General features: G+C 39.4%; 4 protein-coding genes and 1 long non-coding RNA gene across 5 annotated transcripts in view; 1 reads left to right on the top strand and 4 right to left on the bottom strand.

Annotated features, from left to right (window-relative positions):
- Positions 1-2701, bottom strand: part of tmem150b (transmembrane protein 150B) — a 3269-nt gene extending 568 nt beyond the window's left edge. The window contains exons 1-5 of the mRNA XM_066643094.1: positions 2615-2701; positions 2459-2518; positions 2011-2078; positions 833-960; positions 246-423 (exon numbers count right to left, since the gene is read on the bottom strand). Of these exons, the coding sequence (XP_066499191.1) occupies positions 246-423; positions 833-960; positions 2011-2078; positions 2459-2518; positions 2615-2679 (499 nt within the window). The 5' untranslated portion in view covers positions 2680-2701. The remainder of the gene's footprint in view (positions 1-245; positions 424-832; positions 961-2010; positions 2079-2458; positions 2519-2614) is intronic.
- A 3923-nt stretch (positions 2702-6624) lies between these two features.
- Positions 6625-12854, bottom strand: adsl (adenylosuccinate lyase). Its single transcript, XM_066642184.1, has 13 exons — positions 12574-12854; positions 10898-11101; positions 10727-10771; positions 10505-10584; positions 10228-10399; positions 10102-10148; positions 9897-9987; positions 9244-9313; positions 8991-9138; positions 8550-8640; positions 8263-8352; positions 6994-7170; positions 6625-6850 (listed from the first exon to the last, which is right to left on the bottom strand). Exons 1-13 carry the CDS (start codon positions 12718-12720, stop codon positions 6764-6766), a joined length of 1449 nt encoding a protein of 482 aa, XP_066498281.1. The 5' UTR covers positions 12721-12854; the 3' UTR covers positions 6625-6763.
- A 4455-nt stretch (positions 12855-17309) lies between these two features.
- On the top strand, positions 17310-27297 carry si:dkey-110g7.8 (GTPase IMAP family member 8). Its single transcript, XM_066642907.1, has 5 exons — positions 17310-17441; positions 18739-19262; positions 23251-23428; positions 24237-24818; positions 26318-27297. Exons 1-5 carry the CDS (start codon positions 17411-17413, stop codon positions 26368-26370), a joined length of 1368 nt encoding a protein of 455 aa, XP_066499004.1. The 5' UTR covers positions 17310-17410; the 3' UTR covers positions 26371-27297.
- A 2654-nt stretch (positions 27298-29951) lies between these two features.
- Positions 29952-34243, bottom strand: LOC136665031 (uncharacterized). Its single transcript, XR_010795197.1, has 3 exons — positions 34035-34243; positions 30689-32246; positions 29952-30524 (listed from the first exon to the last, which is right to left on the bottom strand). It is a non-coding gene; the product is annotated as an uncharacterized lncRNA (long non-coding RNA).
- Positions 34244-44399: 10156 nt separating this feature from the next.
- Positions 44400-44726, bottom strand: prr15la (proline rich 15 like a). The gene has a single exon (XM_066641514.1). It carries the CDS (start codon positions 44724-44726, stop codon positions 44400-44402), a length of 327 nt encoding a protein of 108 aa, XP_066497611.1.
- Between the last annotated feature and the right edge of the window lie 16222 nt (positions 44727-60948).

Raw genomic sequence — 60948 nt, forward strand, 5'->3', positions numbered from 1 at the left:
AAGTCTTTAGATTGAATTTCATAGTGCATTGTGTTAAGAAGCAACATTTACCTGGACAAAAGTTTAATATTCTGAATGGTAGTATAGTGGGACAGATATTGTATATATTTACATAATCACAAACACATACTGAGTTCATACTGTGGCTGGAAGGTGATAAATTGTTGTTGCTCTATGTCTATAATCTGACTTTTAGAGAGAGTCATAATCAATTCTTATGTAGTTGACGGATGTGGAAAGGATACTGGCAAGAATCAGACAGGTACACAAACTGCAGAAGACAATCCGTACTGGTCCCACCCACTTCCTGTCATGTGATGGCTTAGCACGATAGGTGAGCCACACCTGAATCCAGAAATAAGCCAAACCCACATAAAATGCCAGGAATGCCCCCAACAAGTGGACTTTCATCAGTACCGATTGCTGAAGATGGGAAAAAAAAAATAATAATTATCACTCGTGTTCATTAATAACTCTGTTACTATGGTGATGTTTCATATGACAACAAAAGATACAATTCAGGTCAAACCCTTACATTTTCAAAACATATTATAATGGCAGTTTATAGTAATTAACACATTAGAGCTATCAGCTATTTACCTTATAATCAACTCTACTAGAAGCTACTTAAATATCTGATGAGGTTTTACTCGGTCTAGGGCTCAGTCTGTGGAAGTCATAAGTAATCAACTGTACATTGTGTCTGCAGTCTGCCAAAATCTTTTTATTGTTTACTGATAAATGCATTATCGTGTAGTTTCACCTAAAAGAGGCACTCTTAGAGGTTTTCTTTTAAAATGTTACTGTTTCTCAATATGTGGCTTGTACTTACCTGAAAGTTTCCAAGCACAGAAATTCCTATACAGGAGATGAACCCGAGAACAAGACTACATGTGTTCACACGGGATGCACAACCCAGATCCCTAACCTGCTGAAACCTTATAATTACAGTCCACAGAGCTAGAGAGAGAGAGAGAGAGAGAGAGAGAGAGAGAGAGAGAGAGAAAGAGTGAAAGAGAGAGAGAGAGAGTGAGAGGGAGGGGGAGGGAGAGAGAGAGAGAGAGAGAGAGAGAGAGAGAGAGAGACAGAAAGAGTGAAAGAGAGAGTGAGAGAGAGAGAAAGAAAGAGGATAGAGAGAGAGAGAGAGAGAAAGAGAAAGAAACACAGAGAGAGAGAGAAAGAAAGAGGATAGACAGAGTGAAAGAGAGAGAGAAAGAGAAAGAAACACAGAGAGAGAGAGAAAGAGTGAAAGAGAGAGAGAGTGAGAGAGAGAGAAAGAGAAAGAAACACAGAGAGAGAGAAAGAGTGAAAGAGAGAGAGAGTGAGAGAGAGAAAGAGAAAGAAAGAGGATAGAGAGAGTGAAAGAGAGAGAGAGAGAGAGAGAAAGAAAGAAAGAAAAAGAGAGAAAAAGTGAAAGAGAGAGAGAGAGAGTGAGAGAGAGAGAAAGAAAGAGGATAGAAAGAGTGAAAGAGAGAGAGTGAGAGAGAGAGAGAAAGAAAGAGGATAGAGAGAGAGAAAGAGACAGAAAGAGTGAAAGAGAGAGCGAGAGAGAAAGAAAGAGGATAGAGAGAGAGGGAAAGAGAAAGAAACACAGAGAGAGAGAGAGAGAGAGAGAGAGAGAGAGAGAGAGAAAGAGTGAAAGAGAGAGAGAGAGAGTGAGAGAGAGAGAGAGAGAGAAAGTAAGAGGATAGAGAGAGTGAGAGAGAGAGAGAGAAAGAAAGAGAGAAAGAGAGAGAGAGAGAGAGAGAGAGAGAGAGAGAGAGAGAGAGAAATAAAAAGAGAGTGAGTAAGGTTAAACTCAGCTCCACTCCATATTTATCATCATGTATTCATTTGTAACTTTTCTTGAGTCCATAAAAAATTAATAAAAGAGAAAAAGCCAGATGGATAATTAAAGATTAAATAATAATAAAAAAGAAAAGAAAAAATACTAATGTCCTTCAAACACATCAGCTACATGCTACATAGTCATATATTGTTCAACTATAAAATGATCTTGGGAAAACATACCCAGTACTGAGCAGATGTTGCATATCTGAGAGAAGAGACAGCTTTGAGGGTTGTACGAGCCACAAGTGCTAATGAAAACAATTACACTATTTTTAGTTATTATTTTCAATACAAGTGGTGAAATAATAAAAATATAAAATGAATTGACTCAGTATCAATAATCTCAGTAACAAATATTATTTGTTCATTGTATCCTCTGCATTAAGATATTTTAGTAGAAGGTCATTATTTTTGCAGGACAGGTTATGTTGCATTTAAGTCCACACTGATAGTTATTAAACAGAATCTGAATATAGGAAAAATTAAGACATTGCATATTTACAGATTATTTTTTTTTATCTCAGTAACAATGATAACCTCAGTCACTCTGAGAAATCTTGTTTAGAGGATACATAGAAATTAAAGAATACATAACCTGTGGAATGTGATAATGTATTAGTATACACACCTGATATAGGGAAACCCATCAGTCAGATTAACAGTTTCATTAGAGAGAGCTACACCAAACCTGCAAACACACACACACACACACACTCATTAAGTCATGTAGTGAATGTCCAAAATGTACAAGAAAAATTGTGAAATATGAAAAAGAAAATCTTACACAGTCCACATGCCTACAGTGCTAAACACTGCCAGAGTCACAGGAAGCAGTGCCCATGCCCACATTATGAATCAGTCAAAACACCTGTGAACACATCACATGAAATATTAATCCTATAGGGGATTGCCCCATTTTTACAACCAACATTTAGCAAAATATATTTAAGCGATTCTTTTATTTTTAAGGAGTAACTCACATTAGAAGAAGGATTACTTTTTTTGGGTCTATGCTTCAGAGTGGGTTATCACATAAAACATTTCTTTCAGAACTTCTAGACAACTGGTCAGAATTCACCTGAACACACAATATCACCAGTACACAACACTTTAGAAGTGTATTAGGACAGGCCACATAGCACATAGCTCTTAGTTCATGTCATAGTTATCCCACTGTTTACACTTTGTCATGTATATGCCAGTTGCTGATGACTGTCATATGGACTACTACATCATTTAAGAGTTATATGTCACCTCTTTTTCTCTGCTATGAATCAATAGTCACAGAAGGAGGGATCTGTGCAGGAAATGGTCTGATAACAAAAAATATAATGAAATAACATTCATTCATTCATTCATTATCTGTAACCCTTATCCAGTTCAGGGTCACGGTGGGTCCAGAGCCCACCTGGAATCATTGGGCGCAAGGCGGGAATCCTTCACAGGGCAACACACACACACACACTTTTTGAGTCGCCATCCACCTACCAATGTGTGTTTTTGGACTGTAGGAGGAAACCCCACGGACACAGGGAGAACACACCAACTCCAAGGTCCCTGGAGCAGTGTGACTGCGACACTAACCTGCTGCACCACCATGCGGCCCAACAGCTATACACTTAATCAATAATATTAGAACAATATTATTTTCAGATAGTGGCTAACACCAGTACTGATCCTAAAATGTCAAACAAACAAAAAACCTACAACATAGGTTTTTTCTTTTCTTTTCCTGAAGGCTAAAATATGTTTTCAAGCAGGCTTTCAAGCTCAAACATATCAAGTTCTCCCACCCCACAGGAGGAAATACTCAGTGTACAATATTACATCTGATTAGAAGTGTGTGAACCTGCAATTTCAGGTCAGATTTATGACAGGGTTGTATGGGATTCAGTTTCCTGGTTATGAAATTAAATTGAAAAAGATAATTTTTTATTTTATTTTTACAGCAATCCATTCCTTCATTCCAGAATAATTTTAAATAACAGGCATAATTATATTTAAGCACATGATAACTTTTCTTTGGCGTCTATTGAATTAGAGATATTTTCATCATAATTCTCAATATTATCATATGCCTTGATCATTTTAGACATTTATGCTAAATAGAACTAGCATATATTTGTTAAGCTGCTAAGCAGAAAATGTCAGCCACTGGTAGACCCACCGGTGGCCTAATATTGCATAACTTTTTAAGTCTTTTCTACGCGCAGAAACAAACTTACAATGAAGTGGTGAGAGAAACAGGGAAAAGTCTAAGTATCACACGATATGACATTAGTGCAATGATACAAGTAGAGTGAAACAGAGATGGAACAAATTCCAGCAAACAGTAAGATAAAACATTATTTTAATACTCACCGTGTCAGTCTGAATTTGATTCTGTCCACGGGGATTTTAAAAACCCTTCCCTTTGTTTTACCAATCCAGTGTTATCAGGAAGGGCTGCACTTTGCCCTCCCTTGCACTTTTATTACATGAGAGATATGACTAATATCTGCAGGTTAATCATATTACAGCAGAGAATGAATACAGACTGTTTGCATGTGCATACAGAAGTCTAAAAGATGACGATAATGATGATGTTGCTGGTGATGAACACATTGATTCAAATTAGAGACAGTCATCATCTGGGGTGTGTCTCCAATTTTTACACAGCAGATTCAGTGGCAACTAAAATATGTTTATGAGAGGAAATAAAAAAAATATTTAACGGCTGTAGAATGATGGTGTATTCGTTTTGTTGTTGCATGCACCAATGTGAGGTCAGTTTGCTTTGAGGTTTATGACAATAAGACACATATTGAATTTCAATTTTAAAGTCTTATTTTAGCCTGTGAATTACATAGACAGAAGATGTAATATTAGAAACATGTTTCAAAACCTCATACTAATAACTACGCTGAACTAATTCTTCTAATTTAGACAATAAAAAAATTTACCGTTCCATGTTTAGACATACAGACACTGAATTAGAAATACATTAATGCAACAATAGAAAAGACTTGGAGTTATTTGAAGTTGTACCAGTAATTATTTGCTCTGTCTGCTATTTTGGACCTTGTGCCATCATTATTAATTTATAGCTTTATTGCTCGTGTTTGATTTAGAAAAGCCCATTTGGGCAGATAACCATGTCCACATGATCACATTCAGTAATATACATAGTCCCCCATTCAAACAGCCAAAAGGCAATCAATTAATTATAATCGTTAAAAACATACACAGGGTCAGATATAATATATCTTATGCTAATCCATTACATTAGTCCCACCTGTTCCTACCTGCAGCCACAGAAGTTGTTGTTTGAATCCTACACCTCAACACTAAGGTTGCTGTGGCTGTTTATTATCCAATCAGCAACCAGCTACATCTAGCAACACCTAATTAGTATCCCACACCTACCCACTAGGCTTGCTGTGTCCGTGTATGATCTTATCAGCAATCAGCTATCCTTAACAACTATGATTACTTAATGAGCTCACCCTGAGTACCCCAACCACCCACTGCATCACTAACTCTTCACAGGGGTCATCAGGTAGGCACCTCCCATCTGTGTTTCGCTAAATTATGCCCAAGATACCAAGACCCAACCCCCTCCAAGCCAGCTTTACAGTCCTACTTTACCCTATATCATCAACAACCGCAAATCCACACTGGCCTCCCTGGTGACTAAGGCTGTACCTAGCCCCACTGATACCATTAATGCATACTCAGTGCCACCAGTTCCACATGAACTTCAGGTGCTACATCACCAACAACCACAATAGCACCACTACAATGCATTTCCCCATTTCGGTCTTACATGTGGCTGCCTCCTGTGTTCCTTCACCTCAGCTGCCAAGCCTGCATACTTCAGCTTCTTCCTTTTGAATGCTTCATCTCCTGCATCCTCAAATGGAACTGTTAACTCTGTGAAATAAACTATTCGTTTACTTTCAGAGTACAGCACCATGTCTTGTAATTTTCAAATAGGGTCTAAACATTCCCACTATCTAAGATTTTGCGGCGTTGGAGGGACGGTGTATGTCACTCCCAGCAAAAACCTAATATGACAACTCCAGATCTTCAGCTTCTATAGATCCACCCATCGAAGCCACTGGCCTTGTTTTGCCTGCGATGCTGGTGTTGCTCACTGTGCCTTCTTAATAATCATGGGTTAAATTAAATTGTAACTGTAATAAGGAATACTTGTGATTCTAATACTAAGATCACAGGATTCAAAAAGCCAGACAAAGCACAACAATGAGCAGAGCCATCACTTTTTTTCAGCCAATTACCTGTTGGTTCTGAAACTGAGATCCCTGATTGTTTTGTAAGATTTAAGTAGCCAACCAGAGCACAGCAGTGGAGTGGACTAGCCTGTCAGTGTGTAGCTAATTTGAAAGATAAAACCAGCTTGATCTGAAGATGCTTTCATCTGGCATTCACATAAAGACAATGTGATATACAGTAAGAGCAAAAAAAGGGGGGGGGGAGACAAAAACACACTGAAATACCCACACTTTTATAGTGTAAACCATAGTAGTTCAAAGTACAGTTTGCCATTTGGTGTTGAAATTGATTTAAACTAATTACTGACTCCAAATAATAGTAGTACCAGGATGAAAACAGACATCTTCCATCTACACAGTCTTGTAGAAGATGGAGCCAAGTCTTGTAGAAGATGGAGTTCTACCACACGTCTCTAGCTGCCAGGCTATAAACCCTTAGCTAAAAACAGGCTAAATATATCAATGTGTGTACATAAAGTTCTTTGTAAATGGAAGTAATAAAATACCATGACTCATCACATACACAACAAAACTTTAATGTTTAATGTGTGCATGTTATGTTTCAGATTGTTTGTGCAATATGACAACAATCTGATCGCATTACAAATCATACACTGTCGTTCAGCTTTGGTGTCAAAACAGAACATTCTGATTGTGCCTTAAAGCTCCAGTTCAATCTTAACATCCATTTTGCTTTTATAAGGCTCTAGGACTGGCTTGACTTCCTCTGCAAGAAACCTGGCCACCTGAAAGAGACAGAGTGCTTTATACAGGAACACTCAAACACAGACTCTTCTGCTTTTATATGTAATGCTATATTTTTAAATCAGTGAAATTCATTTTAAACTGCTGCGGAATTAAATCAACCCTAAATCAATCCCATCAATACCTGTTGTGGGGCTCGTCCAGTGAAGGTTTTGGGGTCTAGAAGAGCATCTAGTTGATTGAGAATTGGAGTGAAATAGGGGTCTGCTTGGACTCTAGCCAAAAGGTCATTATCTCCTCCTTCCTGCTTTACCACTGCTGCTGCCTGCTGAGACAACACTCGGATCTTCTCATGGCAGTCCTGTGGTCGCAAGAGAGGGGTGAGAGGGGTGTACACATCACAGCTCAGAGGATTATTGGCAGCCCTCTCCCTTTCCTGGAGAACTTGTATAGTACTCATTGCCTCAGGAGGGCCCAGAATATTTTCAGGGACCCATCCCTGACACTCCCTTTTTGAGCTGCTACCCTCTGGCAGATGTTACAGGGCACAGAATAAGCAGATATATGCTAGAGCCGAGGGCGGCACGGTGGCGCAGCAGGTAGTGTCGCAGTCACACAGCTCCAGGGGCCTGGAGGTTGTGGGTTCGATTCCCGCTCCGGGTGACTGTCTGTGAGGAGTTGGTGTGTTCTCCCCGTGTCAGCGTGGGTTTCCTCCGGGTGCTCCGGTTTCCTCCCACAGTCCAAAAACACACGTTGCAGGTGGATTGGCGACTCGAAAGTGTCCGTAGGTATGAGTGTGTGAGTGAATGTGTGTGTGTGTGTCTGTGTTGCCCTGTGAAGGACTGGCGTCCCCTCCAGGGTGTATTCCCGCCTTGCGCCCAATGATTCCAGGTAGGCTCTGGACCCCCCGCGACCCTAAATTGGATAAGCGGTACAGATAATGGATGGATGGATGCTAGAGCCGTTATTACACTTAATAATGCACAACTACTGAATGAGGATGAGCAGTGCACTGATTTATAAATGTTTTTTTATTTGTTTTTATTTGTTTTATTATTTATATGTTACTTGTTCTCATATATAATGAATATAAATGAATAAAGGAATCCTCTTTTTGCTCTGTTACACTTTAAATATTCATATTCCATTAGTCTTTTTTGACTTTTATTTTATTCTGTTTTGTTGGTGATAAAAAACAATGCAAAAAACTGAGAGAAATGAACAGACAAAAGAAACTTTAGATGCAGTGCTGATAAATATTGGATGTATTAAAAAGTTGCCTTGCAGTATTGTTCCTCCTTACCTAAGCAATTTTTGGACCTACTATTTCTGTACTTTTACTCTAAGCTTAAGCTACTTTACCAACCTCTGCTTTTAACATACAAACATATAACATTTTGAAAAAATAAAGATTATTAATTTGTTTGAAACATAGAGGGCTTTTTCCTCCTACCTGTCTGTTTCCTCCAGCCTTCACCATAGCCATGATGATGTTCTCAGTGGCCATGAAAGGCAGCTCATGACGAATATGCCTCTCAATCACCTGCAAAGTGCAACAAAGACAAGAGATTGAGGAGAAACAGACAGGAGAACCAGCACATGAAAATAATTTGAGAAAACAAAAACATGGAATGGAAAAAAAATGGTTAGAATATTAAATATATGAAAATAGAAAATATAGAACAGTGAAGTTGTTAGTAAATGACTGTCCAGAATACAGATGTGCACACACAAACATACCTTAGGGTAGACCACCAGCCCCTCAGTAATATTCTGAAGAGTGCTAAGGATGATGTCAGCTGTAAGGAAGGACTCCGGTAGAGAGATTCTCCTACACATACACAACACAGTAGTGACAGAGGTACACTGAGCACATGTATGCCATAGAAAATATACGGTTCTGCCACAAGATTTGGCCCCATGAACAAGTCAAATATTACTATATCCAAAAGGCTCTAAAACTTATCCAGTATCAACTACAAATAAATTAATGAGCCGACCATGAACTGCAGTTGACCAAAATAAAATAAGTGGTTTTATATGCACACAGATTACAGCTAGGGCATGGTACTCTATCTAAATATAATTAGAACCATTTTTTTGTAAGATGTGTGTGTAGAAAACTGTGTGGAGTGTTTTGGGTGTATAGCTGTGTGTATTTCTAGTAAACAATTCATATACCTGTTAGCACTATCATCTAGAGTCCTTTCCAGCCACTGCACAGATGCAGTATGCAAAGGGTCTGACACCAGCGCCATCAGGTGGCGAGCCAGACTGCAGCACCGCTCAGCACGCATTGGGTTTCTCTTATATGGCATGGCACTGGAGCCTGGATACGTTACACATTTACATTAAACATTGCAGCACATTTAACTTAAAACACATTAGTTCCATGCAAGATAACTGAAACGCATAGATTAAGCCTTTAACTTGCCTATCTGCTCTTTCTCAAATGGTTCTTCAATTTCTTTCAAATTAGCCAGGAGACGAATATCAGTACAGATCTACAACAACAGACGTAAAAGAGAGAGGCTTAACAGAGGTCAGAGACAGTAGAGTTACACTCTATTCGGTTGTCTGTGCTGCTGTGTATATGTATTTCCATGTTTGAAGCAGCACTCAAGTGAACAAATTCTGTCAACTTTAACAGATATAAACTCTGATTTTGTTGTAGTACCAAAGTCCCACTAGATGACAGTAAACCAGACTGCCCAGGCATAAAGATTAGAAACCACTGGTGATTTTTTTAAAACTATGGCAGTGACTAACTTGTATCTTTACTTGACTGTAGCCTGAAGAATTAAATCATTAAACAACTATGGCGTCTGTTAATTCCTTTCTGTTTGGCTAATGTAACAACACAGCTCGAAATGACCTGAGAACAGATGTTATGTTATTCCAAGGTTTCCTGAAATGCTGCAGCAGTACACAATCTGTCAATGACCAATCATAGCAGCCTGTCTAAAATATAGTCTAAGAAGTAGTAATATAACTCAGCATACAACTTGCTTTAACCCATATATATATATATATATATATATATATATATATTTATTTATAATAGGTCAATATAAGTGGTAGACTAACCTTGTGTACAGTTGCTCCTAAGCTGGCCAGCACAGACAGAGAGTCAATGTCCACTTTACGACTGTACGTCTGTCCTGTGACCAAATATGACCTGGAAGAGAATGGTAAAGTCACACACAAGCAACTATAAAAATATATTTAAATATGGTACCAGTGACTGAGAAGTGACTCTCAAATGACTATCAAGACTTTCACACACACTTACTTCTTAAAACCAGCCATCTCAGTTACCTTCCTGTCCAGTTCCTCCACCTGTGAATCATATGAAAGATTAAAATTAATTAACCCAGTAATTAAGGCACTATGACCAAGCATTATATTTTGTCTTCACCTTGTCATGGCCCCCCTGGAAGAGCTGCAGGAAGCTAGCCTGGGTACCTGTGGTACCTTTGACCCCCCGGAAACGCAGATCATCTCGAGCCCTCTGCAAGTTCCGCATGTCCATCACCAAATCCTGAAGCCACAAGCATGCACGCTTCCCTACTGTAGTTAACTGAGCTGGTCTAAGAGTGGGGTGAGAGACAGAGAGAGAGATTGTGTTAAAAAAAATAATTAAAAAAAACAGTTATTAAAAATAAAAAGATGGTTAGGAAGAGCGAAAAACTCACTGATAGTGAGTGAAACCTAGAGTTGGCAAGTCAGCATACTTCTCTGCAAAGTTAGCCAGCCTGTCAATAACACGGGCCAGCTGGAAGAAACAAGAGAGCATGAGAATATAATTTTAAAAAAGTACAAACACAACAAAAGCAAAAAACTAAACCGCCAAACACAAAATTACCACCCCAATATAGCAAAATTGTGATGCTAAATTGCCAATAAACAGAACTCACCTTGGGCAGCAGAATGTCAAATCCATCCCGTAGCATAATCAAGTCCTAGACAGAATATAGGTTGGCTCTGTATTAATGTGTTTGTCAGTGTGAATTTTTGTCCTTATGACAATGTAAAAAATTCAAATATAAAACACGCTGAATATGGATTTGCACTAAACTGTCCCTCACCGTGTTGTCACCCACGTAACAAGAAGTGGCACCCAGGTGAATGATAGGAGCAGCGGTCGGACAGCAGTTGGCGAACGTGTGCACATGGGCCATGACATCATGCCGAAGCTTTTTCTCCTCCTCAGCCGCCATGGCAAAGTTAATGTCTTCCACATGAGCCTCCATCTCACTCACCTGAGCGTCTGTGATGGGCAGCCCCAACTCCTACAATGGGAAAGACAAATCTGAACAACAGCTGTCTCCTAACCTCATGCAGAAAAATTACAGAACCCCCCCCCCCACACACACACCCCAACGCCCCATCCCAACATACACACAATACTCACACTGTAACAACTTACATTCTTAACAGTCTAACACTCCTTTATGTCTAGAGAATAATAAAAGTAGCCACACACAGAGTAACATCAATAGAAAAACAGACATCTCCAGAGGTATCAGACTTGCTTACAGAGCATGCCTCTGTTCAGCACTTTCACTAACTGATAAAAGTTGGTCCTGCATGTGACCAGGGGGGTTATGGTCACTCAGCAGTTTCTACTCTCTTTATGAAACGCAGTGAGGACTTCATTTTGTAGTTTACGAAAGGCCAGCAATGATCAAAGTAGCAGACCACAGACATGCACCACTAACAACTCACTAAAGTAAAAACACTGATAGCTTTTAGCAGTTGAACTTAAAGATTGGTTGTTTTTGTATCAAAATTAGACATTCATATGGTTCGTTCTTTAAATCACTAATGTGGAAATCATTTAATGACCAGACATTAAGGTCAATTAGCAATCACAGGAAGCCCAGTGGAATTCCATTCCTTTAAAATGTAACTTTTCAAGCTGTGAATGAGCTCACTTTATTACCGAAATTCATAATATGGTTTAAACATTTCAGTAGTATTTTAAACAGTCAGATTTCTGTGAAATACTCTCCTATAAGCATGGTTTAGACTCTGAACTTTTATTCAGTCAATCAACAGGACATGCCCAAACTGTCAGGATCAGACCAAGTGCAAGAATACACTAAATTACCACATTTTTTGTCTCCTCACATACAACATTTTCCTTAAGCCAAGGGTATTAATAGAGAGTATGATTTGCTTCACTAAAGTTACAGCGCCTAATCTTAGGGAGAGTTTTACACCACATGATAGAACATTTCTGTAAGGATTTGATTGCAAATGTTGCAATTTATTTCCAGATCACAAATGGGACCACACCTCATACCAAAGGTACTGAATTCAGTTCAATCACTCAAGGAAACACTTCCAGTGCTAGTGAGCATTATACTCTTCTGGTCCACACTTGGCATTGGGAACTGTGATCTTAGACTGCAGCTGAATGCCTATTACATGGTCATGTCTTTCTGTGGAGATTATACAACCTGTGTGCGCACAATAGTTGCTCTGAAAGTTATTTCAGGGGAGTAATCCACACAACAGGTATTTACAAACTGTTGGACGTGCAAATAAACATGTAAATGCAGATATTCACCAACACAAACCAGTGTATAAGATGGTGTCTAGCTCCCAATGTACAAAGCTCTGCTCTTACAAATTGCAGGACTAGCTATACTTAGCAGCCAGCAACCTGAGCTAAAGGTCAATGACTTCGTAATTTGGACCCCCAAGACACAAGCACTAATAACTAGCAAACGGCAAGATGACAGCCACGGTGTCCCACCATCTCAGCCTTGGCGAGGTATATCCACAGCTTCCTCCAGGTTGTGAATTTCTTCCTGTCGCTGAAGTTGAAAGCCATCTCTTTACTGGCGTAGCGGGACACCAGCGGAGAGCGGTACTTCACAAACTCGTCCCCTGTTCCTTCCATTCCTCCAGCTGCTCGATACACAGGACTTCCACTAGAGCAGCTCAGTTACAACAGCACAATGAGGACCGCTTTCTCACTGACTCCACTTTCACTGCTGTTGACAGGAAGACTCATTACTGCCACCTACAGCCACACATCGAACATACAATTAGCCACCTCTTGTTTTTAAGCTTATCATCCATTTTATCAGCTCCAGTAAATTAAAGCGCATTTTTGGAGCTCTACACTTACAGACTGTAGTCATAAATTGTTCTGTATACTTTTTATACTACGTCACTAAAACAGCTACCTACTAGTGAAACGCTTATATTCCACCTTAAATAGGTAAATATGCGAGGCTTTTTAAACACAATTCTTACTCTTTAATTTGTTTAAAAGACACATACACACACCACAGAGAAACACACATGAATCTGCATCGATTTCTATAAAACAAACAAACATCCCAGTGGGCACAGTTCAGTTGAAAAGACGTTGAGAGGACGTCTTTCCATGACGTCAACTGACCGTCGACTTTTCAGGCAGATGGACTGCCTTAAAGAGCATCCCCCTGTAACTCTCTTTCTGTACACACAAATATGGTTTGTTTTTGTCAGTACACCTATAGGATCAATATAAAATACCTGTATAAGTTTCATGGTTATAACAGTAATGTAGACAGAATTAAGCGGTGGTGCCTTTTCAGGCAGGTGGACTGCCTTAAAAAGCATCCCATCATAACTCTTTTTCTGTACACACAAATATGGTTTGTTTTTGTCAGTACACCTATAGGTTTCATGGCAAAAACAGAAATGTAGCCAGAATTAAAATTGAGTACATTTCTTTCTAATTCAACTATTAATATTGCAGTTATGTTCAGGCAGTGGCAGCATGTGTACATTTTCATGGATATAACATTTTAGCGAGTACAGTAATGAAGTGGTAATTTTATTTACAATTCGCTGCTTTTGTCCTATATTCCTATTTATTTCCAGTGTTTAAATATTCCATAAAAATTGCGACAGGATATGTAGGAGTTTCATTGTGGTCAGAAAATGAAGGTACACGTTTGTTTTAGAATAAGTCGAAGCTGACTTCAGAAAAAGCAGTGGTGCATGTAGATTATATCATTTTATTATTTACAAGCGACCTTTTCTTTTTTACATCTCAACATCTAGAGTGTTTCTACTCTGGGAAAAGGCGATTTATTTTTATTTTGACGGAAATGAACATGATATTTTGCCCGTTTTGTCATAAAACGCTGATTAACCTCCCTTAGGACTAAATATGCCGGGGATGCATCTCGCGGCGGGGGTGCTGAATTCCGCACAACACCGGCATTCTCTATTTTCTGACTACATGCTACATGACGTCAGCACAGTTTACCAAGTTAATTTTACGTGTTATTTATGTCATGTTAATAACAAATTTCTTTAAAATCATACTTTAGTCAGAATTTGTGCTGTGTATTTAAAATTTCACACCAGAATCTGTATTCACAAGATCATATATATATATTTTTTTACATATGCCAAGTACATATGCCCAGTCATAATCATAACAAGTATGTGAAAGTGCAGCACACATACATAGTGTGAGATTAAAGCAGAATATTTCTGCATTTATTACATGAAAGCATTTACAAACATATTTCAAATAACGTCCCCACCCGTTTTAAACAGTTACATCATGAGGCGGATCAGATTTTAACAGGTGTTCTTACATCACCTGTGAGTGGTTTTAATGTTATGGTTGATCTATTTATAACATACTCAAAAATGTTCTCTTTGTTTCTTACTCGCTTACACACACATAACGCTACACACAATATCCATCATCAGTGCCTTCCTCCTCCACCGCGTCTCTTCGGGGCAAACCATGAGTTTCCTTAAAAACATAACAGCATTTTAATCACCAGGCATTATATAATATTGTTATGTAACATATAATAAAAGTTTATTACATATTATACATTTTGCTCTTACCAGAAAAGACTAAACAAAGTGTCAGAGCATGCCTGTTTTAAACAGCGTCTGCAGTAAAATAACTGTTTGAACTCTCCAAGGTTTTGATTTGAACGACTGTGAGCCGCTGCTCTCCAGCACATTTTGCCCCACAGCTGTGTCCATATTTGATTTACAGACCAAGAGATCTGCCGCCTTGGTTTTAAGTGAAGTATATGAGTTTAATAAGAATTGCAAACAATAAATAAAATAGCAAAAGCAAAGCCATAAAATGTTTAGGAATATGTTCATGGAAATGCTGTAAATAAGAACTGGATCCAAATTTGAAGCAACATTTTAGATGAAACCCCAATCAGAATTCAACATACTGTTTAAAATGTCTACAAATTTAAGACGCATTTCAACGTTATGTCACCGTTATATTCACAGCCAAAATCTCGCATAAGTTTTAAATGTTGAAAATAGCTAGTATTTGGGTTATGTGAAGGGCGGCATGGTGGTTCAGCAGGTTAGTGTCGCAGTCACACAGCTCCAGGGGCCTGGAGGTTGTGAGTTCGATTCTCGCGCCGGGTGATTGTCTGTGAGGAGTTGGTGTGTTCTCCCCGTGTCCGTGTGGGTTTTCTCCGGGCGCTCCGGTTTCCTCCCACAGTCCAAAAAAAAAAAACACACACGTTGGTAGGTAGATTGGCGAATCAAAAGTCTCCGTAGGTGTGAGTGAATGTCTGTGTTGCCCTGTGGAGGACTGGCGCCCCCTCCAGGGTGTATTCCCCGCCCAATGATTCCAGGTAGGCTCTGGACCCTGAACTGGATAAGCGGTTATAGATAATGATAATGGGTTATGTGACGTTGCATCAACACTGTGTGCCCACTATGGTGTATACACCGTTCAATTATGTTGTTATTCACTTTCTTTATATAAAACACAAAACCTATGGTGTTTACTCCTTTTAATCTATACATAAGCGCCCGTACCTCTTTTTTTCAGAAATGATTTGCTGTTACCTGTTCAGGAGAAAATTAGCCAGCTCTGGATCTATTCTGTAGCTAGTGTTGTGCTTCTAAACCGCCTCCACCATTCAAACACAAGACCAATATTTCCTCTCATTTTACTCTGTTTCTGCTCATGGAGATTTTTAGATGGGGCAGGGGGGCTTTTTAGGTCCAGAAAAATATAACATTAACTCTGTTCACTTGGTCATTTCATGGCTGCAAACACAGCAGTGGGTTTGGACTGTAAATGATTGGACAGAGGGCGGGATCACAAGCAGGACCTCGGAGGGCGGGATCACAGGAGCTTCGCTCTGGACTGGGTAATTATCAAAGAGAATATACTGCTTCAGCAATGCTATGAGAGGCAGCAGTGTTTGAGCTTTGACTGTTTACTGAATCTATGATCACACACCCTGGACATTTCATGACTAAGTGCAGTAAATATCTTACAGATTGCTCCTTTAAGGGTTAATAAATTGCGCAGACAGCAGATTAATTACAGCCTGTATTGCAGAAGCACCCCTCTACTCCTGCTCATAAAATTGATTAGAAACAAAGATATAGCTTATGTGTTGTCAGAATGTAAATATTTCTATTAAATTTGGTTTAATTGAAACAACTGTAAATCAATAAATTTTTAATTTCCCATCGTAGCCTTCACATGAAAGAAACAGAAAGATAATTCATGAGTATCAATCTATGCATCCCTCAGACTTGATGATCTTTCTCATGAAATCTTGGCCTCAGTCCACTGTTTTTTTAAGTGCAGTGAAGTTTAGGTCAAGTCACTGAGAAGGATGTGGTTAGCACAGTACTTTCATGGAAATCTGGAAAATTGCTTTTGGATTTTGTATTGCTGGAAGATCTAACGACAACCCAATTTTAGCTCACTGTCAGCAGAGCCAGCAGTTACTCAAAAAGTCTGGAACCACACACAGACAGAGAGTCTGTAATACTGTGTATATTAACAAAGTTCCAGTGGCTTTTAGAAGCAAAGAGATCTGCAAAATGATACTTTCCTTCACAGCGAACAGATGCTTTTCTGTAAAAACCAAATTTCAGCTTCGCAAAACCCACTTATGACCAAAATGTTCTATTTTGGTCTCAGCTGATTATAGACAATGGCTCCATTCCTTGATCCACTGATGTTTAGAAACGTTCAGGTGCTTTAAATTGGGGTTAATTTGGGGTCAGCATCTACAGTTCACTTTTGTAACAAAGGATCAAACTGATGACTTACTAAAGTCAGAAATAATTTCTAATACCACACACACACACACACACACATATATACTACAGTATACATGGATCAAACAAGGAATTATGACCACCTCCTACTTTCAACACTCACGGTCTATTCCCTCTGGAGCAATTTGTAGCTCTACAATTACAGACTGTGGTCATCTCTCGCTCTTCAAATCAGGGAACTTGTGCTGTGAATAAAAGCCTTTCTCACGCTGTAAAATTTCATTTTAATAATGACTCATTACATTACTTGTTTCAGTCTGACACTTTTTTTGGGCTGTAGCATGTGATTTCCTACACATCCTGGACTCTGGAGAATTGTGGTGGGCGGGGAGATGCTGCTTTTGTCAGTCCTGCTGACAGGAAGAGCACAGCACACGAGAACAGAAAAGAAGCAGAGGAAGGGGGCAGACAGAGAGAGAGCAAGAGCCAGAGGGAAAGAGAGAAACAGAAACAACAGAAGGAGGATCAGGAGGAGGGGGAGTCAGAGAGAAACTGCAGTTCCACACAAGATGGCTACGGTTTCCTCCAGCTCGAACACTGGTAAATGGCTACATAATCAATTGCTTCACTGCAACCTGATTGTGTGTCTGCATGTCAAACTCTCTCTCTCTCTCTCTTTCAAACACACACACATACACACACAGCTGGTACTCACTATATTTACTTTCTCTACCTTTGATGATGATTTTCACATCATGCTTTGGTTTGTTTTGGGTCTATTTGGGCTCTATTTCAAGTACAAGGTCCTGTACACAGTCTCAACCTTGCATTATTAATATAACCCATGCAGACAGCACAGTTGTTGTGTAGCGTAAGAAAAACATTGAGTGTGTCCAGCAGACCCACTCTTACTGATGTAGAACTGTGTTTAACTTAACACTGATTATTCAGTAATAACTTTAGTTCTATTGTAACAATGGAGAAACCAATATGTAATCAACTGGGTCCACTTTAGTTTAAAGACTTCCCTCCAGTGATAATCAAGTTTCTTACCAATTTAACTTCTCCATGTGGTGTTTTTATAAGCTAAAAATAATCATACACAAATATGTGACTGTGCATTTTTTGGCTTTGATACTTTGATGTTCCAAATACAGTCTAAAATGAGTGGATTCCCATCAACTTGCAGGGCAGGGTTTTCCAGTTACAGACAAGAGGCTGTGGGGTAGTCAGTATAGAATTTAGGACTAATTCCATATTCATAGGTTTGTCCGTAATGACTACACCGCATTTTGAATTGTCATTCAGGGTATGGTCCAGGACTAAACTTAATCCCTGTCTGGAAAACCAATCCCTAAAGTTTTAGGTGTTATTCTATGGGAAAAGAAATAAACCAAATATTTTTGGCCAGGTTTATATTATAAAATTATTATTAGAGTTAAACATACCATTAACCATATTCTTTACATTACACAGAACAACATTTACATTAAATATCCATTCCTTTTTGAGACGTTAGTTATCTGTTCTCATGTCTTGTGCTTTGAAAATCAGAGCAAAATATGAAGAATGTTTTATTATTACCACAAAACAAAACTATTAATAATATTAATATTCCATCAGGTTTAAACGACTGGACGTTTTGAAGGTGCCCAACCTGCTCATGAACTACATAATCTCAACCTTTGTTTAAAGTAGCTTCTTGTAAAGGTTAAACAGGGCCTTTTCTGTAGTAATCCGACTTGAATACATGGCCTTCTACTCAGTAGTAATCCAAATGAATGCATTCAATTGGTGTATAGCCCTCCAAATAGCTGTTAATCAAATCCTCTAAAAGCCTCTCACGCAATTAAACCTGTGTTCTTCTGTCACCCTTGCCTTTATTTCTCACACTCAGGAGAGTCACCCTGTTGGCTGAATAGGCATGTCTTAATGCTGGGTTACCAAGGCTCTGGCAAGACCTCATCATGCATCACTATCAGTGGCCAAGAGGATGACTCTGCCAGGCAGCCTACAAAAGAAGCCTCTCTTTTCACAAAGATGCTTGACAGCAGCCAGCTTTTGCTGGTGGATACTCCAGGATGGGGCTTGGACAGTGGGGAAAGGCTAGATGGTCAGAGCCCCACATCTGCCCACGTCAGACATCTGTGCTATCCGGGTGTCCATGCCCTGCTGCTGGTTGTGCCCATTGGAGAATCCTTCACTGAACAGCAAAGACAGGGCATGCTGGAGCGGCTTGAAAGTGCCGGGATGCACATATGGAGATATTGCATGGTACTGTTTACTGGTGCAGACCGGCTATGGGGCAATGGTGTAGAAGAGTTTATTGCGGAAGGAGGAACTGCAATCCAGAGGCTTGTGGAGAAATGTGGAAACAGGTACCATGCACTGGATAACACCTGCCCTGAGAATAACACCCAGGTTAGTAGGTGTAAACATGGCAATATAATGATAGGTAATATTTAATTTGATCACATAGTCGATACTTTAATATTATTGTAGACTTGTGTAATTAAAAGTATGAACTCATACTTACAAATTTCTGCCTGTAACCATGTAACAATCATGAAGGTACATGAATAATGTCACGGATCACGAGGCGGACTGACAGAGGCGGACGCACTTGCTAAAACACAGGATTTTATTTAAACAAAATGTATAACAAAACAAAGACTGGCAACTACGGAAAAAACAAGACATATGAAATGAAACGAGGAAAACGACAAAGACAGACAAACCGAACTAAGGAACGTGACTAGGAAACAAAACGACATGACTTGACTATGAGAGGGGAAAGATACAACACGACATGACTCTGAACGAAGCAAAACAACAATACGAAGTGAAGTGAAATGAACAACAAACAGGACGTGAGACAAGAAGGCTTAAATGCTGACACAAACGAGACACACCTGGACAGATAACGAGGAGGACGGGTTAACACATGACACGGACTAGGAGGCGGAACAAAGGCGGAGACTCGAACATAAACAAACATAGCCATGTGCTCTCTCTTAGCACATGGGCGGAAAAACAGAGGTGACAAGACGAAGGCGTGACAGATGCCCCCCCCTGAACGCGCAACTCCCGGGGCGCATACACCTAAACCCCCCAGGAGCTGGCACAGGAGAGGGCACGGAAAACATGACAGACTAAGACAAGGAACCATGGGAGACAGGACTCAGGACAGGACGGGAACAGACACAGGAGCTGGGGACATGACAGGAGACCGAAAAAAGGGAAAAGGAGACAGGACTTGGGATTGGAATGAGGCTGGGTACTGGGACTGGACATGAGACAAGACAGAGGGTTGAAACAGTGGCTGGACAGGAGACAAGACAGGTGATTGAACACTGGATGGATACAGGGACTGAACATGTTTGGGGACAGGTGACTGGACATGATTAACAGGGGACTGGACCTGAGACGAGACAGAGGGTTGAAATGGGACCTGGACAGGAGACGGGACAGAGGGTTGAAACAAGGACTGGACTGGGGGCAAGACAGGTGATTGAACACTGGACGGACACGGGGACTGAACATGAGACAGGACAGGAGACGAAACAAGAGACTGGAGCAGACTGGACAGGACGGGAGTGGACACATGAGACTGGACAGGCGACTGGACAGGGTTTTTGACACTGGACGGGAACAGGGACTGGACAGGAGACGGGACAGGTGACTGAACGCGGGATGGATACGGTGACTTGACATGTGTGGGGACAGAGGACTGGACATGATTAACAGGGGACTGGACATGTTTGGGGACAGAAGACTGGACATTGGCAGGTGACAGGACAGGGGACTGGAATGGAGACAAAACTGGTGACTGATCATTGAGCGGATACGGGGACTGGACAGGATTAACAGGGGACTGGACAGGACTTGGTAGGGGAACAGGACGTTCAGGGGGACAGACACGAATACAGTAACAGGGACTGGGACAGAGACAAAGGCAGACAAGGGCACAGGGACAAGGACAGAGACAGGAACCAGGACAGGGACAGACAAGGGAACCAATATAACAGGTGGGCGCCCAGGACTGGCAAATGTTTGAGGGGAAGTCTGAGAAGCCAGCCTGGACACAGTTCTAGGGATCGGCCCCGAAGTCCTTGGGGCTGTCCCACGGGCACGATCAGGAGCGGCCGGAGCCACCGTCACGGGTGCCGGAATGTCCGTAGCCACAGTCACGGGGGCAGAAACGGCCGTAGCCACAGTCACGGGGGCAGAAACGGCCGTAGCCACAGTCACGGGGGCAGAAACGGCCGTAGCCACAGTCACGGAGGCAGGGGGACCTGCAGCGACGTCCACGGAGGCAGGGGGACCTGCAGCGACGTCCACGGAGGCAGGGGGACCTGCAGCGACGTCCACGGAGGCAGGGGGACCTGCGGCGACGTCCACGGAGGCAGGGGAACCTGCGACGACGTCCACGGAGGCAGGGGGACCTGCAGCGACGTCCACAGAGACAGGGGGGCCTGCGACGACGTCCACGGAGACAGGGGGGCCTGCGACGACGTCCACGGAGACAGGGGGACCTGCGACGACGTCCACGGAGACAGTGGGACCTGCGACGACGTCCACGGAGACAGGGGGACCTGCGACGACGTCCACGGAGGCAGAGGAATCTGCGACGTCGTCCACGGAGACAGGAGAAACTGCGACGACGTCCATGGAGGCAAAGGAATCTGCGACATCGTCCACGGAGGCAGGAGAAACTGCGACGACGTCTACGGAGGCAGAGGAATCTGCGACGTCGTCCACGGAGACATGAGAATCTGCGACGACGTCCACGGAGGCAGATGAATCTGCGACGTCATCCACGGAGACAGGAGAGGCGGGCGTCGTGCTCACGAAGACAGGAGAGGCGCGCGCCACGCTCACGAAGACAGGCGCGGCAGGAGGCACCGCGTTCACGAAGATAGGCGCGGCTGGAGACGCCGCGCTCATGAAGACAGGAGAGGCGGGCGCCGCGCTAACGGAGACTGGAGAGGCGGGCGCCACGCTAACGGAGACAGTAGCGGCCGTAGGCGCCGTGCTTACAGAGACAGGAGCTGAGACTTCTACCGAGGCAGGGGCACGTGCTGCTCGTCGAGCACGAGTTCTAGATTTAGCGGGTTTAGGGGCACTGATGGGCGCACTCTCGAGGGACTTCTTTGACCGTAGTTCCCCCGGAGATGCGCCCCTGTTAGCCTCAACTCCCATGTCCAGTGATTTGAGGCTAATGGCCCCTACCCATAACCCCCCCCAAAAAATTTCCCCGGACCTGAGGGGGTTATCCTCGGAAGCAGTGGTAACTGCAGAGACGTCCTCGGGAGCAGGGGTACCTGCAGAGGCGGACTCAATAGCTGGAGTTCCTGCGGAAACGTCCTTGAATGGGAGAATCTCTCTGTAAAGAGTTCAAAAAATGTCTCTACATCGATGTCTAGAGATCTCTCCTTGATTACGGCTTCAGCCCACCGTAACGCCTCTCCTCTAAGGAGAGATTTTATGAACATAACTTGGACTAACGCTGGAGGAGGAGGACAAGTTAAATATTCGAAATAATTTCGACATTGGAATATAAAACCTTTCCAATTTGGACCTCCTTCATATTCCGCCGGAACTCCCAGAAAAGACTGTAGAACGAGAGGTTGATCACCAACCCTTACAGCCAGTATATCCTCTGCTATCCTTACGTTCTTTCACTTGCTAAAACACAGGATTTTATTTAAACAAAATGTATAACAAAACAAAGACTGGCAACTACGGAAAAAACAAGACATATGAAATGAAACGAGGAAAACGACAAAGACAGACAAACCGAACTAAGGAACGTGACTAGGAAACAAAACGACATGACTTGACTATGAGAGGGGAAAGATACAACACGACATGACTCTGAACGAAGCAAAACAACAATACGAAGTGAAGTGAAATGAACGACAAACAGGACGTGAGACAAGAGGGCTTAAATGCTGACACAAACGAGACACACCTGGTGAGATAACAAGGAGGACGGGTTAACACATGACACGGACTAGGAGGCGGAACAAAGGCGGAGACTCGAACATAAACAAACATAGCCATGTGCTCTCTCTTAGCACATGGCCGGAAAAACGGAGGTGACAAGACGAAGGCGTGACAATTAATCATTTGTATTATCTCTATATTAATTTTATACAACAAATTACTGTTTAAAAACAGTTTTAAAAAGTCATGGATAAGCTAAAATAAACAAACAGTGCTCTCTGCTGCCTGCTCTCTGCTGACAGGTGTTACTGCACTCGTCAATATTCGCCATTTCTGTTACTTTCAGCAGACCCATGGCTTTTCAATAAATGCTTCATTTTTCGGCAAATCATATCATTGTCCAAATCATGAAAAACATTGTGATATAAATTTGATATACATAATATATCATCCCCCACAGATAAGTGAACTGCTGCAAAAGCTAGAAGAGATGGTACAGGAGAATGAGGGCTCATTCTTTGTGATAAATGACAGTATTCAGACTCCATGGTCTGAACACACACAAAGAAGAGAAGAGCATGACAGAATGATGGCAGATGATGCAGAAGTGTCACCAATATTTAGATCCCCGCCCAGAGGTAAGTTCTCTTCAGAATTTGGACTTGACCAATTTGTGCTGATTCACTTCTGAAGGGACAGTGTCCAATAATTTGGTGGTACCTTTGCCCAAAAAAGTTTTTTTATGATTAGAAATATTAGAAATGGGCAGCACGGTGGTCCAGCAGGTAGTGTCGCAGTCACACAGCTCCAGGGACCTGGAGGTTGTGGGTTCAAGTCCTGCTCCGGGTGACTGTCTGTGAGGAGTGTGGTGTGTTCTCTCTGTGTCCACGTGGGTTTCCTCCTGAATGACTGAATGAATATTAGAAATGGGAAGGAATAGAAGTAATAGATTAAAAAGTCTGTTAACCTTCAGGAAAGATGTGAAAATTCAATACCTAAGCCGTCTAAAACCATAAAACTGTGCAATTATTTGTCATTGCATAATGTACAAAATGTGTCTTTCTCATTTAACTCATCTGTAGCAGGGGCGGTGGACACACCCAGAGTGGTAGGTGTTTGGGCAGGGAGTTAAGTAACTTTCTTAAGGGCACCCCCTTGTCGTGGGAACTGAACCAGTGACCTTCTTAATCCCTCTAAAACCAAACTTCTTTTAATAAAGTCTACTCATGAATGAATTGATTTGTGCAGTGAAATTACCAACCTGTTATAGACACGAGCCCTCGGGTCTTCACTTCTTTCATTTAACACAAAAATAAATAATTTGTATTTCTTAGTTGTGTGAGAACTAGGATGATATGTTTCATGAACAAACTTTCTCTCTTTCTTCTTTGGTTGCTACTGCCATTTCCTGCTGAACTTTTTTTGGTGTTCCTCTCACGATCACAGAGTTACGGATGTTGTTAGTGGGCTGGCAAGGAGCTGGCAAGAGTTCAGCAGGAAACATAATCTTGGGTGGGCGTAAGTTTGAATCTGGACGAAGAACGGAATCGTCCCTCCGATGTCAGGCCCATGTGAGTGGCCGGCGGGTCACCATCGTGGACACACCTGGCTGGGACTGGTACTCGCTCCATCGCACACCTGCTCACATTAGAAAAGAAATAAGACGAGGGGCGGGGCTACTTCACCCGGGCCCACATGCCCTACTACTGGTCATCCCTGTCATCTCCACACTCACAGTTAGAAAGAGACAAGCTCTAGAGAACCACCTGGAGATGTTCGGCAAGGAGGTGTCACTTCACACCATGGTCCTGTTCTCCTGCGGTGATTGGCTTGGAGCGACACCAATCGAGGAGCAGATCCAAAGAAATGGGGGGCAGCTGCTGAGGCTGATGGCATATTGCCTGAACTACTATCATGTTCTAGACAGCACCAGTGCCACCAGAAGCGAAGACCAGGTCTCAGACCTTCTGCTAAAAGTGGAGGAAATGGTGGCGCAGAATGAAAGCAGACCATTTCTTCCTGTCAAGTGTAAGTGCTCATCTCCTTATTCTTTCCAGAAATATTTATTTAAAAGACAATATGATATTTAATAATTTAATAAACATTTAATAATGTACCTTTCACACATCCAATGTGTACAATCATTATGACTGTATCTATATAAAGTATCTCCACTGATTTAGAGTGAAGTTATTTCTAATGTTTTTTCCCAGACTCCTTTTGAAGTTAGGCCTTTAATATTTGTCTTTGTGAATAACGAACAAACAAAAGAACAATGTAAAAAAGGATGATTCACGAGTGTTTCCCAAATGGCTTTGTAATCCAAAACTGTCAATGAAATTTAATAATTTGAAAGAGTATCTCTCAATCCTCACTTCACCCACACAGAACCAGAACCATCTGTTTCATTCAGTTTTCTCTGTTATAACTGTATCATCATTAAAACACAGAAAATACCATTAAAAGGATGACGGACCATGTATATTGCAAAAATGTATGAATGGTCCATTTTTTAATGATGTAAAAATCCACATATTGATTAAGTGTGAGAAACTGTATACTGTTTTGAAACAGATGTTTTAAATGGTTTATTTCCAAAATGCCAGATTTTAAGAAACGTTTTTGTTTTAGTGAAACTGCAGATTAATTTATTTTAGCCTTTCAAAGTTTCAGTAAAAATATGGCTGAAACCAGAGTGACATATGCTGAGATTTGTGGGTTGTGCTGGCATGTGTAGATCAGAAACATAAGTGCTGAAAACATGAAAACAGAATGGGTCATCAGCTAAGGATATACACCAAAAGGCTTCCTGTGGGCAACATTCATTCATTGCTTGTAACCGCTTATCCAGTCCAGGGTCAAGGTGGGTCTAGAGCCCACCTGGAATCACTGGGCGCAAGGCAGGAACACGCCCTGGAGGTGACACTCCATACTTCACAGGGGTGACACCCACTCACACCTACTGACACTTTTGAGTCACCAATTCACCTACCAACATGTGTTTTTGGACTGTGGGAGGAAACCCTCGCGGACAAGGAGAGAACACACCAAACTCCTCACAGACAATCACCCAGAGCAGGACTTGACCCCACACCTCTAGGTCCCTGGAACTGTGTAACTGCAACACTACCTGCTGCGCCACCGTGCCGTGTGGGCAATGTAATCTTTGTTAACAAAGGGTTGAGTTAAGAAATGATATATGAGTTAGTTTAATTGTACTTTATTCATGAAAGGTTTGGGGAAGTATTTATTATTTACCATCTAATGTGGGAGTTAACAAACCACTTATAATCACAAAGCTTTTGGGAAAAACCTGTTCCTGTTTCATTCTTTAGGATAAAGGTTGGAAGATGATCCAAAATCAATGAGTTCATGCTTTTTTGTACATAAAAATGCACATATCTTAAGTGGGACTCTAGTGAGTCTTGAGCGAAAAAAAATTAAACAAGACAAGGTACAGCAAAGAAATGTAAAATATTAATGTAATACTTTTTTCATATGATTGGTGTTTTCTTTGTATTTTACAGTGAATGAAGAGCTGGACGATGAAGCTACATGTGGGAAATGCACTTTGCAGTGAGGGTTTTTGAATTTCCAAACTATATTATACATGTTGAGTGAAGATGATCAACCAAGCTGCAGTTTCATTTGAAATACGATATTTTACAGTAACACCATGGTTTTGCATGGCATATTTGAATTTATGCTCCCCATATTGTTGAATTTACTGCAGTCATGCTGAGGAGAAAAAATATAAAATTATGAACTGAATAACTGGGCCTATGAACTGTCTAGAAGACACTTGAATTGAGAGAAATGAACTAAAGTGCTCAAAAAGACTTTTATGAGTGAGTACTGATACCATTTTGCAATACCCTAATAACAACAAACCTAAAACAATATTTTCCTGGGTTGCATTTAAATACACAAATCTTATTTAGATGCATGTTTCTGGCATTTTTCAATTAAGATGTTCTTCGTTTCCACTGTGACTTACAGTGTACTCTGTTCTGTTGATTCAAGACTTTTAAAAAGCTGTTTTGCACACTTTGTTCCATCTAGAATATAATTGTACATCACTATAATCATGTAAAAGGCACCTCTAATCATCTAAAAGCACAGTAGAACATTTGCACTGTATCATACATGTGGGATATTTTATACGTTAGTATACTGAGTTCAGTTCTTAGCACTTTTGGTTCTAAAAATCTACTGCCCTCACATACAAAACATTAACCATCCCAAAGGGAAAAACATGCCTTTACAGCCATCACAAGCCCCTAAAGTGTAGTTTGTACTATTGCATACTTTGCACCTGATATTGTTAATGGAATAGAACAGGAATTGTAAAAGCTGGAGTATATGGCAGTATTGGGACAACCTTATGAAGCTGTTCAGTTACCTGTCAGTATGTAAGCTTAATAAATATTTTTGCTTGGACTTTTTTTCTTTTTTAATTATTATTTATAACATAAAAACAGTACTACAAACCCCATTTCCAAAAATGTTTGGACATTTTATAAAATGTAATAAAAACATAAATGTGTAATTTGTTCATTGTCTTGAATTAATATTTAACTGAGAAATGTACAAAGCAAAAATGTTCAATATCTTCACTGAACAACTTCATTTGTAAATAATAGCAAATTTTGAATTTGATGCCTCCAGCTTGTGAAAAGATTCTTAGAATCCTGAGAAATCTCACTTTTGGGCAAAGCCAGAAACCACTGTTAAATGTACATGAACATCAAGCCCTCAGATGGCATTGCAAGAGAAACGGTCATGCTATACTTACAAATACAGCTTCTTGAGCTCCGGAATTCTTAAGAAAATCAGTCAGTTTGTCGAGCCCATGTTTATTTTTTGTTTGTTTGTTTTTTTAAAAATGAAAAACAGATATTGAGCTTAATGGGACCAGACTGTTAGGTGCAAAATTTGGATATTGACATTGGATGCATCAGTCATTGCTTACAACATGAGTGACTTGGTATTTTGGTATACAGCTAAAGTCTGGTACCAAAAAAGTGCAAATTGACAAAATTTCCCAAATTATTAAAAACTGTAATTAAAAGGTAAGCAAACATAACACACCATTTAAATTTGTTTATATTTACAAAATAAAATCAATTTATCAATTAAAAACTATTTTTTAAGGATGAAATTAGAAATTATTGAAGTAGTTCCTGTTTTATATAGACAATCATGTACGAATGAGCCATAACATTCATACCACCTGCATGATTTAGCCCCCCCCACCCTTGTGTCACCAAAACACCTTTGGCCCAATAAGGCATGGACTCCATATAAACCCCTGAGGGTGTTCTGTTTAAACTGGCTCCAAGACTTCCAGCGAGTCCAGTATATTACATGGTGGCACAGATGCTCGGTTGGGTTGAGATACGGAGAATTTGGAGGCCAGGTTAACACATCCCTCAAACCATTCCTGAACAATTTCTGTAGTTTGTCAGGGTGCATTATCCTACTTAGTACACCCATTGCCATTAGGGAATAACTTAAAACAATCAGACCTGGTTTAACCTGGTAATAAGCACTGCATACTCTAGGAGTAACTTTGAAGCGAATGCCATTTTTTTAGAGATGTTCTAACCTAGGTTTCCAGCCATCACAACCTTGGCTTTGTCAGAATTGCTTAGATCCTTAAGCTTGCCCATTTCACCTCCCAACACATTAACTTAAAAACTGACAGACCACTTGCTGCCTAATTCATCATACTTCTTAACAGATGCCATTGTAAAAATGTGTTATTTACTTTATCTGTCAGTGGATTTTAATGTTGTGGCCAAACACAGTATGTCATATAATATCTGTCTCAAAGACAACATAAAAAACAGGCTGTTTAAGTGGACTTAAAGTGTAATCTATAAAGAAGGAATCACATGAAAATAGTAGAATGCTCAAGTGCAGCTGCACAAATTTAACCATGTCCAATTCCAAGAGTCCAGCACTAATCTATAAACCACTCTCTGGAGTGATGTAGCTCAGTTTAATACATTTGTGAGAAGTTTGAGTGTTATTTATGAACCAAACTGACAATATTTTCAGAATACTAAATATATAAGTTCTTTAATTTCAGAAAAAAAAAAACATTGGAGTAGGTACCCACAAAGTTTAGTCCAAAAATGGTATATTGGAATATGCAAAAATATGAAACACATAAATAATTATCTAAAAACGTTATATTGGAGGCATTATAGAATTTTTACTATTAGCCTTTGCTATGCAATGACATACAGTTCAGCAAATGTTGTGTCAGTGGGATCTGCATGAAACTACATGACTCCAGAAATTCCATTTTGTGAGTAATGGTGTTCTGGGAAAAGAGAATTGAATTACAAATCTGACCCCAACATCTACCACTTTGGAAAGATTCTTAAATACGGTTCCAGAGAACATTCACAAATTTAACAATTTACTAAAGCATGTTTACCACAGTTACCAAAACCAGAAGAGGCCAGAACTTTCCCCTGGATGAAGATCTTGGTTAGTTGCAATGACTCATGCAAACAAAGTGATAATTGGGAAGGAGTTGGCACCAAAATGATAAACAAGTGCAAAGCATCTGAAAATCATGTTTCTTAATTAGGTATCGATTTGTGTTACTTTCAGTTTAATGTGCGTTACAAAAAACGTCAGATATTGGTGCCATGAAAAACATTAAATATTAAGCATAAACACCATAGTAAACAACTATCCTTTGGGGAAGAGTATGAAAAATCTCCTCAGAAGTTTTAGGCATGACATGCCCTCAAAAATGTTTAGGTTGCCAGATATTCTACAAATCTATTGTGTTTAATCCTCACTTGCTCAAGTATACTACATCTCCAAAATGTGGCATAATAAGAGCAAAGACTTGCACTGGCATCAAAACCGGAAAGCTATAACACAAAATATCCTAAACGGCAAAGGAGTCATAACCCCGTAGCAGAAAAGGTGGCTTCCAGTAGTCAGAATCAGGTTCAGCTAGGAAGCAAGTCAAGTTCATGAATCACAAACATACTCCCCTATCAAAAAAATGAATAAATCCATCAATCAATCAATCAATCATACAAAAAACCCTTGTTGTGACAAAAAAATGACACTAATAATGTTAATCACACTCAAAATAAATTGAGACACATGACACAATATTCCAGAAACTGTTGATTATTGGAACGTTTGTATTTGGCATTTAACAAAAAAATTCACAAAGACATCCACACAAAAATAACAAAACATTTTAAAACAAACCATTAAATAGACTTCAATGTTCATTTCAATCAAATTTCCATTCAATTGTACATGATCTCTTGTTCATTCTGTAAGTGTAACATGTCTTGCCACTCTCCGCTCTCTTGCTTCATGGAGCTCCTGATACAGTATCTTTAGTGCTTGAGGTTTTTTCTACTAGCCCCTGATTCCTCTGATTTACCTCCACGTCTCCACAGGAGAAGTGTCTCCTTTGCTTCTTCTGCCTCTATACAGTACAGTATACAGTTGCTACTCCATCTTCTTTAGCTGGTTCTTCCACACATACGTCAGACAAGGGTCAGGAACATGAGAACACTGGAATGGCTACAGTGTAAATATTTTCCAAAATCATAGACCTTATGAGACTCCAGAGAGCGAATGAGCTCAAGATAAGTGGGAGGGTCCTTTGAATCAGAGGAGCCAATTAGTCGACTTGGTTCTAATGATTACATTCTGCCATTCTGGCAAAGCCTATGAAGGCATTCCCTGAAGAAATAGGAATACAAACAACAAAAAGCTTATTGCAGCGCATACACAGCATCCTTTGTATGTTGTTTAAAAGGATGTGATAATATCTAAGAGATCTAACATAGGAAGTTATAAATAATAACAAAAAAAAAACATTGCATGAATACACGGCTTAAACCCACCTTTGATGTCATCAGTGCAGTCTCTGAGGAGACCATCAACAATGGACCCCAAAGAAAGCCGTTTTTCAGCCAGACCAAAGCATGAACCCAAAGGGTATCAAAGTACAGTACCAGTCAAAAGTACACTTGCTGAAATCTAGGTAGGACTGTGATTTTTGGCAAATACAAGAAATAAAAAACTCATTACAACATACAAATCAATAAAGGTAACAAAAATGTTCAAATAACAGTTTCTGAAAAAGGCATTGTGTTAATAAGTGCTATAGTTTTAAGATCAGAATACCACATAAGTCAGGTCCTTATGCTGCATTCGTCCACATTTCTTTGTTTGCAAGAGAGTTATTGCTTAATGTTGAGGTGTGTTCCAGGTTGTCATAATGCTGAAGAGGTCTGCACCCAACACCAAGTCACAATGTCATAACTGCAGTATGTGATAATCATCCCATATTGTAAAAGATCAGGGACTAAGATTAAAGTTGCAACCAGCAAACTCACTGTAGACCATGGCACTGCAACCTGTAGGACTCGTCCCCTCCCATATTCACCTTACATATACAGCACCAGTCAAATGATTGGACACATTAGGCTTAGAAATATTTTCTAGTATTCCTTTGCTTCCTTAAACAGTCAGTCCAGTATGCAACTGGCACCTCCTATATTTCTCTTGGAAATACATGTCAAATTAAAGCAATATATTTTACTTAAAACAAAACGTATTCCCTTAATTGTGCCCAACGTTTGACTGGTAATGCATACTGTAGAACCAGATATTTCCTAAGACTTAGTGTTTCCACTCCTTGGCTTTTTAGCTTCTGTGTTGTTTTGGCCTAAAGACTTTCTTGTTTTTTGCCCCCTAGATAAGCCAGCTTCTCGCAGTCGTCTCTGAATTGTTGATATCGAGACTTCTGTTTTTCTGTTAGCATTCAGTTGTGCTTGTATTTGAGGGGCAGTTATACTGCCATTTTGTATACTCGTCAGCCGAATAAACTTGTTCTCTGACTCTGAGGTCACTTTTGGCCGGCCTGACCTGGCTCTATCCTCATGAGTGCCAGTTTCTTCAACTCGTTTGATGGTCTTAGACACAGCATTTACAGATACCTGCAGTGCTTTTGCTATTTTCCTTAAAGATTGACCTTCCTTTCTTAACTTAATTATAGACTCTCTTTTTTCTCTGCTTAACTGAGCGTGTTTTGCCATTTTCTCTGCCTTTACATTGAGAATTTTTAAATATGTGTTTTATGCTGCCTTTATTTACAGCAATGAACCATCACTTGTTAAAGTAAGTGCTTACAACTGGTACTAGATAAAGTAATCAAATTTAATTAAGGCATTTGGGCCAGTTTTCCTACATTTTGTCAAAGAAGATAGCTGATTTCAAAGTGACAATCTTTTTTTTTTCATGTCCATTTCTTTGAAAATTTACAATGCTTTGGTTTTTTTATGAAAAGCCTGGTTTCACTGAAGTGTACTGAAACTTTTGACTGGCACTGTATCTTGCAGAAGGAAGATGATAATATATGATGCAGTTGTAGCAAAGGTGAGGTTTGTCTCAAAGGACCTGTGGGAGAAAGAATACAAGTGAGGTTTTGTTTCTCATCACAAAATCTCTATTTGAACACCTTAGAATTTTCATTGATAACATTTTGTTATGTACTGTCTTTCATATGCACCTCATGGATAAATATTAGTCAAGTACATGGTATTAAAGAAATACACACACGCATGACAGCATAAATTTAAGCTCTACTGGCTTATCAATCTCTGCAACTAAACCACTTTGTTAAAAGAACAGTCTGTGCCAAAAACAATCAGCCAAAACGTATAAGGTGTCCAAGGTTCACCTCTCTAGTTTTGCACTGGAGCAAGATTTATGTTGTTAACATGTAAGAGGAGCACATAGCCATCAGTTAGCAATGTCCACATTACAGACATGCAACTGCATCACCACACCACTTACTCCACAGAAGTGGAAGATGGCCAATCTTTCAAAGTCATTCATACTGTCTTGATGAGTAAATGAATGCCATTGTGTGAGCACTGAGCAGTGCTGAACAGGGTGAAAGATAGCAAACAAGTGCACAGTGCAATAGATACAAAGTGCTCCTGTATTTGGATCCTGTCAGTGGATCTGCCACTGGGAAATGGCTTTTTCTCCATCATGGTCAGGACAGAGTCATAAACACGATCAACAATTATAACGTCATAACAATCATTTTATGAGTGCACACAGCTTAATTATAAACGTAGTCACTTTAAGGCTGAAACATATTTCACACAAGAATGCAAATGCAAACGTCTGTCCAACGGTCTTAAAACCACAGTCCTGCTGTACAAACTCAAGATGCACTCTTGCGTTACTGTGGCAGTTAAAACACAGTTCCCAAGGGGGCAATAGAGGACAAATAATAGCATCTGTAAACAGAAAAGGGTTAAACATGTTTACAGTAGAGGAGTGGGGTTTACCTGTTGCATAGATGATAAAAGAAAAGACTTGGTAGAAAGTGTTGTGTGTGGCCTCTGAATCGCTTTGGGAGGAATTTATATGAGTAACAAATTCTTCAAGTGACTCCACAGAGCTTGTCGACTAGACACAGTGGGCTAGGCCACTTGACTCTCTATGTAGTGCCCCTTGCAGCAATGGTATCATTACTTATATCTACCTATATATCATTTATATTCCTATATATACCCACTTTTTTAATATTACTTTCAATATTAACATTAGTCTTTGAAGCAGCTGCTTTTACATTTCACTGTACTTTTGCACAAGCAATAAATGCATGTGACAAAAATCTTGAATATATATCCATCTGGATTAGCATGTTATTAAAAATTCATGTATTTGTACAGACATAAAATTGCAAAGTTACAAAATGAGACAATTTTTTAAAGATTACAATAAACACGCTGGTTTAATTCATTTGACCATATTCAGTCTGATGCTGATATTTGTTTTAAAGCCAGCATGGCTGAGGTGATTGATATTGTGATATTATTGTGCATCCCATAATATGTTATAACTCAGATGGTTTTTTACATTAAACTATTATCTTCTACATTAAAAGGTATCGATAACTTAAAGTAAATCTCTCTCATTTACAGTGTAATAGGGACAATGTTTTAACCCTTCAGGGTTTACTTTATTTGTTAGCATAGCTTCGTAGCTCCAGTGCCGAACTGTATGTGTAAACATTGGACAGTAGACTTGACTTTACCCACTGTCTGTGGAGTATGAAGTTATAGGTGTACACTGGCAGACAGCTTCACCAAACTGTTCTTTTAAAATACAACACAACACGAAATTATACAAAAGAAAACTTAGTAAACCCTAATAAGCCATACTCACAGTAATATACAGTGAGAGTGGCTCACGCGCGAAGGCTTGCTGTATGCGGCCGTTATTAGTCACGTTTAAACGAGGCTCGCAGAGCGCGTGGAGGACGGAACAAAGCGCGTACATAACAAAATACACCGCTGCAGCTTAAGACCTCTGCCACGACCACCGCTGCTTCTTTATGAGCTGTGAGGAAGACTGAACTCCACCGGGCGATTTGCTGCCCCCCTCCTGTACGGAGGATTATCGAGTAGTCTGGAATAGTGTTAAAAAACATTCAGACTGTATTTCTCTTAACATTTCCGCACAACGAAGTGATTAAACATGAACAAAATATTTCAGAGCGTTCTTGTGTACAGTTATTTATTCAATAAAAATTGTTCTGAGCCAGCCATACTCCACTTCATTAGTTAACCCCCTAAAGATTCATTCATTCATTCATTATCTGTAACCCTTATCCAATTCAGGGTCACGGTGAGTCCAGAGCCTACCTGGAATTATTAGGCGCAAGGTGGGAACACACCCTGGAGGGGGCGCCAGTCCTTCACAGGGCAACACAGACACACACACTTTTGAGTCGCCAATCCACCTACCAACGTGTGTTTTTGTGGGAGGAAACCGGAGCACCCGGAGGTAACCCACGCGGACACGGGAAGAACACACCAACTCCTCAAAGACAGTCACCCGGAGCGGGAATTGAACCCACAACCTCCAGGCCCCTGGAGCTGTGTGACACTACCTGTTGCGCCACCGTGCCGCCACCCCCTCCTAAAGATCTTTAATCTGTTTGTACGTTATGTTAAAATAATTCCCGAATTCTTTAAAACTGTACAGTTATAACTCTATATTTGCCTTCATCTAGTAAAGGGGTCGGCAACCCGCGGCTCTTTGATCCCTCAAATAGTTACTGAGTATTTAATTAAAATGTTTTTTTTATTTTAGTGCGTTCATTTTCAAAATATAATTCTATGAAGATTATGGCGATCTTGTAACATCTAAAGTATTTTAATATTTAAAATATTTTGTCGTTCTTAATACACGTCACAACTTGCAATGTACGACACCCGCCAGTTTCTTGAACTTTTTGACCGCTGACTGCACGGTTCCAGTAAAAGGATGACGGCACGCAGAGAGAGGACAGCATTTTTGTTTGCTGCCAGTGGATAATTTAAGTTCGGCGTTTTTTTTTTTCATTACTACAAAGACTCAAATAGACATTGAGTATTTTACTTAACCGTCAACCCGACGTCTTTTTTTCAGAGTTAAAAATGTTTTGTTGCATGCAGAAATGTTATTTCATTTTCTCTGCAGTCGTTCATTGATTTCATAAATGTAACACAGTATAGTTTGTTTATACATAGCACAAGGCAAAAAACCCTGTTATATGCGGTGTTATTTCATTTAAAATTTCAAAAGGGTTTTGTTGCTCCCAGTGTTTTCTTTACTGTGTGAAATGGGTCCAAACGGCTCTTTGAGTGGTAAAGGTTGCCGACCCTTGATCTAGTACATATGGCTCACTTGCATCTTGAAAGGCCCAGTCAATTTGACAGGACCGGTTTCTTAGCTTTATGACACAAAAAACCCTGGGTTCCCAAACCTGCAAGTTTAGACTGCCTTTTAAGCTGTCACATAGCAAATACAGATCCGCCTAACATGACCACTTCATTTTCTCTACAGTCCATGCCTTGCTCAGTATACTTTGCTTGCTCCCTTTCACCCTGCTCTTCAATGGTCAGGACCTCCACAAAGCAGGTGGCTTGAGTGGTGGATCATTCTCAGTGCTGCAGTGACACTGACGTGGTGCATTCTTTACAATTCTAGAACTACAAAGTGCTCCTTTATAATCGGTGGAGCAGAGAGAATAGACCGAGTGTAGAAAGGAGGTGGTCATAATGTTATTATTGACTGGTCTATGCTCAGACATGGCACAGCATCCTTAGTCATGACAAATGTTCTAGCATGTAAACATTGACATCAATTTATTTTTCATCTAGATTAAAAAATCCTTAAAGGAAGGGTTCTTGGCTGCACAATATAATTATTTTTTGTTAAATCTGAAATGAGGAGGTAGTATTTTGCAAAGAGAAAACATGCAAATCCTCTATATTTTAAACACAATATGAGAAAATGGTGAAATAAACAAAAAATAAATTAATGAACATTTGAGGTGCTGTAATGAGAGAAACAATCTTTAATAAGATTGAATAGCAAAACATTGAATGAACATTAAATATATACAAAATCAGGAAAACAGTAAATAAAGCCATGAAGAAACTTTAACAGATTGAAACTGAACTGGAAAAGATTAGACAGACACCTTACAAACTAAGAACCAATGCAGGCCAACGTGATTTACACTAGCCGAAGGGACCAAACAGACAAAAAGCAGTGACAGATTGAGATAGGACACATTTAACGAGACATTTACATTGCTAGACTGCCATGCTAACATTAGAGAATGAAAGCAAAGAAACTAATTTTGATCAAATGTTGCATGGAATGCAGCTGAAAAGCCACAAATTCATTCAAGTCAAATGACATCAGTCCAAAACTCCAATGCAGAGTTGATGACTGGAGATCCTAGAACTGTAAATGAAAAAACAAATGCACCAAAAAAAAAGCATTTTCTATATAGAAGTTGTTCTGGGTTATACAGTTAGGGCATGGATGTGTTGGCTTTTGTCTCCCTCGACTGATTAAGTGAACGTTACTCGGTCAGTTCTTCAGAGAAATATCTGAAGTGGGGCAATGTTTAATTAAACCTCTCAGAAACCATTCCTTGGAGGAAACACGGGGGATTGTCTAGACAATCACTGGTGCTTTACATTCATGAAAAATACTCCAAACATCCGAGCATCCTTTTTCCATGCTTATTACATAACTACATAAGCAGTCAAGCAAAACAGATGGAATATAGATCCATAAAACATACAAATATCGTACGAAGAAGCTATGATAAGAATTTACCTTTATGGCAGCACTTGTATTACTGCATGGCAAGTACAAAAGCTTTTCAGGAGGGATGACAAAACCTAGACTTGTATAATGGCTTGTTCCTAAACTAAATACGTTATCTTAAAGTCTTCATTTGTCTCTTTAGATAGATAGATAGAGATATTTTATTTATCGCCAAAGAAAGTTAGCACAATGGAATTGTACATCTATGAGTAGACAGTTATCCAGACTGAATATCTAAAATCTTGACACAGATGTTGCCAATATAGTATAGGAGTCTAGCCCAATACCTCTTCATGTAGTATGGTGTTAAGGGAATCAAACTATCTTCTGCATTGAAGGCAGAGATGTTATCTGTTACACCAAAAACCAGTACCAAATTATTCTAGCTAGAACATGACTATACAGTTTGTCAGGTGTTATGAATATGTATGTGCGTGGGTACTGTGCCTTACCAACACTGCCCTTTAGTAAAGTGAAATTCAACATAATGAATGTCATCATATTGTGTCTTGTTAAACTCCCAGTTCCAAAATTAAGAGGGGAAAACATCTCTTAGGATAATACTGTCTCTTCCACTCAGCTTTTCTTTCTTGCCTCTCATTTCCTTGTGCGAGACGTGTTCTCGCAAGTAAAGAGATATTTTGATGTTACCCATAGCTGGAACACTTATCAGATAAAGTACTAGAAAACATCTTCTAGTGACCTCTGGGTGAACCACAAAGGTGAGAGGTTAATTTGTCTCTGATCGAGCTCATACATTCCATACGCCGGACCACCTTTGGTTCTCTTGTTCCATGAATCTTGTCCAACAGGTCCTTGATCTGTTCCTCTTCTTCAACATGACAGATTCAGAAAAGAGACTCCCATTCATCATCCTTTAGACTTGAACGCGACCTCAGACATTTCAGTAGACATGGTCACCACGGAAGACATCAGTTCCTGAAAGAACCGATCGTATTTGAGGTACTGGTGCATCTTCCAGTGATACTACTAGGATGTGGCCACGATGAAATTTTAAGAATCAGGCATTATACTGGACTCCGGAAAAGCCATGGGTTTTTCAATGGAAATGGTCACAGGAGCATGAGTCTAATCTTCTTAAGGCGTTGTCTGAAATATAAGAAGGAAAATATATTGTAGTGCATATTTGAAAGAAGAGTCATTTAATAAATATGTCTATGAATGCTTCAGGACAGATCTAACATACAAGATGATAAACACAATCATTAGGTGATTAAATCTTGGTAATCTCACCTCTGAAGTCATGACTGCATTTTTACAGGGGACCTCTACAGTTACTGCTAGGAAAGGCCTCTTTCAGCCTGGCCAAAGCATAAACTCAAAGACGTGGTCATCTACTTTAATAAGTATCAAATGTACAGTACCAGTCAAAATTACACTTGCTAAAAACTTGTACATTGCAAGTTTATTTGAGAATGTACTACAATATAAATCATAAGAAGTTTTCACTTTCTGTTGAAGGCTGTGACTAAATATTTGACCATGCACAATTTACCACAGGTTAAAAAACTGCAGTGGTCATTACTTTGATTTATTAACAGCTTCTTTCTGTACCAGACTGTAAGGTTATTTAATTCTGCTTTACGCTTGGTGTGCTGAAGATTAAAGTACTATCCAGCAATACACAACCCTAATGAATTAACTGTTGAAAGTATGATGTAATAACCGAGCTAACCGAAACTTTCTTAGAATAAACAGTCTTGAACCACCAAAACCATGGCACTGATGGGCACTTTCCCAACTACAAAAGGTGTAGAGGTCATTGTTATCAGCATAATAAACCCTGCTGGACTGAACCCAATGAAAGGTTGCAAGAGGTCTCAGTGGATCATGTTGTCAAGTCATAAAAGTGCCATGAGCCACCATTTTCCAAGAGAGAAAGCTGGGTAATGTTTGTTTATTTGAGCAGAAAAGGCATCTAGCTCCATTTTGAAGTGATATCTAAAGGCCTCAGTCTTTCAAAGCCTTTCATGTGAAAGGCAAATGGGAATAAGAGAAACATCATTTTTTCTAGTCCAGTGGGGATAAAGTCACCAAGGACTGCTATTTAGATATTTGACTTTCTAAAGATTTCACATGGACATGATGCCGAAAACAAAACAGCACTGGCACCCTGTCAATTAGAAAGGTTATATAGATAGGAACAGCACTTAACAAGCTCACAGCTATTCTTTCTGTTTTAAAGTAGGTCACAGTCAAAGGTTTGGACAAATTAAAAGTTAACCCTAATTTGAATACCTCTCACATAATATAATCATAGTTTAGCTGACACAACTATAAATTTCACACAAGAGCCGTAATGCTGCTTTTCACATGCTTGGCACTTGCTAAGGCAGCTTCACGAAGCACACACTGGGAACAGTTCAAGTTCAGAATGTACTGATAGCTAACTTTAAGTTGGAAGTGTATGTTTATTTTGGGAACAATATTCATACATAGGCATTAAATACGTGAATTTCCCTGTTTTTGTTTTGACATAAATTCATTTAAGCATGCCTACTTTTTGTGACTGGTAGTCTACACATTTGACCCCACCTCCGCTTCACAGTTTTCCAATTTCTGTGTCGTTTTGGCCTGTACAATTCTCTTTCTCGGTTTCTGACTTTTAGTTATGCCAGCTTCACGCAGTCGTCTTTGAACTGTTGATATTGAAACCACTGACGTTCTAGTGGCATTGAGCTGAGCTTGTATTTTAGGAGCACTTAACTGCCCATCTCTTAGACTAATGACTCGAATAAACTTGTTCTCCGATTCCGAGGTCACTTTCGGCCTCCCTGACCTTGCTCGGTCCTCATGAGTACCAGTCTCTTCAACACGTTTGATAGTCTTAGCCACAGCACTCACAGACACCTGCAGTGCTTTTGCTATTTGTCTTAATGTTTGGCCTTCCTTTCTCAGATTAATCACAGATTCCCGTTTTTCTCTGCTTAACTGGGTGCGTTTTGCCATTTTTAGTTCATTCACGGATGTCAGGGATACAGCTATGTGATTATATTTAAAGAACAGACCCTGCTACAGTTTTAATAACTGTTTTGAAAAGGCTAATGAGCTAGCATACTAATTAGTGTCCAGGAAATCTGACACTGTTATACACAGTATCGTTCAAGACTAACTTATTTGGGCTTCAGAGGAATATCCCCTTGTTTTTGGTGTCCAATTCATGGAGGTTTACAATATTTAAGTTTCAGGTGAAAATAACTTTTTTTAGTAAATAATTAAAACAAATGTGAATGTGAAACATTAATATCTCCTTAAGTGATGCAATTAGTTGAGTCTACACAATTTATAAAGTTGAAAGCAGGTGTAGTGAAATGTTGACTGGTACTGTATCTTCTACAACAAAGATGTCATCTGACACTTTTGGCGCTGTCACAGCTTGTTGCCAAAGCCCTGAGGAAGAAGAAAACAAGGGTTGAGTTCCTGAACAAGTTAAAAATTAGATAACAAAATACACCATAACCAAAAGCCTTTCTGGTATTAAAACATGTTATTTTTTGGAAGAGAAAAACATGCAACAAAAACCAGGGATTGACTGTGTGAATTGGAATAACATCCACTACAGGGGGGAAAAAAACAACTGTAGGTTTTTACATTTTCATTTTATAATTTTTGCAGCATTTTAGTCATGAACGAAGAAATTTCCACTAAAGTTTTTATAAATTAGTCAATATTCTTAAAATATAACTAAAAATACCTGTTTCAATAAACAATAGATATTTATTAGTGAGTTTAACTTCTAAAAAAAAGACCTTAGGACAAACATATATAGTGTTTTCTATTGGTCAGGCTTTCCTTCTCATTCTTTGGCTGACATAAACCCTACTGACCCTTTGCAGATAAAACTGAACGAGACATGAACGGACACAGAACACAGAGCATATCCATCTTCCCATGCAAGGCATGAACGGTTTCTACAACATGGGTATACAAGAGAGAATACCTAAAAATTGGTGGAGATCTATTATAACGAGTGAATTCAGGTATATTAAATTCACAGAGGACTTGTATAATTTCCACAGAAAAGCATGAAATTAACTGGGATGATCCTCATGCAGCTGCATGACAGCATATGGATCACTGTGCTCAATGCCATGCGTAGACTGGAGGGCTATAAAACTTTTAATCACCGAGTTCTGAGAGGCAGTTGTGATCCAGAAATTATCATCCAACATCATGCCCTGAATTCTCAACTACAAGATGCCAGTAAATCATCCCTAACGATGTCCCTATATCTAAAGCTTTCCCAGGAGTGTAGAATCAGTTACTACACCAATTTAAAAAAATGTTGGATTAGCAGGTGTCCACAAACTTTTGTCAGCGCAGTGTAGATGCCTTCGACTACGTATAAAACAACTGTCACCTGTGAAATATTGGTTTTGCCAGTTCCCAAAGTAAACACACAGAAGAATAAGTCCTGACTACACAGATAACTGCGAAATGCTGTAGATGGTGTAAAGGTATGGACTCCTGGCCCAGTACCAATCACTGAAAAAAACAAACCATCGAAACCCGAGCCTCGGTAACAGAGGGCATGAGAAAGTAGCCTGTACTTACACTATAATGCAATACATAGACAGAGAGAGAGAAGGGTGAACTGAAGAGTTTACAGCTGTTACCGCTACAAACATTCACACGGTCACTTTGTGCTAACCGCACAGTGAATATGTTCATATAAATACTGCTAGGGGGCGTTTCCTGCCACGACTTCTGCTGCTTCTTTTCTGCCTGTTTTTTCGAACACTCGACAACGGTTGTTCTTTTACCGCCACCTACAGAGCGGAGGTTTACAACGGTCCAATGGGAAACAGACCCCTCCCACCCTCCCATTTCAAAACAGTCAAACATTTGATATCCGGTCAAAACAAAGGAAAAAAAACCTTTGTGACGGATATTGTGAGATATATGGTGGTAATTTTATGATTTTTAAATAATTATAGATATAAATCTGGCAGGCTTGATGTAGGTATACAGGCAACGCTAAGCTAATAAGACGCATGAAAATGTACCAAGACCCCTAATGTAAAAACACTGTTTATTACTTTGCAAAGGAAATTGTTACAGGAACAAATAAATCAGTCCTAATTTGGCGCACTTTCCTTCTTCCTCTCCATGTCCCAAACACATTCAAAGTTGAAGGCTGCATCTAGTAATGGCCAGCTACTCCATGGCTCCGGCATCTTCCAGTTTTATTTCTTTTATGTCTATTTCCTTTTCTCAGTAACAGTTTTTTTGACAATTACTTTCAGGCTGATTTGTTTTTCCCACAGGGCATACATTGACATCATCACCATTGGCCTTTGCACTGATGTCACAGACCAATTAAAGATTCATAATAACAGCTCATTATACGATCATACGACGTCACGTAACGGAACAGGATCCTGTATTGGACTTTTATACATAAAGCACTCACACTGCTTCAGGACAATAGCTCTCCTGCCCTCCAGTGGTTAACTGAGAAATGACACGTTCTCCTGCAAAAGCAGAAAACCAGCTGGAAGATTCCTGTGAGGATATGATATGGATATGTGGACATGAAAATATAGTGCTCAAGTCACATTACATATAATTTCAAAATGTGTAGTTTATTATTCTAATTATTTTACTAATTGTAAATTTTTTGCTAGTGTTAGCTAGCTTTGTATCAGAAACATATGCATTAAACTTTCATTTTGACAAGGTAAACAAAACATGAAAATATATAAAATGGTTTAAAACAGCCTCCCCCAGTCTATTAAAATAACGTGTAAATGTATTCAAATCTACCAAATACACTCCATAAAAGTTATATTCCTTCCTCTTGCTGAATGGCAGTATGAATAAGAACGATCAAAATAACAAAACAACTACGTAATGATAATAAAATCAGACATCTTGAGGGAAGCCACTGATGCATGCACATTTGGACTGTGGAAGGACACCAGAGCACCCAGAGGAAACACACACAAAATGCACAGTAAACTCTTAACAAACAGTGACCCAAGGCATGGTTTGAACCCACAACCCCAGAGCCCTGGAGCAGTGTGACAGCCTAGGAGTTGTCCAACCATAACCTTTTAATATATATACAAATTATTTGTAAAAAGTATTGTTTATTAAATATTATATATATATTTTCTTTACATAGTATCTTATATCATGCTCAAATCATTGAAATGACTACTGGAAGCTTGGATTTCAGGAAAATGGAGTTTTCTTCTAACAGCACAGTTCCCATAAACATTAATAATTTTAGTAAAATTCACAGGACAGATTTATAACGAAACAAACACAGTTTAAAACAGAGTGAGATTTTCAGCAAGGAGACTGTTGATGTACATTGACTTGAGTAACTGAACGTCACTCTGGTCATAAGGCACTGAGGTTCTTGCATCTGATTAAAAAATGTAAAAATTAAATTGAAAGAGAAGTAAAATATGAAATGTAGATACAAAAATGTCTGTGCCATTTTCCTGTGGGTGGTCTGTTTGTGTTTTTAGGCTGGCTTTAGCAGATTCAATTGCAAATATTGCAATTTTCTTTTTCAAATTCAATACCCACTGACTTCTCCATGCGTCCAACAATGTGTTTTTCCATAATTCCTCATGCTATGTGTATTGAGAAGGTGGAGTGTATTTTTTACTGTCCTCAGCTTAATAAGAGACTGTGTGTGTGTGTGTTTTAAGCAGTAAAGATCTAAAACTTTATCTGAACATCTAAGATAATATCTGCTCTGAAACAAACCCATTGACCCACCTTGGACTGACTATGGGCAGTGTGGGGTTGGACAATCTTACTAAGTGCTACAATGACCCTGTGACCCTTCTGAAGCTATATCTGGCCTACAGATCCATGGACTTGTGAGGCCAAGACAAAGAAACACTCACTTAGCATTACCAGTGCATGGACAAAATTAAAGGGCTGATCAATTAGTAATGAGCAAATTTCATGGTCCCTGTCCAGGTCCAGGTCAAGGCCTAAGTGTGCCTCTATAATTCAAACTTGGGGTATTGATGGGGTATTTGTGTGGGTGGAGCATGGAGAGACTGATAGCACTACATAATGAAATGCATATGAGCACCTCATTAATGTTAGAATGTAGTCAGCTTGAGACGTTTTCATGCCTTACATACAGTTCAATGCTGTGCTTGGAATCAGATTCCATTCTAATGGATTTAACAGAGAAATGGCTTTGCATCCATAAGTGTTTGCAAAATTCAGGACACACAAACAATCAAGCTTAGTTCACTTCATACAAAATTCCTACTAAAACAGGTGTTGATTTAGATTTACTCAGGGATGGTTGGTTTAATTCAGGTGCATTTCAATGGTATTAGTGCATATGTAGGCCTATGCAAAACCGTTTGAAGTGCACAGATGCATTCCTCGAGCAGACCAAGCCCATGATCCTCAAGACCTTCACTTCCCTGTGTTATCACTGCCATTGTGAGTGTCAGAGTTAGGGAACAGCTCAGGGTTTTCCGCTAATGTGGCACGGATCCTCTTTTTCTCCTTGAAGCGGCCTGAGTGAGAGACTTTAACGTGACGTCCTTTTGTAGCTGTTTTGTCCACGATACGTTCAAGACGGGCATTGAACTGACTGTCGTCTGATGGTCCAGCAGCTCCAGGTGTGGCCTCAGCATTGCTGTACTCTGCAGGGATCTCATACAACACCTTAGGCTCAGATTTCTTTTTGCGTAGGAAGGTCAGCTTCCACCAGGCAGGGGCAGGCTCTGCCGTCGCCATGGGGAAGGAGGGGCTAGGCCTGTGATGAAGAAGAGATAGAGGAATTCAAATTTATATTAAAATATTTTCCAGTATTTCATGATGAAAAACAACAACAACAACAAAAAAACCTAACCAACAAAAATGATATTTTTCCATGTTGGCTAAGTGTACTGTACTAGTCCATAATGCAACATACTTTTTATTCAGTATCCAATGAAAGAGAGAAAGAAAGTTAGCCTACAACACACAACAAAAAAATATATATAAAGAGAAAGAAAAAAGAGTGATTTGTGTTCACACTTTGTGTCCTATAAGAGTTAATGGATCAATAACTGAGACTAATCCTGGGGGGTGTTTGTAGGTATCTAAAAAAATGTAGCTTTTTCAAATAAAGTGTAAGATCTCATCAATAAATGTGACAACATCAAGAGCAAAGAGAGGTTAACCCAAAGTGACTAAATCCAAATTGAACTGCCATCTCTCAAGATAAGATTTATTTGGCTAACTAATTAACCTGTGAGAATTTAATAAAAAAAAAACTGTTCACGGATCAACCACAATATTATGGGCACCTTCTTGTTTCCTGACCATTGGAGAACAGGGTGAAAGTGGGGAAAGAAAGTATACAAAGCAACAGATGGACTCCAGTCAGTAATTGTAGAACTTCAACGTACTCCTGTGAACAGTGGAGCTCAGAGAATGGACACTGAGTTCAGAAACAAGGAGGTGGTCATGCTATGATTGATCGGTGTATGTTTCCAAATTAACACAATACCTTCAGCTTATATAAGGACGCTATCTATTAGTAGATGACATAAGGGACATAGCTGTTGGACTTCTGGCCTGTGTTGTCTTGTGTCATGTGAGGTGTAGTAGATAAAGTTGAGTGATTTTCTATGACCTTCCTACTCTTTAAAACCTTGGACACACAGCAAAGAGAATAAATTATGCTGCAGTTCAGACCTGTATGTTATTTTCGTATGTAACAAAGGTAGCATGTTGCAGCACCTCTGGAGCTTGCTGAAAAGAACAACATTATTCCCCAGTGGAAGTACAGGGCCATTAGAAGCTGCAGTCCTCAGACAACACATTAATTTTCCTTCAGTGCGTCCACTGGGCATTATTTTACAAAGAAACCTTCCAGTTACTAACAGAGTAGACTCACCAGAGTCTAAAACATAAATAAACTGCTACTGCTCATGGACGTTAGCAATAAGTAAACTATTTGTAGTGAGTAAGCTGAGATCCTTGAGGGTGTGGGCAGAAGCTAGGCTAATGTTAAGGTCTGGGTCTATGGGGTGACAGTGCTGCTGAATTTTTCATTGCAACTCAATAGGCGCCATATGGCTGAGCTATGCTAAGGTGGAATCTGTGGAGCTCCAATTACAAGCTTCAAATTTCATAGCTGCAAACTGAAGTCAGGCTACATGCTAGCAGAATGCTATAATGCTACACTTTTTTTTTTAGGGTCCTAGTTGGTAGCGAGGAGTCTACAGTAGATGTAATTAATAGCCTCTTGTACTATACAAAGGCATACTTTCACAGCTCATAAAACATTGGTTGTTTGCAATTTTCATGCCATTATTTGGACGATAAATAAATTAATGAATAATTTTTGTAAATAAAAATGTGTCTAAACCCAATCTTCAACTACTGGTCAACTACCCAATCACTCTTAGACAGGACATAGCTCAGTATAGCTGTAATTTCAGCTTGTATGTGTGCACTAAACTCTGACTCATGCTGTCCTTTGCAGTAGTTCTTTCTGCCTGAATAGACTTCATTGAGCAAGGGGCAGGGTAGACTAAGGTGGTTAGTCATGTTACTATCAGAGAAAGGCTGTTGCTGGGGAGTTTGCTGAGGCCATAATAAAAGCATAGAGAAGAGCAAACACACCTTCAATCTCTCTCTCTCTCTCTCTCTCTCTCTCTCTCTCTCTCTCTCTCTCTCTCTCTTATATCCAGAGATAAGGCTGCTGCATTGTACCTGAGCGTATTCAAAAGAAAGGAGTAAACTGGCTATGGCTGGTTGCTCAGCAACAGAGTGGTCATTTCCATACAGTATGCTAATATCTCAGCCCTCTGTGTTGGCTTTGACTTCTGGCCTCTTTCATGTTTGTATGGGCACAGACAAAAACCAGCAGTGGCACTCTTACAGCTCTCAGGCCTGGAGGAAATTACATTTATTCTTGTATTAATTGTCTGTTAACACCACAGTGCATGCTGGGAATATAATCACAGGGAAATGCTGTAAAAAGGTAGAAAGATTCCATGTTTTCTGGTGGAATTCACTGCTGCTGAGTCAATGAATGAAAGCCGTGACAGAAGCAGTTTATTTTAGAATATTTGTCACAGATAAACTTGATGAAACATATATCTTAGCCTCCAAAACAGTTTTAGGATATTAGATGTTCATGACACTCAGTGTCCATATTACATTTTGTTGCTAGTATTATAAGAAAATTGTCACTTATATTTCTTGATTATAATGATGAATTTGCGGTCCATTGTTCAGTCCATTGTTGTGCTGTTTCTATTGCGTGTAAGTTTCATACATACAAATATTTTAAACTGGTTTATATAAATCATGTGTCAAAATTGAAATTTCATATATGGACATCAATGGGTTAATAACTGAATAATTAACATGGAATTTAAGAGGATGAATAAATATAACGTTTGAAACTGGCATGAAAGGTTACATGATTCATATATTACAAGGTCAGAGTCCAAGGCAAGTCTGGTGTTTTCCCTGCTCTAACATTCCATGAACTGATAAATTAAATCAGTTCATTTCAAAGCAGGAAAAACACCAAAATGTACAGTACTTCCCTACCTGTGACTTATGGAAATACTGCATTTTGTCAGGTGTTAACAGAAGAAGTCAGTTTTTTATTCAGTCAATATGTCAGCAATATGTAGCAAATGGTTGTATAAATCCTCATACTGTGATAGTTAAACAGAACTGTCAACACTGATACCCAGTTTAATCTTATATGGTAGGTATCAACTTTCTGACATGAACTGTGACCTCAATATGGACACACCTTCAGCAATGCATGTTTGCAGAGCTTGAACATTGTAGTTCCAATGTTGTTTTATGTGTGGGTTACAAAGGCTAGTCCTGCACCAGCCCATAGTCATTAAAGTACAGGACATACGTATGCTATGCCTGACTTGTTTTCATTCATGCCCTGAGGGTATGTATCTCTGTCTCACACACACACAAACACACACACACACACACACACACACATACAAAGAAAAGTTCAGTTCCCCATTCAGGCACCCACGAAACTCTTAACCAGCATGGTTCCTTGGACAACTACAAACTCATCTTTGACATGATTCATATTGTAAGTCACACTGGATAAGAGCATCTGCCAAATTCCTCAAGTGTAAATGTAATTTGATTGATAGAACATGTGCCTTAATTTAACAGTGGAAGTTAAAGTAAAGGTAATGGTTTATGGTTTGGTTATACGCTGTGCAAATTCTCCTTTACTTCTTATCTGAAGACAATTATGATTAAGTATGTAGGCCTGAGAACCTGATCTCAGATCAGTGCCGTACAGCAGCTTCCACAGAGCGTGACATTGAGCCACCGGGAAATTGTGATTCCACTCAAATGCTCTGATAAGTGTGACAGCTTATGATAAGACACAATTGCTTCTGTGCCCCAGTTTCGATGACATTATGCTCCCTAATCACATCCTCTGATCTTACTAATCATGCAAATCCAATAAAAACAAGTCCAGTCAGGCCACACAGCCATTGTACAGAACTTTCTGAAATTAACAGCATCTGAACTCAGGACAACATACAAATAACACTTTAGAACACTGCTTCTATAGGCTACAAGAAAGACTTTTCATTGTACCTTTAATGTGGTTTTACCTTTTTTCTACTTTGCAGGTTTATTGTATTTTTAGGTGTTCCTGTTGTAGACACAAGTGAATGGTTGTGCACACAAAGCCAGTATAATCCCCATAGGAAAACATGAATGAAATAATGAAACTGAATGCTCAGTTCCAGTAGTCAGCAGGGTATAAAGATTACCAGCATTGGACAGTGAAGCAGTGGAACTACATAATATTACCAAAAGTATCGTCTGTCTTCCCACTCATATGAACTTGAGTTACATCACATTCTTAATTGACAGGGTTGCAGCTATAACACATTTGACTCTTCTGGGAAGGTATTCCACAAGGTTTGGGAGTGTTTATGGGAATTTTTGATGTAGGACGAGAAGGCCTGGCCCACAGTCTCTGCTAATTCCTCCCAGTGTTCTATCAGGCTGAGGTCAAGAGTGTGTTCAGACCAATCAAGTTCTTCCACACCAAACTTGCTCATCCATGTCTTTAAGGACCTTGCTTTGTGCAATGGTACACAGTCAAGTTAAAAACAAAAAATACATCCCCAAACCGTTCCCACGAAGTTGGGAGCATGAAATTGCCCAAAATCTCCTGGTATGCTGAAGCAATAAGAGTTCCTTTCACTGGAACTAAGCAGCCAAAAAAACCAACTCACACCATAACCCCCCTCCACCAAACTTTACACTTGACACAATGCAGTTAGACATGTATCGTTCTCCTGGCAACCGCCAAACCCAGACTTGTCCATCTGATCACCAGACGGAGAAGCGTAACTCGTCACTCCAGAGAACACGTCTTCACTGCTCTAGAGTTGAGTGGCAGCGTGCTTTTCTCTACGCACTGTTCTTGAGTTAATCTGAGGGCCACATGAAGTGTGGAGGTCTGTACCAATTGATCCTGCAAAAAATTGGCGACCTCTGTGTGCCTCAACAATTGCTGACGTCGCTCTGTCATTTTACTTGGCTTACCACTTCGTGGCTGAGTTGCTGTTGTTACCAGTCACTTCCACATTATTATAATACCACTGACAGCTGACTGGATTATTTAGTAGCGAAAATATTTCATGACTGGAATTGTTACTGAATTACTGAGCTCCTGAGAGCAACCCATTCTTTCACATATTTTGTAGAAGCAGTCTGCATGCCTAGGTGTTTGGTTTTATACACCCATGGCTTGAATTAATTAATTTGGATGGGTGAGTGAATACTTTTGACAATATAGTGTATGTTTCCTGAAAAAGGTGCACATCTCTGTATCTCTGGAAAATGCAATAATGTTTGTGTGGCTGAATGCAATCAAATCTTTACAGTCTTTAATGTTCAAACATCTATCTTTTATGTCAGAAGATGAGTTACTACAGAAGGTATCTCCAATATGCTAAAAACTGCCGTGTTAGAGCTAGTTTCCTATAAGACTGGGGATGAAATGAAATGATTCATATAAGATTAAGACATTTCCGATTTGTTGTTTGAGAAAACTCCTCCTTAAGAACAAATCTGAATCAGAGGCACTCTAAAGAGGATCTGAGCTTTGCGAAAGGCGTTGTTTTACAAGCGCTATAAAGGTACAGCCTTTCTTCTGTTCTCCTCTGCACCTCTTATCTCCAGCGAGATATATCAACTGTAAATATTTACCGAATGTGGGGCAGCAGAAAAGAGATCGGTCAGACTGAGTGAAAAGCATCTGTTCAGAAGAGATTGTGTGGAAAGCAGGTCTCCTGACTTGCATAATGGCATGGAGAAGATTTACCTCTCATTTGAATGGAAATCTTTGGAGAGGTTTTCTTTATGTTACTGAAAACCTTGCTTATATTAAAGCAGGAGTTTTAGTGAACAATCATTAATTACAATACATTATTATGGAAAGTATTTCATGTCTATTTAAAGGTTTGGTTTCCTAATTAGGAATCATTGCAAAATCATATGAAAATGATTAGAACCATTGAAGCCCATCAGATACGTTCAGTCACAGGATTGTACTGTTATGTACTGCTTCCTGAACAATGACAGCGAGAACAATGAAGAGTTGCATTAAACTAAACTTCCATACTAGGCTTTTCTCTGCTCACTTGTACACAATGATGTAATCAATCCTCAGGAGAGGTTTTAAAAGCGAGCAAAAGTCACCCTAGTTAGATCAAACGTTACGGGAAAACAAAGACGCATGAACAAATAGGTAAACTGATCTCCTGTTCCCAGTCTGCATTATTTCCCAGCACTCATCCTTCTGTAAGACTCACCAAAGCTGAAATAAATGTAAAATTTTAATAAGATTTTAACTTCATACACATGAACAAATTTAGAATTTGATAGTTAACATACACTAAAGGAAGAAGTTGGGACAGAGGCATTACATCATTGATCCTTGATCTTTGATCCACTTTTTAATCATGTGGCAAATTACAGTACACAAAGTTACATTTTTGTCCATTCGTGTTTGAAATAAAACTTCAGCTGCTCGGCGGTCATGGTCACCACTCCCTGATTGTTCTCTTCAAATGCGCTACAGAAAACAGATCTGGACTGAAGGCAGGCCAGTTAAACACTTGAACTCTGTGTTTATGCAGAAAAAATGTCTGGGTTTAGCTTGCTGAAATAACAATGGACTTCCCATGAATATGTGCCACATTCATGGCCGCAAAAAAGTCTCTCTACAATCCCAATAAACACCTCCATATATGAAAATAATCCATTTTGTGGGCACTAATGCACCCCCCACATCAAGAGAGATGTTGGCTTTTTTACCTTTCACTGTTATCAATGACAGAGAACTCAATGTAGACTCCTCTGACCACAGCCCAGTTTCCACTGTCTTTCAGAACATCTCAGATGAGCTTGGTGACAATTGTATGTTGCTTAATATACTGTAGTTTCATGATGCATTTCTTGATACAGCAGCAGACTGTTTTAAGTGACAACAGTTTTATGAATTATATTTATCAGTATACAGTAGAAAGACAGTTTCAAGATCACAGTCATTTAACAGTTGTTTCAGGCCTTGCCCTACACTGACTTACAGTTCTCTAGACTTCCTGAAACTTTTCACAGTATTTTGCACACGAGTTGGTGAAAAACTTGCATCGAGAAATGTTCTTTTTGGCACAAATTCATAAGCCATAACCTATAATTCCTTGTAAAAACTGAGCTTTTACTGGAAGTTTGTTAAGTTTTATATTCACTGCTTATAGTGGAGTTTTGTACTGATATTGTGTTTTAACTTAGTGTTTTGGGGGCATCAACTTTCAAATTTGTTTGCATTAACAAAATACAATCAACTTGGTCTCCTAAAATACATCTGACAGTATAAATGTTCAAGAAAATGAAGAAATGAGGTTATATTGTTTCTTGTATTTTAGCTTTTCCAGAAATGATTCCATGGTACACCGTCATACACAGTCATACAATGATCACTCCTAATAATGTCATATCATAACCTATAATAACTCAGCTTAAGCACATTTACTAACGAGCATTCTTCAGCACTCTTGTACTTTTACTGTCGAAGAAAATAGGTAAGTAATATATAATATTTTACCAAGTACAAAAGCATTTACTACATAAACAAGCCCTTGGAATGTAGAACCTTATATCAGTCATTTCCATTTTTTAACCAGCGCTGCTCACTTAGACATGGAGATAAACAATTTTTCTGCATGAAAATAAGTTCAAAAATAAAAATAAAATAACTAAATAAATATAGTTTTCTCTATTGAAAGGACTAAATAATCTTATAAGTATTGTAATGCTCTAATTTTAACAGGGAATGTGAAAAGAATTCTGTGGTCATCCCTTCTGGACAAGTTAGCCATGAGTGGACTTGTAGTGACATTCTGAGTTAGATAAGTTAAAGGCTTACTTTGGACAGTTAATATGTGAGCAATATACCTATTTGACCAAAGTTTATCAGAACACTAGCTCTTCCCTCATATTCAGTAAAGCACAACATATTAGAAAATACTTGAGCACACACCAAATGTATTTTATATATATATATAGTATTCTAGGTGGATCAAAATTCCTCTCACCTGTGTGAGTAAAAATGTGTCAGGAAGGCTGTGGGAAGTGTCGCCCCTCCAGAGGTTACTAGCCCTTAGTTCAGTCCACTCAGAACTGTTTACAGTCAGGTCCAGTGAGTGCAGTCATTGCCCCGTGGTGATGGTTTGAGACCAGTCTTTCCACCTTTACATTTGTTCTCTCTCCCTCTCTCTCTCTCTCTCTCTCTCTCTCTCTCTCTCTCTCTCTCTCTCTCTCTGGTTTCGTGTATACTCTTCTCTCTGACAACCAGGTGCAGCTTAACAGGTGCATGCTCCTCCTACTGTATGACACACACACACACACACGCGCACCTTTGCACACACACCTTTGCTCATGGGCACACAAACACAAGAAGCCCCACCTCCCACTCCTGCTTCAGTAAACAGGGCTGTGGTGACAGCAAGTGAAGACACAAACACTGATCTGTAGGTATAACCTCGCTAATTAGGTCTGTACCAGCTGTAAACATTACCAGTCACTTCAGCTTATCCAAAACAGAATTCTGACTCGCTCAGTGTGACATACACAGAACTATACCAACCAGAAGTGGGGTCTGTTTAATGAAGCAGAAACCTTTCAATACAACATTGTCTTTCGTGACAGTGAGGGGAAGGTTAAGTTTGGAATTCTGGATGGTAAATAGTTAATACGAGTCGGCGTGAACCTTGAAGAATATACAAATGATATATTCAGCAGATATTAAGAATATATATGAAAGAAAAATTGTTAACTACATCTGTTTGTCATAAATATCATAAAACTACCTACTTAATTTAAAATTAAATATTATATTTATGCTCTTAATATTTCAGCTCAATTTAGATTCTATTATGGCACATTTTAATATAATAATGTTAATAACCAATGAAAAAAATGAAAAATATACATAATTAATAAATAGTAAGGCTGCATAAAACAAACATGAGTTTGTGCTTAAATTCTTAAATATAAATCTATGACATGTCCATACAGGGCCTAGGTAAGTGTATATGTAAACCAAGCACCATGTGAAGTGAAATAATGAACAAACTACTACTGGTGGTATACTGTTGGTGTGATTTTGGACACAGGCTTTAAGTCAGACTTCAAGAAATATCCTTACTACATAAAACCCAATTAAAATTAAGCATTACTATCCTACAAATACTTAACCAATTCACCTAACACAGAACTGCAATCCAGTTTTTATATTTATATTAGCCGCTATGCTAAGACCTCACCTCCAGCAGAGGGCAGTAACTCTCTCACCAACAAAAGCAAATTTACAGAACTTTTACATCTGGCACAAGGCCCTGGCATGGGTTAATCAGAAGAAGGGTGTTCAGTGACCAGTGACCGGACTGGTCCCAGGGGTCAGATTCAGGCCATTAGCCACAGTGTCTGTACTGTTGGGGACCACTGATGCTGCCTTGGTTCTCTGGCTTAAAGACCCCTGAGAATTGGCTTGCACTCTTTAGCCAAGTAAAGGCTGAGGAAAGTAAACTTCAATTTTAATGGCATATTAACGTTTTTTAAATCTGTTAAGGGGGAGATGGGGAGTGGTGGCTAGAGTGTTTGTGTGTGTGTGTGTGTGTGTGTGTGTTCGACAGAGAGAGAGCAAGAAAGAGAGAGAGAGAGAGAGATCATGTTAAAAAATAATAATAAATAAAAACAGTAAATAAGAATAAAAGATTAAGAATAGCAAAAAACTCACTAATAATGAGTGAATCCCATAGTTTGCAGGTCAGCATATCTCGCTGCAAAGTTAGCCAGAGAGAGATTATACCTACAGCTTTTGTAAATTTTAGGGAACTCTTTCACATTATCTATGAAAAATATTTAAAAAATGACTGCTCAAGTACAGTTTAATTGTATGAATCAATCTAAAATCGGCATTTGAACTGCTTCAAATTTGCACCAGTATAATATTCTGTACTCAATTATACACCTCGCTTTGTCAAAAGGGTTGAATATTTTGTAAAATATCAATTATCAGCAACATGTTTGGACAGAGAGGGCTGACCATAATTTGGGTCAACAGCACCCTGCTGTCAAACAGAACAAGGTGGCAAATCTTTTTTTTTTTAACAGAGGTCTTTTTATTTTTATTTGCATATTATAATATAAACAAAGACTTGAGGAAAAAGAAAAAAAAAGAAAAAACCGACCCCACTGAGGTCTCCAGTGTTAAACCCCTTCTGCATCAACCTAAAACTTGATTCTTCAGATAAAGAATGGTAAACAAATAATATGTAAATATAGCTAAGATAATATAAACATATTCAATTGTACAAATAAAAGGCAAAAGGTAAAAGATACCTAAACAATTAAATGAATCATCCTTAGTATATTAGATATTGACATAGTTTCCAACATGCTGACTAATCCACAGTGTCTATATTATCTATATAAATCTAAACAGGTTGCCAGATACTATTAAATTTACCACTACACCCTGCCAAAGCGTATCAATCTTTTTCAAAAACCAAAAACTGCATTATGTCATTCACCCAATTTTTAAAATTTGGAGGGTTTTTCTCTTTCCACTTGAGTAATATAAGACGTCTTGCCACTTATGTGGCAAATGCTACCACCTTTGAGTCCGATTTCTTCAAATGAAGCTCCTTAGGGGTCACCCCAAATATTGCTGTTATAGGAGAAGGTTGGAATTGCTGTTCAAACACCCCTGAGAAAAAGTCAAAGATAGAATTCCAAAAGACAGCTAGTTTTGGACAAATCCAGAACATGTGTGCATGTGTCGCTGTTCCTGTTTGACATCTATCACATGTTGGATATATATATCTGAAAGATGTTAAATTTAGTTTTAAGTTGCTCAAAAGATGCAAAGGTTTTGTCAATAAAAAGATCCTTTAGAATGTTAACTCCTTTTTCTGTCCACAGTACAAAGGCCTTATCAATATTTCAAGGTGGTAAATCTAATGGAGAAATCATTCATAAAGACAATGTTCAGGTTTGATAACATTGATCTGGAGTCTAATGTAGAAAACAAGTTTACAAATGTGATACAGGTGCTAGCTATGTCTCATAGTTTATGTATTAAATGTATTAAAGAAACTATGTAGCATTACTACGTAGCATAAGCCTATCCCAGTAAATAATTAGCCGTTGATTCAACGTTGAAATAACGTAATGACTGCCGTCTAATCAACGTTCTTCTAAGGTTGAAAATGAAAGTTGAAAAGACGTCCAAACACAGACATTGAGAAGACGACTATTAGACGTATTTTGGACGTCCATTGACGTTATTAATTGGTCCCGAAATAAATTATTGTATAAAACGCGTTTTGGACGTCCAACGTTATCGATTGTTCACCACTTGATAACTAACTTATTAAGATAGATTTTAGATGTCCATTGACGTTTAAAATATGTCCTTGACGGACAGACTACTTTTAGACCTATTTTGAACGTCCACGGACGTTCATTGTTTACTGGGATATTATTTTTTAAATGTTCCTATTTGCCCACTTTTCCTGCCAACATCCAATACATCAACTTCAAGAACTGACTGTTTACTGTTATTCACTGCACCTCTCAGCGGTTTTGTCCTGTGAAACTGACTTTGATGAGAAGTAGGTCTTCCTCTGTCTCCACCTAGTGGCTGAAGCTTGTTACTCCTCATTTCTCTTTAGGGCAAGACAAGCAAGTCTCCTCAAATGAAGTTCACTTCAGCCACAAGGTGGCATTAAGAAACAAGCGTGTTTATCCGCAGACAAATACAATAGATTTCAACTGTGTTCCGGCTCACTCCATCTAACTGCGAGCTAGAACTAGACATCGACCGAGGCGCTTTATGGGAAGAAAATAGAGACTAATGCTTTTGACGAATAGCTCCAGGTCTTTCGAAAAGATCTAGTTCATTTTTCTTCGTGGGGTTTCCTTAAATCCCTCAATCATCTCCACTCTTCTCTATCCTCTTCCTTTTCATTCATTTCATTTTTTTCATTTTAAAGACTAGCACAAATGCACACATGCACTTAGATGGACACACACACGTCCATTATCTGTGATCTGTGGTCACTGTAGCTGCTCGTTATTGGGGGTGGCAGAGGAGGAACAGACAGTGATGGTGTCCATCAATCAACACTTCTCTTTTTCATCCACCTCATTTCTCTCTTTCTGTCTCTCTCACTCACACTCACATACACACACACACACAGAGAGAGAGAGAGAGAGAGAGAGAGAGAGAGTGAGAGAGAAAGAGAGAGTGAGAGAGAGAGAGAGAGAGAGAGAGAGAGAGTGAGAGAGAGAGAGAGTGAGTGAGAGAGAGAATTCCAAACTAGATCTTACCATCAAATGCCAATATACACTGATGAACCAAACTCATCCCAGCGAATCCCAGTCACACTCACAATCTTTCCACAGTATGTCCTGGTCCATCACATATTCAGATAAACACCACACACCTACCTGGCCATCAATTGTACAAGCTCCAGTTCTGAAGTTTGTAAGATGGTTGGTCTTAATGTTTTGGTTAGTTAGGTTATGGTTCATTTTCATTATCTGTAACCGCTTATCAAGTTCAAGGTCGCTGGGGTCCAGAGCCTATCTGGAATCATTGGGCGCAAGGCGGGAATACACTCTGAAGGGAGCGCCAGTCCTTAACAGGGCAACACAGACACACACACACACATTCACTCACACACTCACACCTACGGACACTTTTGAGTCACCAATCCACCTACCAACGTGTGTTTTTGGACTGTGGGAGGAAACCGGAGCACCCGGAGGAAACCCACGCAGACACAGGGAGAACACACCACACTCCTCTCAGACAGTCACCCGGAGGAAACCCACGCAGACACAGAGAGAACACACCACACTCCTCACAGACAGTCACCCGGAGGAAACCCACGCAGACACAGAGAGAACACACCACACTCCTCTCAGACAGTCACCCGGAGGAAACCCACGCAGACACAGGGAGAACACACCACACTCATTCGACAGTAACCTGAGGTGGGTGTGGATCTGTGACACAGCAACACTACCTATTCAGCCAGAGTGTTGCCTCTAAATCATTTAATTAAAATGCTTAGAACATTCACAAATAACACATACAGCGCAGTTGGTGTTCTCTTGACACAGAGTGTAGATCTGGACTAAACCTCTACACTTTGGACCTACGTTTAAACTCCATGTGCAACACTGTCTGAAACTGCAGTCTAATGATAAACATAATAATAAATCATTAATGTGGCACAGCAAATGCCTCAGTTATAAATAAACACTTAAGGCCAGTTTCTTAGACATGGGTTAAGCCTAATCTTAGACTAAAAGGCAATGCCAGTTTTGCGTCACCCGTAATTATCCAATTACGTTTACAGTGGACTGTTTTATCTGGGAAATTATCCCTTCGTTTAGCAACATTATCAATGTTGTTGCTTAAGAAATATCTGAGCTAAATATCTACATATCCTTCATAATATTAAGATTAGCCAAAATGAATGAAAGACTAGAGAAATCTATACTGGATAAATCCTTAATATTACACAGCAAAGATACCAGTTGTAGAACATCATAGACCAAACGTTAGTCTGCTCTTTACATTTTCTGATGACATTATTTTGAAATATTACAATATAACAACAAGGTACCTGTGTAGTACCTCATTTCTGACAGTATTTGGACTACGCCTTGTTTTTAAGTAAACTACAATACCAGTGCTGTTATATTAGGGGTTGACTTTTCAAACAGAGTATGAACCCAGTAAACAAGAAACGTCCCTGGACGTTCAAATTAGGTCTAAAAGTAGTCTGTCCGTCAAGGACATATTTTAAACGTCAATGGACGTCCAAAATCCATCTTAATAAGTTAGTTAAGTGGTGACCAATCGATAACGTCAGTGGACGTCCAAAATACGTTTTATACAAGTAATTAATTTCGGGACCAATTAATAACGTCAATGGACGTCCAAAAATACGTCTAATAGTCGTCTTTTCAATGTCTGTGTTTGGACGTCTTTTCAACTTTCATTTTCAACCTTAAGAGAACGTTGATTAGACGGCAGTCATTACGTTATTTCAACGTTGAACCAACGGCTAAATGTTTACTGGGAATGCCTTATTTATTCATTTATTTTCATTAGAGTCCCCAACCCAGAACAGAACTTGGGAAACTGATAGGTCCTATAAATAATGTACACTTACACGTAATGTAAGCCCAGACCTAGGAAACTGGTCTCAATAAAACGCTGGACCCTGAAGCCTACCTTTAAACAGATTGACCTGTCCAAAATGATTTTGTTATATTTGTGTTGCGTTGTCTTCAAAGGGCAAAGCCATGACTCCATTTAATTTTTGCCTTGTTGTTAGGTACCTTTTACTAAATAGTTGGAATTGGCCAATGACTAACCTGAGAGAGAGAGAGAGAGAGAGAGAGAGAGAGAGAGAGAGAGAGAGAGAGAGAGAGAGAGAGAGAGAAAACGCGGCCTTGAGAAGTTTGTTGTTGGCCCAGAAATGGCTTCTTTCTCCTCGGCCATACCTCAGGCAGAGGAAGTAGAGAATGTAAAAGAGGAAGAGAAGGGTTAAAGCCACGGGCGGCCATCACTTTAATCATAATCAGCGCAGCTAAAGAGGAGGAATGGAGCGCGCACCGCTGTTCCGCCTCAGATTAGCCCGTCATTTGCATAGTGCTGTTCTTCATCGCCGTCGCCATGGTGACGCGCCGTCCTCCTCGGACACGCTGAAGCGTGGCCTGCGGGCCGCTCTGACAAATGACCAGCCGAGACGAGCGACAGTGATTGATAGCCTGACGGGCTAAATAGTGCAGAACTTCTTCTCTCTCCCCCTCTAATAGGAGTACAAGAGGTGTTTAAAAATCGGCGTAATGGAGAAATATGAAGCCGTAAAGGAAAGGCAGAGGGAGGAGAGGGTGAACAGGGGACTAAGGGAGAACGGGTGGGTGGTCAGCACATGTGATTATGTGTGTGTGAAAAAGAGAATGATGCCATGCACAAGTCCCAACTGAAAGTAAATATTCTCAGTGATCCACCTAGATTCATCATCCTCATTTCCATCATCATCATCATCATCATCATCATCATCATCATCATCCAGCATCACAACTGTAAGCCCAATGCTTATAAATGAACCCATCTGAGCTGTCTGCATTCTGTACAAGTTCCTGTACTGTGCACAGTAGATAGTTGTGAATAGGACAGTGCTGCTATCTAGCTATCTATCTATCTATCTATCTATCTATCTATCTATCTATCTATCTATCTATCTCAATAAGTTTCTCTGAGGGTATCATAGATTTATTCAGTATTTAAATCACATGATGCCTCACAGAGTGAGCACAGTCCAGTTTATATGGATATGGTGAAGCTCATGTATCTTTAATTTTGATGATACTTTTTATCTAAAAATGTAGCCCCATTGGTTTTTGTCTATTCTAATTTATTAAATTTGTATAAACACATTCAATGAAATGCATTAACAGCAACTATGTTCCTCTTTGCTGCAGTAACAGCCTCTTGTGTTGTAATAAGGCTTTATAGTATGAACTGAAACATTGCTGTGGTGATTTGATTGCATTCAGTCACAAGCGCATTGGTGAGCTAAGGTGCTAATGTGGAAGGATTAGTTCTGAATTAGAAACATTACTCAGACTCATCTCAAAAGAACTGAATGGAGTTCCATCACTCTAGAGAGTTCAATTTCACTGCTCAACAGCCCAAAGCAGATTTTTTTTACATCTCAGTCTGACACTATGGCATTAGGCCTGGTGGCCTAGCATGTTCCTGAGCATTCAGTTTGATTAGCAATGCATTTCTATGGACATTGTACAAACTGGGTTTGCACAATTGAACATCAGTGTCAGCAACAAGTGCCCTGCACCTTAATATAGTGGAAATCACTCTTTAGGACAGGTGGCTACAAAGGTTTGGACATATTTGACCAGTCAAGACATGTTTGCTACTTGCATGTGAGCTACAAGGCTAATATAGCTAACACGTAATAGATATTTACAGCTTTAAATTAGCATTGGGTAACTTACATGGTGAACTTCTTATATATATATGTACCTAAATACATTGAGTTGTTACATAACCTCAGCCATGTTTAGCTAAATTTAGCTATGTGATTTCTGACCCTCAGTGACATATTAACATCTAGATAAAAGTACAGACCAGTAATCATTGTTCAAGATGGCTGCTCATACACATGACATCAAATCATGTCTGAAATCATTGCTAGTCTGTTGTGTAATTGACAATCACAAGAGTTTAAAATGCTGTTTCCTATTTCCCCAGGTACATTTATGTTTACCATACATGCATACATTTCTGCTGTTTCACATGTATGCATGTTTCAAACTTGCCCCATAT

The sequence above is a fragment of the Hoplias malabaricus genome, chromosome 13 (genome assembly GCF_029633855.1).
Source record: "Hoplias malabaricus isolate fHopMal1 chromosome 13, fHopMal1.hap1, whole genome shotgun sequence".
Taxonomy (NCBI): Eukaryota; Metazoa; Chordata; class Actinopteri; order Characiformes; family Erythrinidae; genus Hoplias; species Hoplias malabaricus.

Coding starts and splice junctions, on each gene's coding strand:
- adsl (XM_066642184.1), bottom strand. CDS start 12,720: ATGGAAGGAACAGGGGACGAGTTTGTGAAGTACCGCTCTCCGCTGGTG. Junction 9,139..9,243: donor ATTTGAGAAAGAGCAGATAG/GCAAGTTAAAGG, acceptor TAACGTATCCAG/GCTCCAGTGCCATGCCATAT. Junction 7,171..8,262: donor AGGCTGGAGGAAACAGACAG/GTAGGAGGAAAA, acceptor TTGCGACCACAG/GACTGCCATGAGAAGATCCG.
- si:dkey-110g7.8 (XM_066642907.1), top strand. CDS start 17,411: ATGGCTACGGTTTCCTCCAGCTCGAACACTG. Junction 17,442..18,738: donor TTCCTCCAGCTCGAACACTG/GTAAATGGCTAC, acceptor TCTCACACTCAG/GAGAGTCACCCTGTTGGCTG. Junction 23,429..24,236: donor ATTTAGATCCCCGCCCAGAG/GTAAGTTCTCTT, acceptor TCACGATCACAG/AGTTACGGATGTTGTTAGTG.
- prr15la (XM_066641514.1), bottom strand. CDS start 44,726: ATGGCGACGGCAGAGCCTGCCCCTGCCTGGTGGAAGCTGACCTTCCTA.